Source organism: Rhinoderma darwinii, chromosome 4 (genome assembly GCF_050947455.1).
Source record: "Rhinoderma darwinii isolate aRhiDar2 chromosome 4, aRhiDar2.hap1, whole genome shotgun sequence".
In the NCBI taxonomy this organism is placed as follows: Eukaryota; Metazoa; Chordata; class Amphibia; order Anura; family Rhinodermatidae; genus Rhinoderma; species Rhinoderma darwinii.
Window position 1 is genome coordinate 282,422,570 of NC_134690.1, and position 72,089 is coordinate 282,494,658.

Sequence of the window (72,089 nt, forward strand, 5' to 3'; positions counted from 1 at the left end):
TGAAAACATTTTTAAATCCCCATTTAACAAGCTAATAGGCCTGTAACTTCAGAGGATTATTTCCCTCTTTATAGATAGTTATTAACCAAGCCTGCCACATGTCCTTGGGGATATTCACCGTTTCCCCAAAATGATTAAACATAGATGTAAGGCAGGTAGCTAGGAGATTTTTAAAAGCCCCATAATAATCATGTATAAATCCATCCAGGCCTTTTTATATTTTAGCTGATTAATTGCCACCCTTACTTCCATATTTGAGATTTTGCCGTTTACCCCAGCCTTTTGTTTACCATCTAGCACTGGCAAGTCTATAGAATCTAGAAAAGCGTTTCAAATATCAGCCGATGGATGAGTTATATTAATATTATCTTTTAGATTATATAAACTGCAATAATACTCCGCAAAATTCTCAGCTATTAGCTGAGGATTATAGGTGACCTCAGGGGCGTAACTAGGAAAGACTGGGCCCCATAGCAAACTTTTGACTGGGGCCCCCACTCCCCTGGGTGTCACACAACCCCCCCTTGTAGATAGTGCCTTTTTTATAGCCCCCCTGTAGATAGCGCCATACAGCCCCCTCTGTAGATAGCGCCATACAGTCCCCCCTGTAGATTACGCCATACAGCCCCCTCTGTAGATATCTACAAAGGGGGCTGTATGGTGTTATCTACAGGGGGGGCTGTATGGCGCCATCTACAGAGGGGGCTGTATGGCGCTATCTACAGAGGGGGCTGTATGGCGCTATCTACAGAGGGGGCTGTATGGCGTTATCTACAGAGGGGGCTGTATGGTGCTATCTACAGGGGGGCTGTATGGCGTTATCTACAGGGGGGCTGTATGGCGTTATCTACAGGGGGGCTGTATGGTGTTATCTACAGGGGGGGCTGTATGGCGTTATCTACAGAGGGGGCTGTATGGCGCTATCCACAGGGTGACTGTATGGCGTTATCTACAGGGGGGCTGTATGGCGTTATCTACAGGGGGTCTGTATGGCGTTCCCTACAGGGGGGTCTGTAGGGAATGCCATACAGCCCCCACCCTGTAGGGAACGCCATACAGCCCCACCCTGTAGGGAACGCCATACAGCCCCCCTGTAGGGAACGCCTTACAGCCCCTTCTGTAGGGAACGCTATACAGCCCCCCCCCTGTAGGGAACGCCATACAGCCCCCCTGTATGGAACGCCATACAGCCCCCCGTAGGGAACGCCATACAGCCCCCCCTTGTAGGGAACGCCATACAGTATCCCCAACCCCCCCAAAAAATGCGACCTACAGTGTGAAAAGACAAAAGACATGTATCCCCTATCCACAGGATAGGGGATACATGTGTGATCGCTGGCAGCGATAGGGAGAACGGGGGACCGAAAAGTCCCCCAAGTTCTCCATGACTAACCTCTGACTTCCGGCATCTGCGCAGCTCAATAAAAATTAAAGGAGCGCTGGTCACGCATGCGCACAAGCGCGACCGGCGCTCCATTCATTTCTACGGAGCTGCCGACACAGACCCCGGAAGTCCGAGGTTTGTGATGGAGAACTTCAGGGGACTTTCAGTCCCCCGTTCTCCCTATCAATGCCATAAATCACACATGTATCCCCTGTCCTGTGGATAGGGGATACATGTCTTTTGTTTAATGGCAGAGCAGGGAGATACCTCTCTGCTCTGCCGTAGTGTTCAGTGGCGTCCCGCTGTAGCAGTCATAGCGGCTGCGAGCGGAGCCTCCGGCCATGGTGGCGACACGGGCCCCCTCATGCCGCGGGCCCCGTAGCAGCCGCTACGGCTGCTATAGCGGTTAATTACGCCACTTGTGACCTGACCTTTAGAATCTACCGGTCTATCTATCTGGTTAGCAGAGTTCCTTTTTTTATTCACTGGCTTAATCATTTTCTGTCTTTATCCCAATTTCATAGAACTAAGCTTTAGTCTGGGTTCACACGACCTATTTTCAGACGTAAATGAGGCGTATTATGCCTCGTTTTACGTCTGAAAATAGGGCTATAATACGCCGGCAAACATCTGCCCATTCATTTGAACGAGTTTGCCAACGTACTGTGCAGACGACCTGTCATTTACGCGTCGTCGTTTGACAGCTGTCAAACGACGACGCGTAAAATGACTGCCTCGGCAAAGAAGTGCAGGGCACTTCTTTGCAACGTAATTTGAGCCATTCTTCATTGAAGTCAATGAAGAGCAGCTCAAAATTTACGAGCGTCAAAGACGCCTCGCATAATGCGAGGAGGAGCTTTTACGTCTGAAACGACGCAGCTGTTTTCTCCTGAAAACAGTCTGTCTTTTCAGACGTAAAAGCCACTTCTCGTGTGCACATACCCTTAGAGTCTATTAAGTTAACGCTATATTTTCAAAGTAGTAGAGATTGTATTTGCATCCTAGAGGACTTTAATTTACTATAGATGCTGATGGAGATTTCTTATGGGCTTTTTCCAATTCATTTAGCACAATCATAGCCGTATCAAGCTGTTTACGATCACATTTCTTGAGCCATGCTAGACTACTGATACACGTTCCCCTTAGTGAGGCCTTATGAGAACACCACAATATAGCTGGATCCAACTCTTCTTTGTCATCATACTCAAAAAAAATCTTTAATTGCCTGTTCTATGTCCTGTTTGTGTGACAGCAACAGACGTTGGTTCATTTTCCATGAAAAGCTTGAGCAGGCGCTCAGCAAAACATTGATAGCTAAAACAGTTGGATCATGATCAGAACACTTTATTGCTAGAATTTCAACTCTATGTGTACGAGTAATCAGCTCTGTATCCAGCAAAAAAAATAAAAATCTGGAGGATAAGTAGGATGGACAAATATCATACAGTTTTAGGTCCATATGAATGTTTCTAATAGCTAAGCGACCTTTTACAATAAAACTAGAAACATCTAGCAGAGGGTCAATAATGGCATTGAAATCGCTGCCAATTATAACATTGCCAACAGCGCCTGAATGAACCCTTCTCAGAAGAGTATTACTAAATTTGTATTGCCCCTGATTTGGGGCGTGACAATTTACTAATGTATATGGCCTATTCATTATAGTGGCATGTAGTTTCAAATATCTCCTATTCGGGTCAGATTCATAGCTATTAATCTGAATATTGAATCATCTTTAATAGCAATAAGGATGCTGGCTTTTTTTTTTTTATCTGCCGTGACATGGAAAATTTGTGAGTATTTTGGATTTTTAAACCTAAAGGTATCCCTCACTAGCCGATGAGTTTCTTGCAAGAAAGCAACTTCGCAATTAAGATCCAAAATCGATTACCAGGCCAAGAATCTCTTCTGTCTGGAATTCAACCCAATGGTTAGGGCAGTGAGTAGAGAGACCACTTGAGAGAAATTTTAAATAAATTGGCGATAATATTTGCAAAGACCAGAAATCTCTGAAGAGCCTTGAGTCCCACAGGTTGTGGTCAATTTTAAATAGCAGAAACCTTGACTGGATCCATGCGAATGCCCTCAAATGAGATGATATAGCCCAGGAATGGGAGTTCTGAATTTTTCAAACAAGCATTTCTGCAGCTTGGCATATAAGGAATTATGTCGCAGCCGGAGTAATATAGAATGGTTGTTAGAACAATGAGTTTTCAGATCTTGGAAGTAGATTAAGATATTGTCTAGGTATACCAGAACTTACTGATTGAGAACAACCCAAAAGATTCACGTACTGTTGGAAAACAACTGGGGAATTGCAGAGACCGAATGGCATCACCAGGTATTCATAGTGCTGTTCCCTGGCAGGAGCGGATTACAATGAGGTCAATCTGGACACCCGCCCAGGGCCCGAGGCTGAAAGGTGGCCCAGTTCGCCCCGATTCTCAAGAACCAGTTGTTAAAGTTACAGTCCTTAGGATGCGGATACAATTGATTACTAATGCGCTGGCGAGATGGGAACTATCAGTTCTCGCTTCGCCATTCGGTGCTTTAACAATGATGCGGTCAGCACTCATCACGCCAACTGCGCCGTTACCCCCGGATGACGCTGCCTGGTTATTGACCATTGCTATGTCGCTGGAGGACGGCGCGGGAACGGGGGCAGGTGAGAATGTTTTTTTTTTTTGGGCAGCGTTGTGGGTAATATCTAAAGGGAGCGATATTTACACAGGGCAATATCTACAGGAGGCATAGTGACTGGCATTATCTACAGAGGGCATTATGAATGGCACTATCTACACAGGGAATTGTGACTGGCATTATCTACAGAGGGTATTATGACTGGTGCTATCTACAGGGGGCATTGTGACTGGCGCTATCTACAGAGGGCAAAGTGACTGGCATTATCTACAGAGGGCATGGTGACTGGCGCTATCTACAGGGGGCAGTGTGACTGGCGCTATCTACAGGGGGCATTGTGACTGGCGCTATCTATAGAGGGCAAAGTGACTGGCATTATCTACAGAGGGTATTGTGACTGGCGCTATCTACAGGGGGCAGTGTGACTGGCGCTATCTACAGAGGGCATTGTGACTGGCGCTATCTACAGGGGTCATTGTGACTGGCCCTATCTACAGCGGGTAGTGTGACTGGCGCTATCTACAGGTGGCATTTTGACTGGCATTATTTACAGAGGGCATTGTGACTGGTGCTATCTACATAGGGTATTTTTACTGGGGCTATCTACAGGGGGCAGTGTCATTGGCGCTATCTACAGGTGGCATTGTGACTGGCATTATTTACAGAGGGCATTGTGACTGGTGCTATCTACAGGGGGCATTTTGACTGGCGTTATCTACAGGGGCAGTGTGACTGGTGCTATCTACAGGTGGCATTGTGACTGGCATTATTTACAGAGGGCATTGTGAATGGCATTATCTACAAAGGGCATTGTGACTGGCGCTATCTACAGAGGGCAAAGTGACTGGTATTATCTACAGAGGGCATTGTGACTGGCACTATCTACAGGGGGCAGTGTGACTGGCACTATCTACAGAGGGCATTGTGACTGGCGCTATCTACAGGGGGCAGTGTGACTGGTGCTATCTACAGGTGGCATTGTGACTGGCATTATTTATAGAGGGCATTTTGACTGGTGCTATCTACAGGGGGCATTTTGACTGGTGCTATCTACAGGGGCAGTGTGACTGGCACTATCTACAGGTGGCATTGTGACTGCCATTATTTACAGAGGGCATTGTGACTGGTGCTATCTACAGGGGGCAGTGTAACTGGCGCTATCTACAGAGGGCATTGTGACTGGCACTATCTACAAGGGTCATTGTGACTGGCCCTATCTACAGTGGGCAGTGTGACTGGCACTATCTACAGGTGGCATTTTGACTTAAATTTTTTTTACAGAGGGCATTGTGACTGGTGCTATCTACAGGGGGCATTTTTACTGGGGCTATCTACAGGGGGCAGTGTCATTGGTGCTATCTACAGGTGGCATTGTGACTGCCATTATTTACAGAGGGCATTGTGACTGGTGCTATCTACAGGGGGAATTTTGACTGGAGCTATCTACAGGGGCAGTGTGACTGGTGCTATCTACATGTGGCATTGAGACTGGCATTATTTGCAGAGGGCAAAGTGACTGGTATTATCTACAGAGAGCATTGTGACTGGCGCTATCTACAGGGGGCAGTGTGACTGGCGCTATCTACAGAGGGCATTGTGACTGGCGCTATCTACAGGAGGCATTGTGACTGGCCCTATCTACAGGGGGCAGTGTGACTTGTGCTATATACAGGTGGCATTGTGACTGGTATTATTTTCAGAGGGCATCGTGACTGGTGCTATCTACAGGGGGCATTTTTACTGGGGCTATCTACAGGGTGCAGTGTCACTCGCGCTATCTACAGTTGGCATTGTGACTGGCATTATTTACAGAGGGCATTGTGACTGGTGCTATCTACATGGGGCATTGTGAAGGCCCCTGTAGCTAGCGCCAGTTACACTGCCCCCTATAGATAGCGCCAGTCACAATGCCCCCTGTAGCTAGAACCAGTCATAATGCCCTCTGTAAATAATGCCAGTCCCAATGTTATCTACCGGGGGCATTGTGACTGGAGCTATCTACAGGGGGCATTGTTAGTGTGTGTGGTGTTTTACTTTAGAGTGTTTGACACAATTTATTTCATGGGGACAGAGTATGGTGCTATTATATTCAGGGCCACAGTGTATAGTACTATTGTATTCAGGGGCGCAGTGTGTGATACTATAGTCGAAGACATCTGAGCAGCAAACTCTGCAGAAATGGGCTGTGGCTGGGAGAAGTCATCATAGAGGTCTGGACCACATGAAGAAGAAAAGAGAAAAAGAACGAAAAAGAATCTGATCCGTCACCTGTGAGTCACCCAATTTAAGTGTTTATTCTCCCTGTGACTGATCAGTACTGTAGTAATTGTATGATCTGCTGCGAGATGATGGGTGTATCGTTCTTTTATATGAAACAACAACTTCCAGCATATCCTAACCATTGTTCTGGCTATAATGGGAGCTGTCGTTTTATGTCGTACAAATTTATATATGCAAATTATCTCTTTACGTAGCTGTATTTGTGCTGGTGCTGTATTTTATTTTATTTTTTTCAAATATATTTTATTTAAAGTCAGAACACATACAGGTGCAAAATGTGTGCAACACATACATTACAATGAATATTACATAACAGTGTGTTCCAACACCAAAATAATTTTACATTTTATTTGTAATCAGCAAGTCATAAGACAATGAGTAAATCAAAACAAAGCCCAACAAAGTCCTCTATCTCGGTGGTCATTCTCTTAACTAGCCTGTAGCATGCCTAGAGTACCCTGGACACTCTGCAGATTATACCATGATGTATATTGAAATGTACGCATGAAAACACCAATCTCAACTGTAGAATAATGCTTTTGAATTAATGTACGCCAAGTTTTAAAGAATTGCTCTGTAGGCTTTTCTTTGTGTCGTTCTAGGTCCATTTTATCATATCCCAATAAAGTTTTGAGAGTAGTCGATACCTCCGCAATCTCCGGAACAGAGGCCTGTAACCAGTGGCGCAAGATGCACTTCTTAATAGCCAACAAAGCAATATGAATCACCTTCCTAGCTAATAAAGATGGTCCCCCCATCAAGATCTAAAGGTATATATTGAAACAGCACCGCCTGCGGACTTGCGGGCACCTCCTCATCCCAAGTGTCTTTAATAAATTGTAGAGCAATGTCCCAAAAGGCCCTTATTTGTTTGCAAAGCCACATTCCATGATACAGATCAGCTTTTTATAGGTCACATTTAGGACAATTACGCAGATAGTGTTCTGGAGCGTCCCTATAAGATAAATTAAAGGCATATGTTGCTCTATGCATAAGTCGAAAGTGCATCTTCCGCCACTGCTCATTTACCATGACCTTCCTCACTTTCTCCCACCCCTCCACAATTTTACTGGAGAGTTCAGGGTCATCGAGCTCCACCTCCCAAGTCCGAAAACAAAAAGTACTAAAGGAATCAAGATGAGCATTTCTGAGCTTGCCATATAGACTTGCTAGATTTCTTCCCATAGCGCCCTGTGGCACCGTCCCATCAAATGCTCCCCGTATCTCCACCGCATCAATATTGCGGACTTTGGTTTTGTATAACTCTGTCACTTGAGCATACTGAAAATACTGGTTATCACCCAAATTATATTTACTAGAGAACTCCTGCCATGTAAGCCATCTCCCCTCCTCAACATTCATGAGTTGACCCAGAGTAGTGATCCCCTCAGATCTCCACTGAGAAAATAATTTATTCTGACTCCCCTGTGGAAACATAGTATTATCCCACAGCGGCCAAAATTTAGAAAGACCATAAGGAAGACCATATAGCTTCCGTATCGCCTTCCAAGCACTTATTGTATCTCTAAGCAGTAAACTGGACTTAACAGTACTAGGAAGCTGAGCATAAGACAGGTGCAATAAGGCTGACAAAGGAACCGATCCTGCCAGATTCAGTTCCAACTGAACATTAGAGTACAGATTAGTATTATGCAGCAAATCTCCTATGTGTCTACAGAGTGCTGCTAGGTTATAATAGCGGATAAGTGGTAAGGGCGGATTTACACGAGCTTGTGCGTTTTGCGCACGCAAAAACCACTTGACAGCTCCGTGTGTCATGTTCATACGGATGCGCGGCTGCGTGCTTTTCACGCAGCCACCATCATTATGACACTCCGTTTGGATGTTTGTAAACAGAAAAGCACGTGGTGCTTTTCTGTTTACATTCATTCTTTTACTGCTGTTGCGCGAATAACGCGCGTCCCACGGAAGTGCTTCTGTGTGGTGCACTTGATTTTCACGCACCCATTTACTTCAATGGGTGCGTGGTGCGCGAAAAACCCCGAAATATAGAACATGTCGTGAGTTTTACGCAGTGGACTCACGCTGCACAAAACTCACGGACAGTCTGCACTGCCCCATAGACTTGCATAGGTCCGTGCGACCCGCGTGAAAACCACGCGTGTTGCACGGACGTATAGCACGTTCGTGTAAATCCGCCCTAACTGTATACCCCCGTCACACTTGGGCAGTGCCAATTTTTTATATGCAATCCTCTGTAAAAATGCAGACTGTAAATGTTTGATCAATATGGGTATAGTTTGCATGGGATACCGAAGGCGAGCAAAGCTTATCATTTTTAAAAGGGCTGTGACGACCATCTGTGCAGCTTCTTATGATTTTTTTCAAACAAGGGTAAATAATTGAGTTTATACAATGAAGAGGGAAATTTGCCTATTTTAATCCCCAGGTAAGTTATATAAGATCTGGCTATGTCCACTGCCACGTGTAAGGGTGGGCTCGCTCTTGATTCCGTCAAGTAAAGTAGTTGACTCTTTAGCGCATTGACTTTATAACCTGAGAATGACCCAAAATAATGTAGCTTCTCCATCACCCCCCCCCCCAAATGATCCCCGGGCGACCCCAAAAATAACAAAAGATCGTCAGCAAAGCAAGTCAATTTTATCTCCTGACTACCAACCATTATCCCCTCAAAATCTGCTGGTGCTGTATTTATGTATTGAGCTTAGTTCTGATGCTGTATATATGTACTGAGTTTTGTCCTGGTGCTGTATATATGTACTGAGCTTAGTTACAAGGTTCGGATAGCACTAGGTAATGGTGTGTGTGCATGAGTAGGGGCCCAAGCCGATCCAGTAGAGAAACAAAGTACTATGCACACCAATATGAAATTATTTATCCAAGTAAATAATTTATTTATTTGTAGCCAGTGACAGTGCGTGCGACGTTTCGGTCAAAACCTTGACCTTCCTCAGGCACTTTAGTCAATGCTGGTCCTGCGTGGCTGGCACTGTAAGATTGGCGGGTAACCGCTGTGGTTACCCGCCAATCTTACAGCGCCAGCCACGCAGGACCAGCATTGACTAAAGTGCCTGAGGAAGGTCAAGGTTTTGACCGAAACATCACACGCACTGTCACTGGCTACAAATAAATAAATTATTTACTTGGATAAATAATTCCATATTGGTGTGCATAGTACTTCGTTTCTCTATGTACTGAGCTTTGTTCTGGTACTGTATTTATGTACTGAGCTTGGTTCTGTTGCTGTATTTATGTGCGGAGCTTGGTGCTGGTTTTGTATTTATGTAATGAGCTTGGTTCTGATGTTGTATTATCTACTGAGTTTGGTTCTGGTATATATGTATGAGTTTGGTTCTAGTGCTGTATTTATGTACTGAGCTTGGTTCTGCTGTTGTATTTATATACTGAGCTTGGTTCTGGGTCTGTATATATATGTACTGAGCTTGGTTCTGGGGCTGTATATTTGTACTGAGCTTGGTTCTGGGGCTGTATATATTTACCTTCTCTTAAGGTAAGGGCTGATTCAGACGAACGTTGCGTTTTTGTGCGCGCAAAAAACGCGGCGTTTTGCGCGCGCAAAATTCACTTGACAGCTGCGTGTGTCATCCGTGTATGATGCGTGGCTGCGTGATTTTCGCGCAGCCGCCATCATAGAGATGAGTCTAGTCGATGTCAGTCACTGTCCAGGGTGCTGAAAGAGTTAACTGATCGGCAGTAACTCTTTCAGCACCCTCGACAGTGAATGCCGATCACAATATCGAGAAACCTGTTAAAAAAAAAGAAAAAGTTCGTACTTACCGAGAACTTCCCTCCCGGCCGTTGCCTTGGTGATGCGTCCTTGGTGACGCGCCTCTCTTGACATCGGGCCCCACCTCCCTGGATGACGCCGCAGTCCATGTGACCGCTGCAGCCTGTGCTTGGCCTGTGATTGGCTGGAGCTGTCACTTGGACTGAATTGTCATCCCGGGAGGTCAGACTGGAGGAAGAAGCCGGGAGTTATCGGTAAGTCAGAACTTCTTTTTTTTTTTACACGTTCATGTATATTGGGATCGGAAGTCACTGTCCAGGGTGCTGAAACAGTTTAACTCTTTCAGCACCCTGGACAGTGACTATCTCCTGACGTCGCGTACCGGAAATTTTTTTGCCGGGTTCGGCCAAAACGAGTTCGGCCGAACCCGGTGAAGTTCGGTTCGGTTGTCCGGGTTCGCTCATCTCAAAGACACTCCGTTTGGATGTTTGGAAACAGAAAAGCACGTGGTGCTTTTCTGTTTACATTCATCCTTTTGACAGCTGGTGCGCTGTTTCAGTCGGTTCGCACGGAAGTGCTTCCGTGCGACCTGCGTGGTTTTCACGCACCCATTGACAAACGCTGCGCAAAAAGCACGGACTGTCTGTACTGCCCCATAGACTTGCATTGGTCTGTGCGTGGCGCGTGAAAACCACGTGGCCCGCACGGACCCAATACACGTTCGTGTGAATCCCCCCTAAAAGTAGATGTTAAATCTACTTTTACCTTAAGAGAAGGTAAATATATACACTAAAAACTAAACCCAAAAAACCATGGAGGAATCCAATTCAAGCATTTCATGGTACTTTAAATGGTGCCAATAAAAACTACAACTCCTTCCGCAAAAGATAATCTCTCACGCACCACTCCATTGACGTAAAAATAAAAATGTTATGGCTCTAGGAAGGCGGCGAGTGATTAATTAAAAATGGCTTGGACTTTAAGGGGTTAAACAACAGAGACAGGTTCTTTAAAGGGAACCTGTCACCAACATTTCACCTATTAAACCGACAATACCTGGTGGAAGTGGGTTAAAAATAATTTCTATCTAACCTATAATTATCTTCTAAGTCAGCTCTGTACCTTTAGTATTCCATTTTTTTGTGTTTCTGTACCGTATGCTAATGAGCATAAAAGAGTTATATCTTAGTTCGAAAAGAGTCATATCTTCATTCCTCAAGTCTTTACGAGTTAATCCCGCCCCTTACTTTTGAGTGACAGTATACTTTTGATTGACAGCATTCAGGGTGGGCCAGTATTCGGCGATGGGCGGGCATAAAAAGAGGAACGAACGAGACTGTCGAATTATTACCTAAAAGGCGCAAAATGTTTGCAGACCGATTTTTACGGTCAGAGGAGAAGTTTAGGAGAGGGCATAATGCCAATGAACTTTTGAAAGCAGCGGCCAATGAAGGGTGAGTATAGTTTAATAGGTGAAATGCAGGTGCCAGGTTCTCTTTAAGGTTATATTCACACACAACAGGTTTTTTTTTCCGGAAACCACAAACAATGTAAAGCTCCTGACCTCTTTAGGGTCCCAAAGTATTCTGCTTTCTCTCTTCTGTATGGCTCGCTCTGATTTTACAGCAAATTCAAAACCTTGCCAGATCTGTGGCTGCCTAAACAGAAATCTGCAAATATATACGGCACAGTGTCATCAGAGCTCTGTCTTCAAGGTTCGGGGGGGGGGGGGGCAGACTTGAAAAAGTACCTGGGGCCCATGGTACCCTTAATCCGCCCCTGATCCCAGGTGTTTATTTTTTTTTTTTTTTAAAAACAATATTTCTTTATTCGTTTTAACAGGATAGCTTTACAAGAATTGAAAAGGATTGTCACGTTATATGTCACATTCATCTCTCACCTCAATCTAAATCCAATTGATCCATCTTGGTAAAATATCAAGCTCCTTGGTGTGGTGGAACAATTCAGAGATCAAACATAGCAGTTATCTGTTTTTCACTTTTAATATATCAACATCACCATAAAGTGCCATTTCAGAAGTATGCTCCATGTTTGCCATGACTTCCAGACTCCCGAACCAGAAGGTAATGGCGTTTTACAAAAGGAGTATATGCTGCCATGTATTTTGTACCAGGTATTTGCAATGTAATAATTACTGATTGTTGTATACAAGCTTTTGGCTGATTGGTGGACAGGGGTTTATAAGGGACACATTAGACTGTGAACACCAACCCAGACTAAGACTTTCAGCAGCATCAAGCATTGGGATGGACATCGCTTTGGTTGGTATAAGACTACATAGGAATGTATATTATCAAGGGTTTATGACACTTCTGAATCGTTTGTATTAGATCTCATGCATTACGTCACTTTATTCTGATACTGATATATTTTACTGCTATACCTTACCATTGAGTTCGCTTTGGGTGACCGCAGTATCCTTGTTATACCTGTACTATAGACTTACAAATACCACAATGTGACGTCCATTCCTGTTTTTGTGGGGCTAATTTTTAAACTGTTATTTTTAATGTATACTCAATAAAATCATTGTTCTTATTTTGATCAAGTGTTGGTTTTCTAGCACACATTCTTTCTTATTATTAGTTTACCATTTTTGATATGGCCCGATAAACTTTTATAAAATGCTGCAACCAAAGCCTAATTGTTCTGGGTTAATTTAGACGCCAGATTGCAAAATTTAACAGCATATTGGCCGACCATGGAAACACCATGCTTGAGGTGAGGAAGAGCCAAAGCGACAGGAGAAGTATGGCCAGGTTCTTTAAAGACTCTCCAAAAGAAAGTCAATATGGCGAACAGGGAGGACACCATTGGATCACCACATTCCCATCGAGGGGAGGCCCAAAACAGAGTCTCTCCAGCAAGCAAGAAAATGATATAGGCCACTTTTACTCAGACCTAGTAGAACTGTTGAGGACAGAGTTCAAAATGTATGGTGTAAGGCTGGGTTCACACGACCACATTAACGTCCGTAATGGACGGACGTATTTCGGCCGGAAGTCCCGGACCGAACTCAGTGCAGGGAGCCGGGCTCCTAGCATCATAGTTATGTACGATGCTAGGAGTCCCTGCCTCTCTGCAGGACAACTCTCCCGTACTGTAATCATGTTTTCAGTATGAGATAGTAGTTCCATGGAGAGGCAGGGACTCCTAGCATCGTACATAACTATGATGCTAGGAGCCCGGCTCCCTGCACTGAGTTCGGTCCGGGACTTCCGGCCGAAATACGTCCATCCATTACGGACGTTAATGTGGTCGTGTGAACCCAGCCTAATGGCGATGAAACACAACAGTCCTTATGGTTCCCAATAAACCGGGGAGGAGTTTGGATATGAAGCGATGGTACAGAGATGACAGGCACCAGAAGGGTAGTTACCACAGCTTTTCTGTTGGAACACGTATTCTGCAGATGTTGCAGTAGGTCTGGGTTGTAAAATGTCCCAGTAAGACTTTACTTTCTTTGCTGCATGTCTTGGTCGGCAAGTTCATAGACATCTACTGGTAGGAGTGTATACATTGCAGTGGTTTTAGGATCCATGGCCTGCAGATATTGTTACATTTAATGTGAGTTCACACACTATTTCCGGACGTAATTCGGCCGTTTTAGCCCCAAATTACGTCCGAAAATGCGGCTCAATAGCGTCGGCAAACATCTGCCCATTCATTTGAATGGGTCTTACGATGTTCTGTTCCGACGGTAATTTTTTTTACGCCCCGCTGTTAAAAGGCGGGGCGTAAAAAAGACGCCCGCGTCAAAGAAGTACCTGTCACTTCTTCAGACGTAAATGGAGCCGTTTTCCATTGACTTCATGGAAAAACAGCTCCATTTACGTCCGTAATGGACGCAGCGAAAAGCGTCTCAACATGCCATTACGGCTGAAATTACGGAGCTGTTTTCTCCTGAAAACAGCCCTGTAATTTCAACCGTAACGGACGCTGCCGTGTGAACATACCCTCAGAGTCAGGAATGTAGCCAGTGGTTCCTAATGGAATAGTCAGGAAGTAGCAAGCCTGAGAATGAGACAGTACCATAGTCAGAAGTCAGGACAGGAGTTGACACCAGGAATACAACCACAGGAACCAAGCAACAAATCCATAGGGCAAGACAGAAGAGTATTCCAGGAACTAGGTCAGGATGAGAGCCAAGAACAGAGTCAAATAGCAATAGGAACGATAGCTAAACAAAAGATGTACCTTGTCCTGGAGGCAAGACATGCTTATTTCTGTTTAAATAAGCTGCCAGGCATGATATCATCAGCGGGTACCAGCAACCCAGCGCTGGTAGCTGATGTGAAGAGGAAAGGTCCTCTACAGGGCAAGGTCGACAGCTATTTTGGATGGAATGTAAAGACAATCTAATGGTGTAGTAATGGCCCCCAAAATTGGCACATATAATTATAAGTCACAGGCAAATTCAACTGTAAATTACAGCCAAAACGTCCAATGTGATGGTGAAGAGACCCAGCTGGCTGCCTGGTCACAGTTCTGAGGAGATACCTTACTGTGCTTTAACATTAACTTGGATGATAAGGGTAACTAAGCTCATGTTTTGGCATATAAATAAAGAGTCTCACAGGAAAACTAGAATGGGGCCCCACTACAACATGAGCAAGTAATTTCAGGAAATGGAGTAGCTATAATCGTAGTTTTGTACTGTATCGTACTGTAGTAATTTGGTTTTCCTCTATTACTTGACCAATTAGTGCTCTACATTACATTATCTGCTGCCTTTCCTCTTCTTCTCTGGCACACTCCTTTTCTCTTGCTCCCTCAATATCCACAATAATCACTAACTGCCCCACACCTATGAGCACCTCTAATGCTCCTTCAACTTTGTGGGCAAAGCCCCTATGCTGCTGGGCCCTACAAGAGGTGCTATATCCCCTTCTCTGGTAGTTAAGCCCTTCAATGATCAATGAATACTAAATCATACTTACTGTAAATGTCAATTGACTTCTCATGGAATGAATTGTCCCTTTTCTGTGTGTATGTGTAAACTCCAGTAGAAACTGGAATTGATGTGAGTGGATACATTCCCTGTATAATTCTGTGAAACATATTTGCTTTAATAAAATCCATTTCTCTCCAAAATTGCAAATAATTGAATTGAATAATTAAAAGAAGTGTACAGTTTCATCCTTTTGTACTGTTTTAAAGTGATTTAAACATGAATGCTTATAAGATGCCCATAAGTGAATTAACCTGGTACATTCTAAAAGCTCCCAGTTTACAGCTCCCTAAACCAGATTTTAAAAGCTATATAAATGTTTGAAAGTGTTTTTTTTAATAAAAAGTGTGTGTTGATAAACTTTGTAAATAGATTTTATTAAAAATTACTGTTGCTTTTTAAGATACAGCTGCTCTGTATTCTCTATACAGAGCAGCTGTATCGTTCGCTATTCACTAAATCCGTCAGTTCCGCGGACCTGACAGGTACAGTGACAGCGGGTCCGCGCAGGATCCACCTGCGATCTATCACATCTAAGTTATGAAAAATATGTCCAATAGATACTGCCTGGTGAAACACATGCATAGCAGACATACGCAGCAAAAAAAAACAGCGCATATACAGAGAAGCTAATCCTGACGAAGCCGTTTCTTGTGCCATATCTCTTCACGTCCCCTGCCTTCACCATGTCTATAGGTATGTCGTTTCTATTATATCTTTGATGTTATATGCATTAGCTTCTCTGCATATGCGCTGTTATTTTTGCAGCGTATGTCTGCTATGCATGTGTTTCACCAGGCAATATCTATTGGACATATTTAAGCTATCGTGCATATATTTGCCTTTCAGGCTTTTGCAATATTTTTGTATATATTTTTGATATTCATGGTATGCTAGGTATGGGACGTTTTCGAGATTGGTTGTCTTTGTTCTCCTCATGCTATGTTGTCATCTATACCTGATTGTTATTGCTCTCCATGTATGACCCGCTTTATTCTATTATATTTATTAATGTGATACCATGTATTGTTATGTATTAATAAAGATTTATATTTTTTACGATATGTGGCAGTGATTTATCCTTATACTCTATTGGGGTGTTATGTCCCCTGCGCTTTTGTGCTTTTTATGTTGTATCTGACATAACTGTTCTGTGTATGTGCAAAAACCAGGTATGGTTAGTGTCAGTAAAGGTCCAGTAGTGGCTGAGTCACAATCCTGTGTGGGGAAAGGCGAAGGCTGTGACACACACAACACATGTTTGGTCAGGTGATTCATGTGCAAAACTCAGCATGCCCCCCCCCCCCTCTGTCTGTGATTCTGTGATCGTCAGTTGTCTCTGTATAAGTGTGTATATATATATATATATATATATATATATATATACATATACACACAGTGTATATATATATATATATATATATATATATATATATATACATACACACACTACCGTTCAAAAGTTCGGGGTCACCCAGACAATTTCGTGTTTCCAATGAAAACTCACACTTATATTTATCAAATGAGTTGCAAAATTACTAGAAAATATAGTCAAGACATTGACAAGGTTAGAAATAATTATTTTTATTTGAAATAATTTTCTCCTTCAAACTTTGCTTTCGTCAAAGAATGCTCCATTTGCAGCACTTACAGCATTGCAGACCTTTGGCATTCTAGCTGTTAATTTGCTGAGGTAATGGGGAGAAATGTCACCCCATGCTTCCAGAAGCCCCTCCCACAAGTTGGATTGGCTTGATGGGCACTTCTTGCGTACCATACGGTCAAGCTGCTCCCACAACAGCTCTATGGGGTTGAGATCTGGTGACTGCGCTGGCCACTCCATTACAGATAGAATACCAGCTGCCTGCTTCTTCCCTAAATAGTTCTTGCATAATTTGGAGGTGTGCTTTTGGTCATTGTCCTGTTGTAGGATGGAATTGGCTCCAATCAAGCGCTGTCCACAGGGTATGGCATGGCGTTGCAAAATGTAGTGATAGCCTTCCTTATTCAAAATCCCTTTTACCTTGTACAAATCTCCCACTTTACCAGCACCAAAGCAACCCCAGACCATCACATTACCTCCACCATGCTTGACAGATGGCGTCAGGCACTCTTCCAGCATCTTTTCAGTTGTTCTGCGTCTCACAAATGTTCTTCTGTGTGATCCAAACACCTCAAACTTCGATTCGTCTGTCCATAACACTTTTTTTCCAATCCTCCTCTGTCCAATGTCTGTGTGCTTTTGCCCATATTAATCTTTTCCTTTTATTAGCCAGTCTCAGATATGTCTTTTTTTTGCCACTCTGCCTTGAAGGCCAGCATCCCGGAGTCGCCTCTTCACTGTAGACGTTGACACTGGCGTTTTGCGGGTACTATTTAATGAAGCTGCCAGTTGAGGACCTGTGAGGCGTCTATTTCTCAAACTAGAGACTCTAATGTACTTGTCTTGTTGCTCAGTTGTGCAGCGGGGCCTCCCACTTCTCTTTCTACTCTGGTTAGAGCCTGTTTGTGCTGTCCTCTGAAGGGAGTAGTACACACCGTTGTAGGAAATCTTCAGTTTCTTGGCAATTTCTCGCATGGAATAGCCTTCATTTCTAAGAACAAGAATAGACTGTCGAGTTTCACATGAAAGCTCTCTTTTTCTAGCCATTTGGAGATTTTAATCGTACCCACAAATGTAATGCTCCAGATTTTCAACTAGCTCAAAGGAAGGTCAGTTTTATAGCTCCTCTAAACAGCAAAACTGTTTACAGCGGTGCTAACATAATTGCACAAGGGTTTTCAAGTGTTTTCTAATCATCCATTAGCCTTCTAACACAGTTAGCAAACACAATGTATCATTAGAACACTGGAGTGATGGTTGCTGGAAATGGGCCTCTATACACCTATGTAGATATTGCATTAAAAAACAGCCGTTTGCAGCTAGAATAGTCATTTACCACATTAACAATGTATAGAGTGTACTTCTGATTAATTTAATGTTATCTTCATTGAAAAAAACTGTGCTTTTCTTTCAAAGATAACGAAATTTCTAAGTGACTCTAGACTTTTGAACGGTAGTGTGTGTATATATATACATATATATCTATATATATATATATATATATATATATATATATATATGTATATATAGGGAATGCTATCAATAACTCAAATGGAATAGGGGTAGGGAAACTCCTGATTTGCTGCTGGCTATAACAATATATGAGTTACCATAAAAGAAACAGAACAATAATTGTAGACTTCTACTGAACAATTTTCTTTAAAACTATATATGAATCTGTTCACTATTCCCTGCTCTATGACCACTTTATGATGGTGGGTTGAGGGTGGACGTCCAGAGCTGAATTCATAAGTTTGACAATCTTGTTCTAGGAAGGACACATCTGGAAAAGCTCAGCTGAGCTCTTGTAATGCAGTAAGATTATCAGCAGGGGCGTAACTAGGAAAGACTGGGCCCCATAGCAGAATTTTGACTGGGGCCCCCCCCTTACCTGGGTGTCAAACAACCCCCCCCCCTTGTAGATAGTGCCTTTTTTACAGCCCCCCTGTAGATAACGCCATACAGCCCCCCCTGTAGATAACACCATACAGCCCCCTCTGTAGAGAACGCAATACAGAGTCCCCCCCTGTAGGTAACGCAATACAGTTTCCCCCTGTAGGTAACGCCATGCAGAGTCCCCCCCCCTGTAGGTAACGCCATGCAGAGTCCCCCCCCTGTAGGTAATGGCATGCAGAGTCCCCCCCTGTAGGTAACGGCATGCAGAGTCCCCCCCCTGTAGGTAACGCCATGCAGAGTCCTCCCCCTGTAGGTAACGCCATGCAGAGTCCCCCCCTTGTAGGTAACGCCATGCATCCCCTATCCACAAGATAGGGGATACATGTGTGATCGCTGGCAGCGATAGGGAGAACGGGGGACCGAAAGTCCCCCAATGTTCTCCATGACTAACCTCTGACTTCCGGCGTCTGCGCAGCTCAATAAAAATGAAAGGAGCGCTGGTCACGCATGCGCACATGCCCACACAGACCCCGGAAGTCCGAGGTTTGTGATGGAGAACTTCAGGGGACTTTCGGTCCCCCGTTCTCCCTATCAATGCCAGCGATCATTGGATAGGGGATACATGTCTTTTATTTAAAGGCAGAGCGGGGAGATACCTCCCTGCTCTGCCGTAGTGTTCAGTGGCGTCGTGCTGTAGCAGCCATAGCGGCTGCTAGCGGAGCCTCCGGCCATGGTGGGGGCCCGTGCCGGCGGGCGACACGGGCCCCCTCATGCCGCTACGGCTGCTACGGCGGTAGTTACGCCACTGATTATCAGATTTTTGTACAGTGTCTTTGTAAAGGCCTTACTTCTCAGAATGCAAATCACTAGAACATGCTGCCTTCAGACCTGGGATTTTCAGCTCTGAAGCCCTTGTGAATGTAGCTCTGGATTACAGTTTATGTTGTAAATCAGAATTGGTACAAGATTAGTAAAAAAAAAAAAAACATTTTAAAATAATTCTACAAGATAACTAAACGTTTTAGTACATTAAAGGGGTATTCAAAACACAAATATGTATGAACTATTCACTGCATAGGTGATAAATGTTAGATCTGTGGGGAACCTCTACCAATTGCTAGAGTGTCTCACTGCATTCTTGTGTGTTTAGGTGGGACACTGGACAAGGGGTCCCTGTTCATGTGATTTGTGGGGTCCCCATGGGTTGGACCTCCACGATCGATTACTTATCACCTATCCTGTCGATAGTTGATAAATATTTGTGGCTGGAATACCCCTAGAACTCTATACAGGGCTGGTTTTAGACAGTGTGGCCCGGAGCAAGGTGAAAAGTGGGACCCCAAATGCTGAATTAGGGCCTATTCACATATGCGTCGGGGTTCCATTGATGGCTTCTGTCAGACCTTTCCGTCAGGGGAACCCATGAACGCAGACCAAATGGAAACTATAGCTTCCGTTTGCATTACCATTGATTTCAATTGTAATGTTTCCGTTGCAAATGGTGTCCGTTTCTCTCCGTTCCGTAAGGTTTCTGTTTTTTTTTGTGGAAACAATAGCGCAGTCGACGGAAACCAAACACTGATGTGAACACACCCTTACTGTATCAATAATGCAGTGAATTCAGAAGGCGGTGTGCAGAGAACTGCATCACTGATTTCTAGCGCGTCCAGGAGTGTTGAAAGACCAAAAGCATATGTCCCCCCTCTCACACAAAAAAATTATATATATATATATATATGTATATACAGTTATTAAATCAAACCACTATACTAGATGAAATAATAACCCCATACTGTTACTGAGTAATACTGCTACACCATAACCAAATAGGGACTGAATAACGCCACCATACTGTTGCTGAATAATACCCACATACCGTTACTGAATAATACCGCTACACCATAACCACATAGTGACTGAATAATACAACCATACTGTTACTGAATGATACCCACATACTGTTACTGAATAATACCGCTACACCATAACCACATAGAGACTGAATAATACTCCAATACCGCCACACCATAACCACATACTGTTACTGAATAAAAACCACTATACAAAGACCAATATTACCACCATGTAGTCATCATGTTGTGGAAGATTCCAGTTACACACAGAAGCTCTGCAGACGAAATAATATTACCACCATTTAGTGACCATGTAGTGGTAGATGCCAGTTATACACAGGAGCTCTGCAAACAATATAAGTGATTACAGCACATTTATATCTAGTGACTCACAGGTGATGTTTTCTCTGATTAGAGTCGTTCACTGTCCCTTTTTATCTCCATCCGGCCTAGACCACTGTGACGACTTATTCCAGCCACGACTCGTCTCTGCAGAATTTGACACACAGGCATGTTGGTTTCTCGCTTTTGAAGCACCCACCACACCTATACCCCATTCTCTAAACAAACTTGTAATCTACAGTGAGCCAGATGGTAATAATGATCCCTCAGTGCTCAACACAATAAAAGTGCCCATCCCTTTGTGCCCCCACAGCAGTATTGCCCCCTTTGTGTGCTCTGTAGATAGCGCCACACACAGCCCCCTGTAGGAAGTACCACACGCAGCCCCCCGGTACTGTAGATAGCACTACAGTCCTCCCCCTTATATATAGTGTCACACGTCCCCCTTAGTAGATAGTGCCACACAGCCCCCCTTAGTAGATAGTGCCACATAGCCCCTCTTGTATATAGTGCCACACGGCCCCTCCCTTCTGTATAGTGCAACAAAGCGTCCCTCCCTTGCATAAAGTGATACACAGCCCACTTCTATATAGTGCCACCAGGCCCCCTTGTATATAGTGCCACACTATATACATATACCCCTTGTATATGGTGCCACAAAGTGATCCCCCTTGAAATATAGTAATACACAGTAATCCCCCCTGTATATTTCCACACAGCCCCCTCCTTTGTATATAGTGCCACACAGAACCCCCTTTTGTATATAGTGCTACACAGTGGCCCCCTTGTATATATGGCTACACAGTGCCCCCTCTCTCTTGTATATAGTGCCACAAAGCCCCCCTGTATATAGTGACACAGGAAACCCCCCTTGTATAAAGTGCTACACAGCACCCCCCTAGTATATAGTGCCACACAAGCCCCCCTTTGTACACAGTGACACACAGCTCCCCCTTGTATATAGTGTTACACAGCGCTCCCCCTTGTATATAGTGCTACACAGTGCCCCCACTTGTATATAGTGCAACACAGCACCCCCCCTTGTATATTGTGCCACACAGCGCTCCCCCTTGTACATAATGCAATACAGAGCCCCCCCTCCATTGTATATAGTGCTATACAGCGCTCCTCCTTGTATATAGTGCCACACAGCCCCCCTCCTTGTATATAGTGCTACACAGCAATCCCCCCTGTATATTGCCACACAGCCCTCCTCCCTTGTATATAATGCCACATAGAACCCCCCTTGTATATAGTACTACACAGCGACCCACTTGTATATAGTGCTACACAGCGCCCTCCCTCATGTGTATAGTGCTACTCAGCGCCCCCCCTTGTATATAGTGCTACACAGCGCCCCCCCTTGTATATAGTGCCACACAGCCCCCCTTGTATATAATGCTAGACAGCGAACCCCCTTGTATATAGTGCTACACAACGTCCCTCCCTTGTATATACTGCTACACAGCGACCCCCCCCCTTGTATATAGTGCTACACAGCAATCCCCCCCTGTATATTGCCAGACAGCCACTGAAAAAAAAATTGTACTTACCTTACCTAGTTCCCGCGACGGACGGAGTGATGCACTGCCTCCGGGCGGGATGCATGCGCAGACCAGCGTGATGCAGTGATGTCATCACGCCTAATGTGACCTGCAGCGTATAATATTCATTTGTATCTGCATCCTGAGGACGCAGATACAAGTGAATGTGGCTGTCACTAGCACCGGGGGCCCCCTCCGGTGCTAGTGACGCCACTAAGCATGAATGGGCCCATGTTGTCTGGCCCATAAATGTTATGGGCCGGGCGGTGTGGGCCCCGTAGCAGCCATGGGCAGGGGGCCCTAAGAGGATGTGGGGCCTCGGCAATTGCCCAGTTTGCACCTCCTAATGGTAGCCCTGACTCTATCTGCAAACAGCAGGGGCAGACATACCATTTGTGCAACCTGTGCAGCTGCACAAGGGCCCAATAGGTAATTTGGCTCACTGCCACCATAAAAGCAGCTGCTAGCGTCCTACTGTCTGTTAGATTACATGGTGACTGAGTTTGTGCATTTCATAGCTATGAATTCCTGCAGGATTGTTAGAGAGACTTATGGCGTGGGTGCTCTATGATGTGCTTTTAGAAACCAAAGAGCCCATATACTGTTCTTACACAGGGGCCCTCTGTTGTCTATGTCCACTGCTGGTAAACTGTATAAAGTTATGTAAAGGTGGGCATATACTTTACAATTCCCCTGACACTAAATCTACAGGTTGTCATATAATTGATCAATAGCTGCTGTCTTTACAAATTAAAAACTTTTGACAATTGTAAAACATTGCTTGGTTAGGTCCCTACGCTCCCATGTCTTCATATAGTAACTCCTAAGAATACATTTTATAAATCTCCCCTTACACTTGACCCTTAAGATGTATTTCAGCACTACAGGACATGCATAAATAAGGGATGTCTGCCTCACAGGAATCTAAATATCAGAAGCCAATATACTGTCTTTTAAATGCAGACAAACATTGGACATCATACCCACACTTCTCGGCCAAGTGGCTTCAGTCTTTCTGAATAACAATGAGTTGAGGATGACTTCTCTGTTTAGAAAACAGTCTCTAATTACACCTGAGAAGCACTTCCTTCCTCTTAACCACAAGCTTGCTTTCTTGCTTTCTTTCCCTAGTCATTTTAATTGGTTCTTAGACAGCCGATATTCTAGTGATTTTAGTCCACCAAAAAGGTTCATTTAGACCATTTGCTGGTCAAAAGCAGAGATCTATGGTAAATTTGTCAATCTGACATGTTTTCGGTCATTGCCAGGTCCAGTCGTTGGCATAACTGCAAAGTCATTCATGATAAATGACGGACCGGCTCCTCTTGATATGCGTCAAATGTTATGACTTCATTCACATTCATTGCTTCCACCCTTAGTCGCAGAAGTCATTGACCTGCACATTGTTGGCAATGTTTCAACATGTTGTATGAAGTTGTCATTTCAAACAACAACATTTTCAGAATAACTACCAAATATTAAAGAAAAATTGTTCACCATAAGGCTGCATGTGTGCCTTCCATATCATTATTACTCAAAGATGAAATCATCGGAATAAGATTAACCCACATTTTCGGGCAACTTTTAGCCAAAATGTGGAAAAGTATAAACAAAGGTATAACACATACATATAAATAGAATAGCTTCATATTTCCACTGATATGAGAAAACAGCTAAAATCCAGGTGGATTTCATGTTTATGCTAGTACCAGGAATAAGGGTGCAGTCACGTGTTTTTTTTGCAGAAATTTCAGCGACCAAAAATCAGATCCATTCATCTGACTTTGTTATTTCTGGGTTGTTTCTGCAGCATGTGCATGGATTTCTGCATGTCCCATTCATATAAACAAAACGTATTTTTAGCCGCAGAAATTTCTGCAACAAAATCTACCATAGGAGACTGCACCCGAGGAGATCATTGGCTGCCTGCTACCCTCTCTCTGCCTAACATTGAGCTCATAGGGTGTGCTATATCCTATAGTTTCACACCACTAGCACCAAAATACTGGATAGGTGTTATGAGGAATTGAATATGACTCTCTCCTTATTCATATACAGTAGAAGATAAATGACACTTATCTTAGATAATATCCATTGATACAAACTTTCAGTCACATTGGAATGCAGTAGGTGTATTGTATTGAGTAAGAAAATTGCTTTAAAATTGGTTTATTTAAAAAGGAAAAAGAACTGTACAATTTAGGAAAACAATATATACAAAGCATATTCATGAAACAATAGCTCACTCCACACATAGTTACAAAATAATGAATATAGCAATCTGATTAGTATTATTTACTGATATGCGACTTAATGAACCACACCCGTGAGTTTTTCTTCCGCCCCCCCCCCTCCATTTGAAAATGTAATGAAGTACAATGTAGTGAGATGTTTTAGATTACCAGGTGCTACATTTTACCACTAGCCACTATCCGCTCTGTTTTGGGCCACCGTTGGGTCACATGATCTCGATGCTGACTTTCCAAATCCAGAGTCTGCTATAAGGACTGTAAAGATAACCAAATTTGTACACGAGCAGCAATAGTATGAACTCCAAATATATATCTTTTGTTATGTGTCTATAACAGTCAAAGTGACATAAATAACCACAACTATAGACTAAGGAGAACACACACATAACCCCAATATAACCTGGTACTCAGACCATAAATATACGGAAAAACCTATAGAGAAAGAGGTCAAGTACATTCAAAATGATGTGTGATAGAAAAAAACTTCTTTATTAACAGATACAAGGACAAACAATTAAAAATGAGTCATACAGTGTAAAATCGGCGTCAGCCCATACGGAATACATAAATTGATGGTAGAACCTAATGGTAATGAATAACAAGAACCCAAAATCAGTATTGATGACACAAGCAGACTTAATGTATATGGCATATGTGTAACAAACGTAAATAAATTATTAATTATGCTGTGCCAATACGTATGTACGAAGTGATTCTCAAATAAGAAACACCATTACCTGGTATTTAGAAATTGTGACCAGTATATATAGTTATGCAGTGTCAATACATATGAATAAGGTGATTCTCATATAAGAAACACCATTGCCTGGTGTTAAGAACTGTGATCAGTGTATGTAATTGGTAACACAGAGCAACAGAAATGAGGCTGATGTAAATAGAAGTATAAAGCCTGGATCTTAGTGCCAGAGCAGCCATATACAGATGAGGGAAAGTAATGGTACGTACCCGGATTCATGTAACCGCATGGGGGAGACGCCAGTCCCGACGCGCGTTTCGGCAGATGCCTTCGTCCGGGGGTATAAGGACTGTAAGTCAGTCTCTCAATGCTAGGCTATGGGAGCCTTGATGTGAGTCTCATAGTGTTGCATTGAGAGATTCACCTTCAGTTCCTACAGCAAACGCTATCGAATTTAGATAGTCAGATTGGAAATAAAAAAATAATTGCGGCAATGCGTCTTTAAGCCATTGTTTCTAATTATTTATATAAGTATCGATAATGTATAGCCAGGAAACCTGCTATTATGATATTTTTTATAGGTTTTAAAGAATGATTTAGTAAAGAATGGACCAGTGGTTGCAACTGCACAAACTCCCATTCCGCCATCTGCCACATATGTGAATTGTGGAATTATAACTGGCTATTTTATGAGGCTGTAGTGTAAGGTTTCCATAGTTTTGGAGGAATCAATAGCACAGTCGACTGCACTATTGTTTCCGCCCAAAAAAAAACGGAGCCATTGGGGCTCCCTCTAGGAGTGGAATCCCCAGCCATTCAGCTTTTACGGGTGGCCCCTGATGTCACTGTCTATATATGGACAATGACGTCAGGGGCTCCTCCAGGCAAGGAAGATCACGGTCAAGAACAAATACCCATTGCCACTAATTTCCAAACTATTTGACCGTATACGAGGAACCAGGATTTTCTCTAAACTAGACTTACGTGGGGCTTACAATTTAATCTGAATTGGTCAAGGTGACAAGTGGAAGACAGAATTCAACACTCGAGGCGGGCACTACGAATACCCGATGATGCTCTTCGGTCTGTATATCGCTCCCGCGATCTTCCACGAATTCGTCAATGATATTTTCTGAGATCTCATCTATGTCTGTGTTGTGGTCCGTCTCAATGATATTTTGATCTTCTCTCCAGATCCGACGACTCATCAGAGACATGTCCGTCAAGTTCTGCTGCGATTAAGAGAGAATCGTCTGAATGCCAAGCTGGAGAAGTTAAAAACAAAAAGCACGGTGCCACATAGTGCAGATCAATTAGATTTAGGTGAAATGTCAGAAGCAAATTATGCTCACCCAGGTAGTGCTTGGAAAAGGTAATCAGAAAATCCACAAATGCTGCTGCCGAGATCCAAACCGGTAAACCATACGGTCACCGCTTGTTAGAATATAGGAGAGTAATTGAAAAAGGGAGGATCCTGCAAGGCGCTGCTGCGTGGCTGCTTGAGAAGTATTTGACAGTGATAAACGAAATAATAAATATATGTTTATTGTAAAACAATGGTGGCTACACGTTTCAACGCTGTACTAGCGTCTTCCTCAGGCCGTTAAAATTACACTCAATGAAAGGGTTTCTTATATAACAGCACAAATTAGAATACACAGGAAGGAACCATAAGGGCAAAGGTCAAAGGGTGGCCATGACGTCATAAAAAACATCAGTATCAAAACATGTAAACTAAAATAATTCTCTTAAAAACTAGAAAGTGATCATATCGGAATTACATTATAAGCGGTTTTATACATGAAATGGTGTAAAAGTACATTCAACAGATCCAGATTGACATGATCGATGAAAGGGATCAGTAGAACCCACATACTGCCTGTAAACACATATTCTTATTAGTAAAAGCCCATTTGGAAGGTAAAAAATGAAGTTTAAAGCAAATAACGAAAAATCGCTGATTGTGCGATGTAAACGTATAAATGGATGTTAAGGGTTATTGGATCTGAGCAAATGCAAATTAATCTCTTTTTCACTAGTGTCAATGGTCTATAAAATATATTGTATCAATGAGAAGATTTTTCATTAAAAAATGATGAAATTACTGTGAAAGATAGTATGTAATTTATTATGCAGTTATAGCATACAAATGGATGTTAAAAGGGAAAAGTGCAGTTTCACTTATTCAAACGGCGCTAAGCAATGTCTCTGTGGTTCACACCATCAATGTTGAAGATTTTAATATAATTACAAAGAGTGAGAATGAATAATAGATTCTATAACTCTAACAGTCAAATGGATGTTATAGAGGGGAAAGTGCGGTATCACTGGATGTTGGGTGATTCAGAGGACACCGGTAAGCGTCTCTGTAGTCAGGGTAACCACAGTGGCCAGTGATATAAGATGCCCATTGTTCAAAAGGAAAAAATTATTTTAGTTAAAAAAAAGGGGGCTATTATTCTAATGGGATTTGTTGTGGGTAAATATTATTAGATAGTAGAGATAACACCCAAAAGGATGCTATGAGGAAAAAGCGCAGTTTCCTTGATTAGGACGGCGCTAATAAGCGTCTCTGTGGTCTAGGAAACCACCACAGTTACTGTTATGGAGAGGGTCAACAAAAAAGTTTTTTTTTTGTTTTTTTTAAAGAAACCTATAGTTATCATGAATGGGAATAAATAGTAAGTTCTATAGTTCTAGCATACATATGGATTTCATATGGAGAAAGCGCAATGTCACTGGTTGCTTGGTGACTAAAAAGACACCAGTAAGCGTCTCCGTAGTCAAAGCAACCACAGCAGCCAGTGGTATGGAATGCCCATTATTTAATGGAAAAAGTCTTTTGTTTAGAAAGGACTATTGTTTCGATACAAACTATTGTGAATGGATGATAGCTTATTGAAAGCATACAAATGGATGTCTGGAGCTGAAGTGAAATTATCGAGCTACTTGGTTTGTAAAAATTATTTCATTAGTTTGAAAAAGGATCTATAAGTGTAACTGTGTATGAACAGTGTATTAAAGAGATGGAAGTTTATATGTTGTGGCTTGATTCGATTTGATTAAAAGATAATACATTACAGTCAAAGATGCGGACTAACATAAAAATGGACATTAGTCTAAGGAAGATTCTGCGATATCATTGAGACCTGAGACCTCCTGGATTTTATGTTTGTAGCTTGAAGATCCAGTAGTTCTCCCTTTGCTTCAATTTTTGGAATCTATTGGGAGCATCAGATGGAATCTGTTCTATAGGGGTAATGTTTATTGTTTAAAATTGTTGGTTATGTGTGGAAGCAGTGTGCTGAGAGAACCTATGTTTAAGAAAACCTGTGTTAACATTAAATCTATGTTTGTTGATTCTGGTGGGTAGACATTGTGTCGTCCTGCCAACGTATTGTAGGTGGCATGAACATTCTAGTAAATACACTACATAAGAGCTGCCACAGTTGAGAAATGATTTAATCATAAAAGATTCATTGGTGACTGTAGATGTGTAAGTAGTCTTTCTATGGGTGATGTTATTGCAGCATAGGCAGCGTGAGAGGCCGCACTTAAATGCGCCAAAGAGGGTTGGAAACATTCTGGGACTTGATGGCTTAGGCTTTCGTACCCTACTTGGGGCAAGAATATTCTTGAGTGTTTGGGAACGTCTAAATGTAATCATTGGCTTTTCTGTTAGTTCCTTGTTTAGGTAAGGGTCATTTTTTAAAATATTCCAATGTTTGGATAAAATGTCTCTAATCGATTTATTCCCACTATTAAAAGTCGTAATAAAATTGGTGTTATAACAAGTAGATTCTGTTTTTTTGCGAATATGATTAATGCAAACTTCTTGGGACAACTTAGCAGCCTTAGAGCGGGCCCCCTTTATAAGATTAATGGGGAATTTTTTTTCCCTAAATCTCTTCTCTAAAATGTTACATTCTTTATTAAAATCGCTATCTTTGGTACAGTTTTTCCTCACTCTCCTGAATTGCCCAAAAGGCAAATTTTTTATCCAAGGGGGATAATGTGCACTTTTAAAATCTATGTAACTGTTAACATCCACTGACTTAACCCCTTAACGCCGAAGGATGGATATATCCGTCCTCTGCAGCTGCTAGTTCGTTCAGGAAGACGGATATATCCGTCCTGTGTGATGGCGCGGGTACTGAGACTGTACTTACGCGATCAGCGGCAGGAGCACGGCTGTTATACACAGCCTGGCTCCTACTGCAACTGCCGGAATCAAAGCGTGCTCCGATTCCGGCAGTTTAACCCAATAGTCAATAGTGACAGCGGCATTTAATGTGTTTGATAGAGGGAGCTCCCTCTGTCCCCCCATCGGCGCCCCCGCAAAGAAATTGCGCGTCGCAGTCGGGTTTCCATGGCAGCCGGGGGTCTAACAAAGACCCCCAGGTCTGCCTTCAGCAACTGCCTATTAGGCGATGCCGGATGCATGACCTAACAAATCGCCTGTCAGTTTTACACTGACAGGCAATAATGCTTTGGTATACTAAGTATAGCAAAGCATTATATATGCGATCAACAGATCGTATAGTGAAGTCCCCTGGTGGGACTAAAAAAAATAAATTTAAATCAGTTAAATAAAGTTTGTGTGAAAAAAAAAAAAAAATGACAGTGAAAATCAAATAAAACTACTTTTTTTGCCCAAAAAGTGGTTTTATTTAGTAAAAGTGTAAAAACAAATCACAAATACACATATATGGTATCCCCACGATCATAACAACTTGAACAATAAAATGAAGACATTAATTAAACTGCCGGATGAACGGCGTCCAAAAAAAACGCAAAAAACAACGGCAAAATTCTCTCTTTTCTCCCATTCCCCCATAAAAAAATTAAATAAAAATTAATCTATAAGTCCTATGTACCCCAAAATAGTACTAAAGAAAACTACACATTGCCCGCAAAAATAAAGCCCCCATACGGCCACATTGACGGAAAAATAAAAACGTTACGGCTCTTGGAATGCGGCGATGCAAAAACAAGTAATTTTTTTCTAAAAGGCTTTTTATTGTGCAAACGTAGGAAAACATATAAAACCTTTACATATTTGGTATCCCCGTAATCGTGCCGACCCATAGAATAAAGTTAACATGTTATTTACGCTGCATAGTAAACGGCATAAATTTATAACGTGAAAATCAATGCTGGAATAGCTGCTTATTTTCAATTCTCTCCTAAAATAAAGTTAATAAAAGTTAATCAATATATTATGAGCATCTAAAAATGGTACAATTACAAAATACAACTCGTCCCGCAAAAAACAAGCCCTTATACAGCTATGTCCACGGAATAAAAAAAAAGTTACGACTCTTGGAATGCGACTGTGAAAGAAAAAAAAATAATCCTTGGTCATTAACATGCAAAATGGCCTGGTCATTAAGGGGTTAAAATGTGTTCTTGTGTTGAATTGATTAATGTTTTTGTCATAGTTAAAGTCAGTGCTGGAATGGCCACGTCCTCAGGGTCTGCGGTCCATACAGCGTTTTTTGGGATTCACCAAATTCTACCAGCAGTTTATCCCAAACTTCTCTTCACTGACAGCTCCCATCTTTACCCTTAGCAAGAAAGGTATGAATGAAAAAGTGTGGACTCCAGAGGCAGAATCAGCGTTTAATAGCCTTAAGAGTGCCTTCACTTCAGCCTCAATCCTACATCATCCTGACGTGTCTCGACACTTCTCTTTGGAGCTGGACGCTTCCTCTGTTGGTGCAGGTGCACTTCTGTTCCAGAGAAGTTTCAAAGGAAAGGCAGTAGTATGTGGCTATTACTCTAGACTTTTTTTTCTCCCGCAGAGCGCAATTACTCTATTGGGAATTGGGAGTTACTGACCATCAAATTGGCTCTAGAGGAGTGGAGACATCTGCTAGAGTGTGCAGCTCACCCCATCCTGATATACACGAGATACCACAAGAACCTCACCTATCTTCAGTCGGTTCAACGGCTAAACCCCCGTCAAGCCAGGTGGTCACCTGTTTCCAATTTGTGCTCCACTACCGTCCCGCTGACAAAAATGAGAGGGCCGATACCCTTGCCAGGTCATTTGAAAGAGAAGACACTGTGGATTCCCCTTAATGTATCATAGACCTGTCCTGAATTATTACTGCTACTCCCCTGATCTCCACATGTAGGGGGTTTGTAGCACATCAGCAGCACCCATGCAATTGTGGGGGCTGCTGATGCTTGAGATGGCACCCGGGAGCCAGACAACGGCCTCAGGGTCTGCCATGTATGACGTCACACTGACAGTTGGAATACGTTACACTACCTAGATAGTGTAATGTATTCTAGCAGCGATCAGAGCTGCAGGTAAAAAAAGAAAGTGAAAAAAGTAAAGAAAAAAGTAAAATAACGTTAATAAAAATGTTTTACAAAAGTGTAAAAATAAAAGATTTTTTTTCCTATAATAAGTCTCTTATTATAGGAAAAAAATTAAATAGTGTTAAAAAACAGTACACATATTTGGTATCACCGCGTTCTTAACGACCCACTCTATAAAACTATAATGTTATTTTTACTGGTGAACGCTGCAAAAAAAACAAAAACTAAAAACAGTGCCAGAATCACTATTTTTTGGTCACCCCCCACTCCCAAAATCTAGAATAAAAAGTGATCAAAAAGTCGCATGTACCCCAAAATAGTACCAATAAAAACAACAAGCCGTCCTGCAAAAAACATGCCCTTACACAGCATTTTTGACTGAAAAATAAAAAAGTTGCGGCTCTCAGAATATGGTGACACAGAAAATTAATTATTTTATAAAGTGTTTTTATTGTGCAAACGCTGGAAAACATAAAAAAAAATATTTACATATGGTATCGCCATAATCATACCGAGCCACAGAATAAAGTAAAATTGTCATTTATAGCGCATTATGAACGCCGTAAGAAATAAAGAATTTAAAACGCCAATATCACTGTTTTTTGGTCATCAAAGCTCTAAATAAAATGAAATAAAAAGTGATCAAAAAGTTATATGTACCAAAAAATTGTACCAATAAAAACGACAGCTCGTCCTGCCAAAAATAAGCCCTCACACCGCTCAATCGACCAAAAAATAAAAAAGTTATGGCTCTCGGAATGTGTTGATACAAAACAATTATTTTTTTAACAAATAGTTTTTTCTTTGTAAAAGTAGTAAAATATAAAAAAATATATATACATTTGGTATCACCGTAATCGTACTGACCTGCAGAATAAAGTTAAGTTGTCGTTTTTACCGCACAGTGAAAGTGGTAAAAACTAAACCCAAAAAGCAATGGAGGAATCATAGTTTTTTCCAATTTCACCCCGCAAAGAATTTTATTTTCGGTTTCCCAGTACATTATATGATACTTTAAATGGTGTCAATAGAAACTACAACTCTTCCCGCAAAAAAATAAGCCCTCACACCGCTCCATCCATGGAAAAATAAAAAAGTTATGGCGTTTGGAAGGCGTGGAGTGAAAAACTAAAATGGAAAAGCAAAAAAGGATCAGTCCTGCAAAGGTTAATTAATTTCTATTAAAAAAATAAATTATTACCACATGTGGGCTATTGTCATACTCGGGAGAGATTGCGTTACAAATTTAGCGTGACTTTTTCTCCTTTATCCCTTGTGAAAATGAAAAAATTCAAGATTTTAGTGGACAAAACTGTTTATATTCATTATCACGGCCTAATTCTACTAAATTCTGCAAAAAACCTGTGTGGTATAAATACTTACTATACCCCTAGAAAAATTCCTTGAGGGGTGTAGTTTCCCAAATGGGGTCATTTTTGGGGTGTTTCCACTGTTTTGTTCCCTCCAGGGTGTTGCAATCGCGACACGGCACTAAAAACCAATCCAGCAAAATCTGCGCTCCAAAATCCAAATGGCGCTCCTTCCCTTCTGAGCACTGCTGAGAGTCCAAACATCAGTTTATTACCACATATGAGTTATTTCCGTAATCGGGAGAAGATGCTTTACAAATGCTGGGGTGCATTTTCTTCTTTATTCCTTGTAAATATTACAAATTTCTATGTTTTTTCAGAAAAAAAGTAGATTTTCATTTTCAAAGACAAACTCCAACAAATATAACAAAATACCTGTGGGGTCAAAGTGCTTACTATACCCCTAGATAAATTCCTTGAGGGTTCTAGTTTCCAAAATGGGGTCACTTTTGGGGAGTTTCCACTGTTTTGGCACCACAAGACCTCTTCAAACCCGACATGGTGCCTAAAATATAATCTAAAAATAAGCAGGCCCCAAAATCCTGTAGGTGCTCTTTTGCTTCTGAGGCCGGTGTTTTAGCCCATTAGGGCACTAGGGCCACATGTGGGATATTCATAAAAACTGCAGGACCTGGGCAATAAATATTGAGTTGCGTTTCTCTGGTAAAACCTTCTGAGTTACAGAATTTTTTTTATTACAAATAAATTTCGGCAAAAAAAAAAATACATTTGTAAATTTCCCCTCTACTTTGCTTTATTTCCTGTGAAATGCCTAAAAGGTTAAGAAACTTTCTGAATGCTGTTTTGAATACTTTGAGGGGTGCAGTTTTTAAAATGGGGTGATTTATTGGGGGATTCTAATATATAAGTTCCTCAAAACCACTTCAGAACTGAACTGGCCCCTGTAAAAATAGCCTTTTGAAATTTTCTTGAAAATGTGAGAAGTTCTAAGCCTTGTAACATCCTAGAAAAATAAAAGGATGTTCAAAAACGATGCAAATATAAAGTACACATATGGGAAATGGTAACTAGTCACTATTTTGTGTGGTATAACTATCTGTTTTACAAACAGATACATTTAAATTTACAAAAATGCACATTTTTGCAAATTTTCTCTAAATTTTGGTGTTTTTCACAAATAAATATTGAATTTATCGACCAAAATTTTCCACTATCATAAAGTACAATATGTCACGAGAAAACATTCTCAGAATTGCTTGGATAGGTAAAAGCATTCCCAAGTTATTACCACATAAAGTGACACATATACGATTTAAAAAAATCGGCTGTGCCACTAGGCCAAACAGGCTGTGTCCTGAAGGGGTTAATTATTGTGGTGACACATGATCACTTAGTATTTTTTTTATTTCTTTTTTTCTTCTTCTCTTTATAGGGGTAAACACAATGAACACAATAAAGTTTGGGAAGACTCATCCAACAATGTTCCAATCACATTGTGTAGGAGATTAAAATATTTTATATTTTCTTTTGTATAATTCTTAACAATAAGGCCGCATGCACACGACCGTGCATTCACGTCTGCATGCTATCTGCAATTGCGGAGCTGAAATTGCGGATAATATAAGGCACATCATATCCTATGGGCCAATGCACATGACCGTGGTATCCGGAGTCCGGACCGTAAAAAAAAAATAAGGTAGATTTTGATGACACTTGGATGACACTTCTCGGGCCATCCGTGCCATAATCACGGACAATGCACACAGCTACAGTCATGTGCGTGTGGCCTACAGTGTGGGGTTGCCATTAGTAACTCTTTTAGGTGATGGTGATCTCATTAGCATACATGCTATAGTACAATATATAGTATATATAGTATATACGGTATATTTTGGGCCTAGTGGATAAGCACTCATTTAGCCACGGTATGTTATACATACATCATGAATGGCAGTGTGTACTGTTTCAATGGTGATATTTCTCCTTGGATATAATGGCATGATACCAAGGATACAGGCTTTATATGTTTGATGAACAGCTTGGGCTATGTCTTCCTGATTCGCTATTATGCTGTTTATTATAGGTTTTGCTGAAAGGTCTTTCTTTACATATTTAGATACCTTAAATGCTATGGAGCATGCACGAGTTTCGCAGGCATGTGCGGAGATTCCATTGGTGTCAGTTTGCCCTCTAGCAAGATGGCGTCTAAGGGCGCATGCACATTAGGCACAGAGCTACAGAGTGGCTGAATGCATATTTCACTTCAGATATGGTATTCTAGAGATACAGCGTACCGACGATCTTGTTATAACATATGTAATGGTGAACTATGATTGGATCTATGTTGGCAAGTCTAGGACTTAACAATTATTCACACTTGCTACATTGTTGCGGTTCAATAGATACTTTAGCATTACATAGTTACATAGTTAGTACGGTTGAAAAAAGGCCATCAAGTTCAACCAAGGGACGATATATTTATGGATTAGTATATGATATATTGACTTTATAAGCACTTTAAATTATGGCACTGTAGCACTTTATTATCATATGTAAATATTATTAATTTATTATTAATATTATATCTCTTTTTTGTATGAAATGTATTATTTGTACACAAGTATGACAACATTATTTGAGTCTTTAAATACTTATGTGTTACAGCATTTTAATGCTTGATAAAAGGTCCAATAGAGAGAAAGCGAAAGAGAGAGAGAGAGAAAAAAAGAATGAATGAATATAGGATAACCTGGACATGTCATGAAGGATTGTAAATTCACAGCTTGTTTGTGAAATGCCAACAGGATACTGAGGCAAATCAGATTTATTACATGCGTAATAACTACAGTATATTGTAATCTGCTACTGTTAATAAGGTGTTTAGGGAAAGTGGCTACTGGAGGAACAATAGACTCAATAAACTAATCAGAAGATGCTGATAGTGGGATAAGATAATAGTAAGCTTAGTGGAATCAAGTGCTAACCAGATTGTCAATTGTCAGTGTTTCTCATCCTTTTCAAGCCAAATACCCCATAATGACAAGAAGATGCATCCGAGTACACAAAAGGAAGTGTTCAGTTATAAGGCTCTACTCACAATACTGGCAGAGCCTCAGTTCAGAGCCTCTGTCGCAGATTCCGTCAGATTTGACGGAAAGAATAGCACAGCGTAAAGCGCTACACTTCCCATCAAAATGATGGACACTGTAACGGAACCCTGAAAGACCACTTACAGAGGGAGAAAGATCCTGTACCAAGAAGGGAGAGAGTGACCAGAGACTCGGCCAGACAAAGGCTGTGTAGACCCTGTATACTGCAAGTGCAGTGAGTTTTCTTTATTACTCATTAAGAGACTGAAACCACTAAGCTCTGTACCCTTTAAGAGACTAAAACCGCAAAGCTATGTGGCCAGTTGTGACCATAACTACCAAGCTGTGTGCCGTGTTGTAACCATTATGCTCGTTGCTATAAGTAGAGTAAAGCTAAGTTTCTGTTGACAACCGCGGTGTCCGACTCCATTACTGTGCCATACTTTAATGGGGTACTGGGTCAGGGCTTAAGATCACACAAACATTGAAAACTGACCCTCTTAAAACTACTTATCTCAGTTGAAACCGCAGATCGCAAAGGTTTTGTCACCATAGACACGCAATTATTGGTGAATTCTGTTGATATCTGGGGGTATCCGCCAACAAAAATCCCATGTCTTTAGCTAGATTTACTCTGAAATTACTTAGCAGGATTTACTCTGAAATCACAAGAGAGACACATAGGTTTACAAAGGATCTGTAGACACAAAACAATAGCATATATTTTGTCAACACTATTCTCATTGCTCTTATCAATTTTGAAGCCCTTTTTGCATTTTTCCCAACTACAGTACATCCTATTTGTGAACTAATGGCTAAAACTTTGTACGTTTTTTGACCCTGTCAACAGTATGCCTCTTTTAACAAAAGTATTCCGACTGTATGGCAAACAAGTTTCCTGAAATACCAATCAATTGTCTTAATAATGTGAATCAATTCTGCTTATTTCTGTGTAACAAGTGTTTAAATTTGGTGGAAAGGATCTACTCAATACTCAGTTTAGAATTGAATTTGAGGCAACTTAAAGGGTTGTCTGGTAAAAGGCATATGGATGTAATAAAGAGTACTCAGGACTCCCCTGTATTAACCAAAGCGGCCTGTGGAGGACTAGGCTCGTCCATGCGTTACAGGGCTGCTGCAATGAAAATGTTGACCTTTCCTTGGCGATAACAACTGATCAACTCATCATGGGATGTTGTGAAAATTGTCTGGACATCCCCTTCAAAGAGGTCATGGTATAAGTAATAACTATGTCCATTGCATAATAATTGTAACATTTTGTACAGAATCCTTTTATTTCCCACAAGACACAGCCCTATAAAGTTGTTGTATTATTTAAGTCTGAATTAATCCTAAAATATCCAAAGAGCGTAAAATATGAATATAAATTCTATGTTTCTTTGATAACTAATTATTTATGGATAAAAGGTACGCTTTGTGTATGAAGAATAATAAAGTCACATAATTATATATAACACCTAAAATGTTTCAAATATGATGAGAAAACTATTTGTTAATAAAATATTTTTATTTGTTTAAATTAAATGAAAAACACAAAGTTCCTACTTAAATGTGAAAAATGACTTCTTTAATTTAGTGAAATAACCCTAAACTAGCTGTACCTAACCATAAAGGTCTTCTAATGTAGTGCCTGCAGCATCATATAGTAGCTCCCCCTGGGTACTTTATTCCCAGACAGTTTATTATAGTGTTTAGACTCCAGACATCACTCTCCTCAGTCTCCACACTGAAGAAGAGAATTTCCCTTTGAAATAAAAGCTGCTAAAACATAACAAAATGAACTTCCTATCCTTGTTCCCCTTTTGTTATAATTCTGAGCTACATTAATGAGAAGACAAAAGACATTTACATAACAGTGACCCTGGCACACTTCACTTGTCATTGCAATCTGCCCTTGCAAACCTTGGTGTGACCAAAGCCTGTTCTACTCTCTTAAGTTAAACCAACAACAGAATTTGTATTCACTTGCAAATGAATGGTAATGTGAATTAGTCACCAGTGTGATAAAAACTTTCTCCTAAAATGTATTCAGACTCCAGTCAGATGCCGTCTGGGATTCTAATACGTGCTAAAAGGTTATTTATAAAAAATAAACTCATACAACCAAAAACAGTTGTGTTGCCCACATAAACCAATCAGGACTAGGGGTAGGTGAAAACAGATTTGTACACACAACACATTACTTGCTGCTCCAATAACACACTACTGCCAAGACCTTTGAATCACACAGAGTTCTGTGTGAACATTTTTCCATGTGGGCAGTTTACTGTGTGAGTATTTTTACGTATGGGCATGTTTAAATGTTGGTATTTTTCTTGTGCGCATATATGACAGTGTATTTTTTCTGTGCATAATTTTCATGCCTACCCTAAGTCCTGCACGGGTGGCCGGTGAAAGCTGGAGTGGGTGCTCGGCTGTCTAATGACAGTCAGGCTCCTGCTGTAACGGTAGCGATCAAAGTTTCCTTAGATTGTGGCCGTTTAACCCTTTAAATGCTGCGGTCAATAGCGACCATGGCATCTAATGGGTTTGCAGAGGGAGGCGGCTCCCTCTGTCACCCATCAGCGGCCCGCAAATGCAATCCCGGGCCTCCGATGGGGTGCCACGGCAGCCGTGGCCCTAACAAAGGCCCCCAGGCCTGCGCTGGCTATATGCCTATATGCCAGATTACTACCAATGCCTAAAGAGGCCCAAATCTTATAGCCCTCTACACATATCAGTGCATGAATATATTACCTATCAACATATGTATAAACATGTGCATATACGGAACATAATCAAAGGAAGTATACCATATGTACCTTATAAAAATTGTAACTGGAATATACACAAGAGCAATATTGTATCACACATATATAGGGTAATAACACCAAGGATATTTAAACCAGGAACGCCATATACTTACTCAGAAGATTTAAATAACATCCTGTATACCCTCAATGGATTAAACTTTCAATCTAAACAAATGCAAACCATATTGTCATATATTGAGCCCCACATACACAGAGGAACACCAGCACAAAACCCCAACCTAAAATACTTTAATACACGATTGATTGATTGATTGATTGATTGATTGATTGATTGATTGCAGTGTGGTAATATTAATAGTTAAATGGGGGAACACGAGGAGTCATATGCAGTAGAAGGAAGAGTTCGAATATCAATCCCTTACACTTCACTGAGAAGCAATATTTTATTCTTTTAATATATACCCTTGACATCACAAGAAAAGAGATGCTTTGGTCATAATTACAATTTACCTTAGAAAAACCTTTATACTAAGATACAACAACAACAAAAAGTTACTAGATCATTAAAATAATTATTATTTTCATAGATACTATGACAAAATTTACAAACAAACAAACAAGCACCGTTAAAGGGATATTCTGCTCATACGCACATGCATCAGTTTTCTGTTTTCCCCTATGACTATCGCTAGACGGAAGTGGAGAACAGATCCAGAATCCATTGAAAAAAAGGAGATACCTTCCAGGCGCAAGATTTCCAAGATACACATTGTTAGGATGATGATGTTTCTTTATTGTACAAATAAAAAGTCTACAAATAAAACGCGTTTCGGGGATTCAGTAAGACATTCCATCTCATGTTCTTTAAAAAAGGGGAACTAAAATATCATCATCCTAACACTTCTTCAAAGCCCTGCACCTAGAAAAAGTCTACTTTTATCCAGTGGAATCTGGTCTTCGCTTCCATCTATCTACTTCTGTTCCCTGGAGAGGTTGGCACCTGGCACCCTAGGTATAAGACATATGCATATCCTAGCACAACACAAAAAGATGAGACTCCATAATCTGTTTGCCTAACAAAATAGTTTCCACAGACTTAACGTACTGACCCTATGTAACGTCCATTTGTTTTATTTTATTCTATCCATTTATACTCTATGCCTACCGCTGACAAGCATAAGGGAAAAACAGTAAAGTGCCATATTGCTGAGCTATTCTCCCCTTGTAGAATTGCTCCCATATGCGACACTCAATGAAGCATTGTACAGCGAGGCATGGAGTTGCAAGGGACTCCTTGTGCCGCAGTACAACCTCCATTGCATAGCTCTGCAGTGCGCTTGAGACCTTAGGACAATTAAAAAAACACTTGCCTAATCTTGTATAACCTGTGTTTATAGATGGTCTGTAGATGTTAGCTAGATTATTGTGGGATGGAGACAGATGTTCAGAATTTATTTTTCTGCATGATATGCAAATGATCAACCTCTTACATCAAAATATATATTTAAAAAAATGACACCTGACAAGACTGAAATAAGAGTTTCTTCTTTATTTCATTGATAAATAAAGTTAAAAAGTTTACTGAAAATGTATCCAAATTAAGGGGTCAGTTTTACCTATCATGTTGCTAAGAGAGAGGTAGTACATTTGATGCAGTTTCTCCATATAAATATCTGGTTTCCTATGTGTCCCATTAAAGAGGCTCTGTCACCAGATTATAAATGCCCTATCTCCTACATAATCTGATCGGCGCTGGAATGTAGATAACAGCAGTGGTTTTTATTTTGAAAAACGATCATTTTTTAGCAAGTTATGAGCAATTTTAGATTTAGTTTCTTAATGCCCAACTGGGCGTGTTTTTACTTTTGACCAAGTGGGTGTTGTAAAGAAGTGTATGAGGCTGACCAATCAGTGACATACACTTCTCATTGTTCCAGCCCAGCATGATCCACAGCACAGTGAGATTGTGCAATGAAAGAAGCTGGGCTGGAACAATGAGAAGTGTATGTCACTGATTGGTCACTGATTGGTCAGCCTCATACACTTCTTTACAACACCCACTTGGTCAAAAGTAAAAACACGCCCAATACACACCCACTTGGACATAACTTTAAACACACCCAGTTATACTTAAGAAAGGCTCATTTGCATAAATATAAAAATGGTCATAACTTGGCCAAAAATGCTCGTTTTTGAAAAAAACAAAACGTTACTGTTATCTACATTGCAGCGCTGATCTGCTGCAATAGGAGATAGGGGTTTGAAAATCTGGTGACAGAGCCTCTTTAAGCAATTTTATACGATTGCCACCCCTGCGTGGAATCGGTACATGGTCTATCAGATAAACACGTATTTCTCTCTCCGTGTGTCCTGCCTCTGTGTAGTATTTAGATACTGGGAGATCCAACCGTTTTTTTCGGATGGTATAACGGTGTTGATTTAACCGTGTCTTAAATTCAAGGGAGGTTTCTCCAACATACAGGAGATGACAAGGACACTCCAGAATATATACAACATGGTCAGATATACAGTTCAAATAAAACCTTATATCATAAGACCGTTTAGAGTAAGGATGAATGAATTTTGGTCCTTTTTGTATCAAAGAACAATTTATACAATTGAGGCAGGGATAACAGCCTGTATTTCTTTTGGTAAAATAGGTTTGTCTGTTTGTTCTGCCAGGACCTATATCAGAATTTACCAATCGGTCTTGTAAATTAGGTGATCTCCAATATGAAAATAAGGGATTGTTTTTTATTTCAGGAATATGTGGTAAACTGTGTCTCAGCATGTGCCAGTATTTTAATATGATTTTATTGATTGAGTCACTATTTTCCACAAATGTGGTGACAAAGGGTATACGAGCAGGTAACTGCATTCGTATCTTGGCCTGTAACAGTGTATCCCTCTGCATTTGTTCTACTTTTGTCCTCTGGTGTTTAAGAGACAATGCTGGATAACCCCTACGAAGGAATTTGTTTTCCATATTCTGGAGAGTACTGTCAACTTTATTTTCTACACACATGATACGTTTAGCATGAATATATTGACTGGTAGGGAGACTTTTTACCATGGAGCGCGGATGATTACTGTTAAATTTTAGTAAATTGTTCCTATCTGTGGTTTTTACAAAGAGCTCAGTAGTCAAACTCCCCTCCTGGATATTGATCAATACATCAAGGAATTGGATAGATGTATCCAAACTAACTAAAGTAAATTTAACCGTGGGATCGATAGTATTTAGAAATGCATGACAGAGTTGGAGTTCAATGACGTCACCTGTCCAAATGAGGAAGACGTTGTCTATGTATCTCCACCACCTCAGGACCCCAAATGGGTGTGTATTGTGTGTGTACATCTGGGCGTTTTTACTTGTTTTACTAGCTGGGAGTTGTGAATGGAAGTGTATGATGCTGACGAATCAGCATCATCCACTTCTCTTCATTACCACCCAGCTTCTGGGAGTGCACAGACACACAGCGTGTCCTCGCGAGATCACGCTGTGACGTCACTCACTTCCTCCCACAGGAACTTCATCGCGTCGGATGAGCGAGGACACGCTGTGTGTCTGAACTGCCAGAAGCTGGGTGGTAACAATGAGAAGTGGATGATGCTGATTCGTCAGCATCATACACTTCCATTCACAACGCCCAGCTAGTAAAACAAGTAAAAACGCCCAGATGTTACACACACAATACACGCCCACTTGGACATAACTTTAAACACGCTCAGTTGTACTTAAGAAAGGCTCATTTGCATAAATATAAAAATGATCATAACTTGGCCAAAAATGCTTGTTTTTGAAAAAAAAAAAGTTACTGTTATCTACATTGCAGCGCCGATCTGCTGCAATAGGAGATAGGGGTTTGAAAATCTGGTGACAGAGCCTCTTCGAATATAAGGAATTACAGTGAATAGAGAGATTACAAACATTGAGACCAAATGGACTCAATGTTGATTTTGTCACGTATGGTGCAATCTAGGAATACACGCCCACAGGGAAGGATGTGTGGGTAACATACCCTTTGTGTACACGAATTAGTGTATAAAATATTCATATAATATTCTGTGATTTTTAACAATATGTATCTTTTTCAGATCATTTATACAAAATTCATCTCAAGTATTCACTATGTCTACTTTGGACCCTCTGTTCCGGTGTGTAAAAAAGTTGTGTCCATTCTTAAACGGTATTATACGCACTGTCATTTTCTGTCAAAAATTATTGTCTACGAAGATATGTCTTATAATTATACATATATCTAAATCCTAATTATATATATTAGTTTCTGAGACACACATGTCAGTGTCCTTTGCCACTGTACACATAATGCATTTTGGTAGCGTTTTTTCCAGATCTTTGGATTAATTACTAGTAACACGTATGTCTATGAAGTATAATATTCCTGTCCATAGGAAAATTGATATAATCATTATTTAACACATTATTCATTTCATTATCATATTTTCTTGTAAGTATATATAAATTAATACATCAATGTTACCATGGCAAATGTACATATGTGTTGTAGTTTCTATTAAAATTGTTACCTATATGCTTGTTCAGTTGCGATGAGTCTGCTGCATAAAGCGCTCTGCGCATGCGCCGCTGGTGCATCGTAATAACCATGGATATAGATTCCTTTACAAAGATGGCCACCGCTGGCTTCAAATCTACTATGCGCATGCGCGGAAGTGCGCCTCAAACTCACTGAAACACATGGATATATGTCATAGACAAGCGCCATTCAATCCCTAGGACGCCGGAAATACACACTGGAACAGATCCACAGTACCACATGGTATAGTTTTTTAATCATTATATATTGTTTACACATGTGAGTGTTTAATATCATGTTCACCAATTAGCACTTATGTTCTCTATACATCCAGCGATTCCGATGTTCATAGGGATTATTACTTGTATTGATCACTATGTTTTATACATATATATTTTTTATAAGTATAATGACTGTACTATTGTCATTTTTTAACTAATTTTATGCTAATCACCTGTTAATGGGATCATTTACCTGATCCCCATATATATATCACTGTTTTATACACTTTTGTATGCTTGAAAAAGGCTCCACTTGTAGAGCGAAAACGTTGCACAAGGGCTAATAAAAAGCCATTTTTTTCACTGTGACTTGGAGTGCTGCCTATTCTTGGAAGACTATAGGAGACTTGGAGCTGTGATCGAGCTCCCAGGGCGTGCACCAGTGGCGTAGTTATAGGGGTCGCAGCGACCGGGCTCAGAAGCCAGGGGGGTCCGCAGCCCCCCGCACCACATCAATGAAAAGTTACTATAGTAACTGGGGCCTACGTAATAAACTACACTTGCCCCTGTTACTATAGTAACTGACCGTACTTACCTCCTTCCTGTAGCGCATCAGAGGTTCTGACGTCAGAGCGCTGTGCACAGCACATAACGTCACGATGCTATGCGCTGCGCACAGCATTCCGGCACTTCATGGAGTGAGGACCTGCGGCTGAAGAGCAGGTAAGTTTAATGTTAGCGTCTTGGTGATGGGTTCGGGTCAGACACCCGGGACCCCCGCCAATTAGCTGTTTTGAAGGGGTTGCAGCCGCTCATACGAGTGCGGCTTCCCCTTCATTCCGGTCACTTTCTCACATTGAACCGCCGACACGGACGTGTCAGTGATTCACAGTGTGAGCAAGTGAGGGAAATGAAGGGGAAGCAGCACTCGTACGAGCGGCTGCAACCCCTTCAAAACAGCGATTTGGCGGGGGTCTCGGGTGTCTGACCCCAACCCATATGCTATTGATGGCCTATACTGAAGATAGGCCATCAATGTTTAGGGACTGGACAGCCTTTAAAGCCTATCATGTGTTAGGCTTAGGTACAGGGCTCCAGCTTATACTGCATAAGAGTACTGTCTGCTGCACCCTGTATCTAAGCCTACATTATGCTTATATACAGGGTCCAACAAACAGTATAACACATTCATATGGGCCCTGTATCTAAGGCCCTGTTCACATCACCGCTGCCATTCTGTTGAGGGGTTCCGTCTGGTTAACCCCTCAACGTAAAGGCAAACGGAAACCTTAGCTTCCATTTGCATCACCATTGATCTCAATGGTGATGGAAACTTTGCTAATGGTTTATGTTTGTCACCACTGTGAACGGGTTCCGTTGTTTTGGCAAAATCAATAGCGCAGTAGATAATGCAAAACAATGGATCCCTGCCACAACGGTGACAAACAGAAATCTTTAACAACGTTTCCGTCACCATTGAGAACAATGGTGAGGGAAACGGAAGCGGAGGTTTCAGTTTGCCTTCCTGTTGAGGGGTTAACCCAACGGAACCCATCAACGGAAGGGCAGCGGTGATGTGAACAGGCGCTTACTAATGTTTTTTTTGGTGTTTTTTTACAGGTTCGGTCGTTGGACTACGTCGGATTCGAGGACTACTTCAATGACGGCTTTTTTATTCTCAATAAAATGGTTAATGAGGGTTGTGTGGGGGTGTTTTATTTCAATAAATCTATTTTTTCTATGTCTTTGTATTTTTTTTTTTAACTTTATCGCTGCCAACTTACTAATGGCCGCTAACAGATTGACAGCGTCCATTACTAAGGCGGGGCTTAGTGTTAGCCGGTGAAAAGGCTAACACTAACCCCCATTATTACCTTGGTACCCACCGCCACCAGGGGTGCCAGGAAGAGCCGGATACGATCCAGTACCCGACCATCTGTAGTGATGGTCGGGCACTGGGGTGACCGCAGGCTGGTATTATTAGGCTGGGAAAGGCCAAAAACAGTGGCCCTTCCCATCCTGGTAATGCTAGCCTGCTGCTGCTGCGTTGTATCTGGCTGGTTATGAAAAATGGGGGGGACCCCACGTCATTTTTTTTTATATATAATTGGACAGCACGATGTTGGGTTCCCCCATTTTTATAACCAGCCAGATACAACACAGCAGCAGCAGGCTAGCATTCCCAGGGTGGGCGTTGTGAATCAGCCAGCGACAATTACTAGGCGGTAGTTAGAAAGTTTCAACAAATACAAAGACATAGATAAAATATTTTATTGAAATAAAAGTTCCACACAACCCTTGTTATCCATTTTATTGAGAATAAAAAAACGAAGTTATCGAAGTAGTCCTCGAATCCGAAGTAGTCCAACAACCGAACTTGCAAAAAAACAAAACACACAAAAATAATTAGTATCACGTCAAAAAGGAAAATAATTATTATTCTTACCTTTCCTGGGTCCAGCGCTGGAGCTGCAATGTCAGTGAGCTGGGCCCTATATCTAATCCTATCATGTGTGATACTGTCTGCTGAGCCACTGTATCTAAACCTATCATGTGTGATACTGTCTGCTGAGCCACTGTATCTAATCCAATCATGTGTGATACTTTTTGCTGGGCATATATTTATCCCACCGATTTTTTTTTTTTTACATATATATCGGAGATAGCATATCTATAAGACTAAGGCTCCCATAGCTACACAGCTGGATAAAATTGGATGCATTGTCCCAGCAGACAGTATCATAAATAATAGGCTTAGATACATGGCCCCAGCAGACCGTATCACACATGATAGGTTTAGATACATGGCCCCAGCAGACAGTAACATATATCATAGACTTAGGGCTCATTCATTCGTGGGCTGTGCGTTGATTTCAACGTTGAAATATTGCAAATTACACGGACCCGTTGATTTCAATGAGGCTATTCACACGTGCGTGAGTTTCCACGCAGTGAGCGTCCATTGCGTGAAACTCACTGCATGTCCTATAGTGGTGCGTTTTCACGCACCCAGTCACCCATTGAAGTCAATGGGTGCGTGTAAATCACGGACAGCACACGGACGACAAGTGCTTGCAAGTTCGTGAAAAACACTTGCCACCTGCAAAGCACACTAATACAAAACGCAATGCACACGACCAGGTTTACGCGTGTTTATTACGTGCGTAAATCTGTCATGCTCGTGTGAATGTAGAGTTAGATTCAGGGCCCCAGCAGTAAGTATCCATGTGCTAACCTTGAGGGGTAAATTTGCCATTTCTGGGGCCCCAAGCAAAGTTATGTCTCGGGACTCTAATCAAAGACATCTGTAGAGAGTTTCCCACACAATGCCACCTTTATATAGTGTCACAGCCCCCTGTATGGTTCCACACACAGTTCCCCTGCCATACTTTCCCCTTGTAGACAGTGCCATGCAGTCCCCTGTAGCTAGTCTCGCATACCCTCCTTGTCTCAGCAGACAGTATCATACATGATAGGCTTAGATACATGGCCTCAGCAGACAGTATCATACATGATAATCTTAGATACATGTCCCAGCAGACAGTATCACACATGATAGGCTTAGATACATGGCCCCAGCAGACAGTAACATATATGATAGACTTAGGGCTCATTCAGACGAGCGTGAATCTCGTCCGTGGGCTGTGCGTTGAAATAACACACATTACACGGACCCGTTGATTTCAATGGGGCTTTTCACACATGTGTGAGTTTTCACACAGTGAGTGTCCATTGCGTGAAACTCACTGCATGTCCTATATTGGTGCGTTTTCACCAGCAGACAGTATCACACATGATAGACTTAGATACAGTGCCCCAGCAGACAGTATCACAAATGATAGACTTAGATACAATGCCCCAGCAGTCAGTATTACACATGATAGACTTTTATACAGGGCCCTAGCACTAAGTATCCTTGTACATACATATGTTCACCCCCCAAAAATGTGTGTGCTTGTATGTATGTGTATGTGTATGTGTATGTGCATATATATATATATATATATATATATATATATATATATATATATATATATCTATGAGGCAGCATATCTGGAGCACTCTGACTCTATAGCTATGGATTGGATTAGATACAGTGGCTCAGCAGACAGTATCACACATGATAGGATTAGATACAGTGGCTCAGCAGACAGTATCACACATGATATGATTAAATATAGGGCCACCTCGCTGACTTTGCGGCCCCAGCGCTGGACCCAGGAAAGGTATGTATAAGAATTGTTTTGCTTTTTTATGTGGTACTAATTTTTTTTTGTGTTTGTGTTTTTTACAGACTCGGTTATTGGACTACGTCGGATTCGAGGATTACTTCGATGACGGCTCCTTTTACTCTCATTCTTTATTCTGGCTGATTGACAGCGTGTTAGCCGATGCAGAGGCTAACACTAACCCCCATTATTACCCCGATACCCACCGCCACCAAGGGTGACGGGAAGAGGTGGGTACGATCCAGTACCCGACCATCTTATTTTTGAGAAAGGCTCAGGTTGTGTGAGCCAAAACGTCGCACTTTTGGGGTCGATAAAGCACCCACTTTTTTCACCATAAGCCTTTGTGAGTGTTGCCTATTTACTGCTTTATATCTATCTATCTATCTATCTATCTATCTATCTATCTACTATTCAAAAAATAGGCAGCACCCCGTAGTATATGTGAAAAAAAAAAGTACTTTTTTTTCACATATACTACGGAGTGCTGCCTATTTTTTGAATAGTGTATAGCTGGAACCTTGGTCTGTTCCCCAGGGCTTGCACCCACATTTTACCGGTGCTTCTGGATTTGTTTGTTCTTATCTATCTATCTATCTATTTATCTATCTATCTATCTATCTATCTATCTATCTATCTATCTATCTATCTATCTATCTATCTATCTATCTATCTATCTATCTATCTATTCTATCCAGGAAATAAATGACATGTTGAGATGTTTACATTAAGCCAGAATAACCGGGCTTTGTAGTTTTCTACTCAGGCCTTTTAAAGGTGCCATGAGAACCTTTGTGGCAGGAAACAGTTTATAGTACAGTAACTTTGGCCTATTGTCTAAGCCTTTGCTGCTCAACTTCATTACTATTACCATGACAAAGAGCTGAGCAATACTACTTCCCCTTTCTCTCCTTCAAGTCCTGTCTCCTTGAGACTCTCTTGAATTTCACTTTGATACTTTGACACCTCGTTCTTCCCCCAGACAGAATAATTACAAGACCTCAAATAAACTTTGTTTCCCCCTCTCCAGTTCCAGGGAAACTGAGATGATTTGCTGTAGGAACTTGGAACTTACATCCTCAGGAATACAGTCCATTGGTCCTATTTGCAATTCAGAAAGGCGAGAAAACAGCAAAAAAAAAAAAAAAGGGAAGTTAAAAATGAGTATATATATATATATATATATATATATATATATATATATATATATACATATATACACACATTTATTTATATGATACTCTATGTAGATAGATAGATAGATAGATAGATAGATAGATAGATAGATAGATAGATAGATAGATAGATAGATAGATAGATAGATGATAGATAGAATTGCCTAGTGTAAAAGCACAAACTATAATTTATTGTTGAATATAATTGAATATTTATATATAAAAATCTTTGTTATCCTTCCTGAAGTTGTATAATCGAAAAATATTTGTCTAACTCTGTTCTAGCACGTTGCCATTACAATCAAACTTGCTTTAAAAAAATGGCGGCATATGTACGATAATTGTACTGATGATAATGTTCATCCAATTTTTGCTGGATGGTTTGAAAAAATTATTATGTGGAAACACATAGTACAGACACAGTAAGTTGATTCCTGAGAGCAGATTACAAAGACCACAGGTACCTAGACAATGCTGTTTGTGCATGATGTACGTGACACCAAATTACTACAAGAGAAATATATAGCAACGTATAGTCACATCATGTGTTTCTTTCAACTATGTTCATTTATAGAAACTCCAAACAATTTCAAAGCACTCAATATTGCACCAAACAGATACTGTATAACAAGTTCCTAACCAGAAGCTATTAAAATCTCATAATCAGCACAACGGGGAACCGGAATGCATACTAGCGAGTGTACTCACATACCGCAGTAAGTACACTGCTAATACTTTTCGCTCACCTCATTACCCCTTTAAATGTAACTAAACTTTCAGAAAACTTTTGACGTCATAGTGACATGTCAGAAGTTTAGATCAGTGGGGGTCTGAGCACTGAGATCCCCACCGATCACTAAAACGAAGCGACAGAAGCGCCCGAGAGAGCTCTGAGCCGCTTAGTTTCTGATCGGCTTTTCTCTGGAAGCCGAGGTGTACAGACTCAATAGAAGGTCTATGAGCCCGTACACCAACTGCTTTTTTTCCCCCCAAAAAAAACCTTTAGAAACTAAGCACTCACCTGAGCGCTTCTGCAGCTTCGTTTTAGTGGTCGGTGGGGGTCTCTGTCCTCAGACCCCCACTGATCACAACTTTTGACATGTCCCTATGACATGTCAGAAGTTTTCTGAAAGTTTAGTTACCCAATAAGTAATGACTGCATGGGAAGCTGTTGACTAGCAAGTATGCGCCACCTACTGGAAGCTTTGTGTCAGTATGTATAGTATGGAGCTTGCGTGAACACCTTGCATGTTATATTAAAACAAATTTGCACCTACAAACTGAAAAAGATATGTATCGGTCAAGGTTTGTCACTTCTGCTTCTAGTTTTTTCGTCTTTTTTTTTTGTCTTTGCTAATATTGAAATGAGCAATTGTTTATTTTTAAAAATGAAAAACGGTGTAGTATACCAATACAAAATGTTGATTAATTTGCTGGTTATGCTTCTGGTTGTTCATGGAAGGTAGATAATGGTGGTTGCATGATGCAAGAATTGGCATACAGGTATAAAAAGCCTGTCCATTCAAGTTCAAGTTCAATGTATAAAATGCTGAGCAATGTTCTAAAAGTTTGTCCGAAATGCCGCCAATCTCAGCACTCAAAATGTCAATTGCTTGTAGGCTATTCTAGTGATGGAAATGTACATTATATGGATAAAAGTATTGGGACACCTACACATTAGAACTACAGGAGCTTTTATGACATCCCATTCTTAATCCTAAGGCATTAATATGGAGTTGGTCCCCCCCTTTGCAGCTAAAATAGCTTCTACTATTCTGGGAAGGCTTTCTGCAAGACTTTTGGAGTGTGTCTGTGGCAATTTTTGGTCATTCATGCAGAAGAGCATTTGTGAGGTCAGACACTGATCTTGGACGAGAGGGCCTTAAGGGTGTTTTACACAGGGCGATTATCAGGCAGACAAGCATTACTATAACGCTTTTTGCGGATAATTGCACTGTGTAAAAAGGGCAGCGATCAGCAGATAAGCAAGCAAACACTTGATCATTTGCTGGTCAGATCGATTTTAAAAAGTGAAATATTATCGTTGTCGCCAGCACATCTCCCTGTGTAAATAGGGAGACGCGCTGCCGACATGATAATAATGTATGGGGTTGATCGATCAGAGTAACGATCGCTCGTCTCTATGCATAGCTCCGTGTGACAGGAGCAAACGAGCTCTGATCACGATGTCTCATTTATCGGCGCTCGCTGCAACGGCCGAGTGTTGGACGGTGTAAAAGGCCCTTTACTCGCAATCTCAATTCTAGTTCTTACTAAGGTATTCAATGGGGTTGAGGTAAGGACTCTGTGTAAGCCAGTTAAGCTCTTCCACTGAAAACTCATCAAACCTTGCCTTTATGGACCTTGCTTTGTGCACTGGGGCAAAGTCATTCTGAAACAGAAAAGGGACTTCCCCAAAATGGTGCCACAAAGTTGGAAGCATACAATTGTCCAAAACATCTTGGTATGCTTAAGCATTAAGATTTCCCTTCACTGGAACTAAGGGGCCTAGGTCAACCCCTGAAAAACCACTCCATAGCATTATCCCTCCTCCACTAAACTTAATGTTGGCACAATGCAGTCAGGCACATAACATTCTCCTGGCATTCGCGAATCCAAGATTCATCCATCAGATGGCCAGATAGAGAAGTGTGATTCCTCACTCAACAGAACACGTATCCACTGCTACAGAGTCCAGTGGCGGCGTGCTTTACACCACTCCATCTGACGGTTGGTATTGTGATCGGTGATGTAAGGCTGGCATGCAGCGGCTCGACCATGAAAACTCATGCCATGAAGCTTCGGGCATGCTGTTTTTATGCTATTGTTATTGCCAGAGGAGGTTTGGAAGTCTGCATTTATTGAATCAGCAAAGCATTGGTGACTTTTAGGCACTATGCACTTCAGCACACCCCGCGCTATAACTTTACTTAGTCTGCCACTTTGTTGCTGATTTTCTGTGGTTCCTAAACGTTATGTTATAATACCACTCACAGTTGATCGTGGAATATCTAGGAGGAAAGAAATTTCATGAACTGATCTGATGCAACGGTGGCGTCCTATTACAGCACCACGCTGGAATTCAGTGAGCTCTTTACAACGACCCATTCTTTCACAAATGTTTGTAATGGCAGACTACATGTCTAGGTGCTGGATTTTATACACCTGTGGAAATGGGACTGAATGAAACACCTGAATTCAATGATTAAGAGGTGTGTCCCAATAATTTTGTCCATATAGTGTATATGAAGGAACCACTTCTTTCAATATATATTGACCTTTTTTTTTTCGTTTCGATTTAATCGCAGAAGTAATTGAAACAGTAGTACTGTAAGAAATGTTGCCCCAGCAATGTCTTCTACCAACACCCTTATACCAGCATTAGGATTTACAATTCTTCAAGGAGAACCAATGAAATGGCATTATGTTCATTTTCGGAAAATGCTAAACTTTTAATGCTTTTCAAAAATGAAAAGAAATCGTGGTTCAGTGAAAAACTTCCCTATACAGTACTGTACTTCTGTATTGATCTGAGTTTTCCCATAGTAATTATAACACATCGACTCTGAGGTAAAGAAATGCTAACTAGCTGTAGTGGTCATCTTCATAATCCAATTATCCCTCCCTGAAATTCAGGAGTAAAGCACGGCGAGAATAGATCTGTCAATGGTTACTATAGCAGCGAGTTTCCACCACACGGCACCACAAAGAGTCCAAAGTGATTGTGTGTTCCTTAGCTTGCAATGTGTGGGGCAGTTCTAAGACAGCTGCTTAACTCAGCAAAACTCCTAAAACCATCCTACTTCCTTTCCCACAACATATCCAAATCTTCATTACGACTTACGTGTTAAAATAGAGACAGCTGAAAATGTACAGTCAATACCTTACAAAGGCATATTGATGTTTTTTCATTATTGTAATAGGCCATCAAGTTTATCTTACCGGACAACCCCTTTAATAAAAAATCGAACCATAAACAATTGTTTAGGTTCATGTACTTGGCCGTATTATGGCTCCATACAACCTCCCATTTGTATCGATCCACAATACGGCACCAATAGGATTCTATGTATTCTAGTATTTATTATTAAATACTAATAATAAATTAAAAGATGCAAATTTATATCGAATGAGAGATCATACTTCCTATCACCAAATCCACTACCTTATGAGTATTTTAAAACCAAGAACATGGGAACAAGCAAGAAAGGTTCATGGTTCAATACTTCCCAGTAAGGCAATGCTGCTGTAATACAATTAAACAGGTCTGGTTTTGCCTTTTAATGTTAAATTGACTTCCCATAACAATCTCCCTTTTGGAGCAGTTCCCATGAGATCATTCCACACCTGGTCAGCTGAAGATGCACATGTTGTATTAATAAAGTCAGGTTCACACTATGCATGATGGTTTCACACCACAATGCAGAACAAAAAACGCTGCAGAATCCCATGTTAATGCCTCATTCACACTTGCGTATTTGATCAGTATTTTGCATCTGTTTTTGTGACCCAAAATCATGAATTCAGGTGAGTAGCTGGGGGAAGTTATCTGGGCAATTGCACATGCACAGAATGTCGAGGGGCCACAGCATAGCCCCCCTCCACATTTAAGAAAAATAAATAAAAAAATCATCCATTATCTACTGGATTAATCCAATAGATAATGGCAAGTATTAGATAAGGCGATTATAATACAACGTTTTGTATAATCGTTTGAATGTAAGAGATAATCGATACGTGTAATAGCGTGCAACAGTTGAATGACAAACGATAAATTGTTGGGTTTCCATGGATAGGTCACATCTACCTGGGTAAAAGATTATCGTTCATCGCTGCCAACTCCCCTCATCTAATCAGAAATCTTCCAGTCGTTTGCAGTTTAGAGTTGAGGTGTAAGCGAATAAGCAACGATCGCAGTAACAACTGAACAATGAAAATCTTTAACAATTATTGTCACGTGTAATAAACCGTTTTTCAAGTGCAAACGATCACTAATTCATCCCTCATTGCTCCTTCATGAAAGAATATCTGCCCGTCTAATATGACCCTTAGTCTCCTTGCTCCCATCTTTTCTTCAAATCCAGAGCGAGGAGGGTAAGTATATAGTCGGGTATATAGTCTGGTCTGAGGTCTGAATTAAGTTAGGGGGTTTGAAGTTAATATAGGGGATCTAGTCTGGGGTATAATATTAATGTAAATGTCTGGTCTGAGATCTGATTCCTTTTGGGGTCTAAATTTTGGGTCTGAATTTTTTTGAGTCAGATCTGGGGTCTGATTTAGGGTTTTGAATTAATTTAAGGGTCTGGTAGGGGTCTGAAATTAATTTAGATGTATGGTCGGGGGTCTGAAGTCATTTAGGGGTCTGATCTGGGATTTTAATTAATTTAGTGGTCTGGTATGTGGTCTGAATTAATTTTAGGTCAGGTTTGTGGTCTCAATTGTTTCTGGGGTTTGGAAAAGCGATAGTATTTATGTGTACAGTGTAGCGTGCTGTTTATCTGTGCGATATAGTAGAGCGATTTAATGTGTTACTGTCAATCCAAATTATAACTGCATACCTGCCTCTGTAAATGGGAACCCATCATAACACTTTATTTTACTCTAAGTTTGCATTACCACTTCTAAAATGTGTGTATATACACCGATCAGTCATAACATTAAAACCACTTACAGATGAAGTCAATAACATTGATTATGTTGTTACAATGGCACCTATCAAGGGGTGGGATATATTAGGCATCAAGTGAACAGTCAGTTCTTGAAGTTGATGTGTTGGAAGCAGGAAAAATAGGCATGCGTACTTTCACAATCGACTTTCACAAGGACCAAACTGTGATGGCTCGATGACTGGGTCAGAGCATCTACAAAACGGTTAGTCTAGTTGGGTTTCCCCAGTATGCAGTGGTTAGTACCTACCAAAGTGGTCCAAGGATGTACAACCAGTGAAATGGCCACAGGGTCATGGATGCCCAAGGCTCATTGATGAGTGTGGGGTGCGAAAGCTAGCCAGCGTGGTCTGAAACCACAGAAGAGCTACTGCAGCACAGATTGCTGAAAAAGTTAATGCTGGCTATGATAGAAAGGTGTCAGGACACACAGTGCATAGCAGCTTTCTGCATATGGGGCTGTGTAGTCACAGACCGCTCAGAGTGCCCATGCGGACCCTTGTCCATTGCCGGAAGTGCCTACAATGGGAAAGTGAGCATCAAAACTGGACCATGAGGCAATGAAAGAATGTGGCATGGTTAATGAATTACATCTTGTTTTACATAATGTGGAAAACCGTGTGCATTGCTTGCCTTGGGAAGAGATGGCACCAGGATGCACTATGGCAAGAAAGCAAGCCGGTGGAGGCATTGTGATGCTCTGAGCAATGTTCTAGTGGGAAACCTTGGGTCCTGGAATGTAGATGTTACTTTGACACATAGCACCTACGTAATCATTGTTGCAGACCAAGTACACCCCTTAATTGCAACAATATTACAAATTGGCTGTGGCCCTGCCACGCTGCAAAAATAGTTCACAAATGGTCTGAGGTACATAACAAAGAGTTCAAGGTGTTGACTGGGCCTCCAAATTTCCCAGACCTCAATTTGATCAAGCATCTGTGGGATATGTTAAAAAACAAAGTCTTATCCATGCAGGCCCTACCTCGCAACTTTCAGGCGTTAAGGGATCTGCTGCTAACGTTTTCATGCCTAATACCAGATGACATCTTCAAAGGTCTTGTTAAGTCCATGCCTCGACGGTTTAGAGCTATTTTGGCTGCACGATAGGAACCTACACAGTATTAGACAGGTGGTTATAATGCTATGGTTGATCGGTGTGAGCATATATAAAGTTACTTCTCAATTTATTGGCTAGGGGGACAAATTTAGTTAAAGCGTACCTTGCCTTTCAGGTGAATTTTTAGAATAGGCTGTCATATGTGTGTACACTATTTCTGGCCATTATATGACTTGCATCCTACATTTTCAGCAGTTGTCCCCCTCTGCAGACTTTATCTCTATTTTTCAGTTGTCCCTGAGCTAGTGGGTGGACCCTAACTGCTATCATGTTTGCAATACACAGCACATATGGAGAAGAGAACATCCTGCTCCTAATCTCTTTGTAGGACAGCTTTAAAAACAGCAGCAACTTGGAGTACATTATACAGCAGTAATGAACATTGTAGCTGAGAATCCAGCACTGGGATGAAATAGAACACTTGCTAGAAGCTGTTGCAGCATCTCTAAAAAGATATATGACATAGTTTCTTATATTCGCATGTACCTTTGTTTTTTTGCAGTTTGCTGAAAAGTTAGTGACCATTTATTTTCTATGTGTACGTGTAAGTGGGGGGATGCCACACGGAATCTTTGCTCCCGAGTCAAGAAAAGCCTAGCTGCAGCGCTAAGGAATGTATGAAAAACAGAAGTATAAATCTTTTCACTATCTTTTTTATTTTTTAGGATCCACTCCTAATTTTGGCATTAAAAAAAAGTATGCAAGTTACTGACTAAATCTGCACTGCGTAAATGAGGCATAATACACTGATGTATTTTCTCTGTTGTATTTTACAGAAATGGGATTGTTTCTGCAGCTTGTGCACGGATTTCTGCAAGCCCCATTCAAATGAATGGGTCAGTCGGCGAAATCTCTGCCACAAATCTAATGAAATTAACAGATTTAGGAAATGGCACAAAGGATGCTTTTATTCAGAACATTTTGTTGCATTTTTCGGAAAGTTTTTATCAGCTTTTTCAAGGGCTAAAAAGTTGTGGCCAGACGTTTGTTGAAGTCTATGATAAATTATGAGAATGTTTACACAGGCCCACATTTATTAAAGTGATGTCATTTTAGCCAATTTAAAGCAAGACTAAATGTCTCAGCTCAAAAAATCATTGTACGATGCAGACCATGTAGTCCAAAAAATACAATCTTTATTAATCCATACATTTGGACAAACTAGCCCCCTACAAAAAGATAAAAAACATAATTAAAAACAACTTTAGGTGAAGACACCACAGTCCCAGTCACATAAATACTAAGGCCCCATGCACACGACAGTATTTTCATCTATTCCGAAATATTGTCCGTAAATACGGATCAGTAGGCATCCGTATTTCATTCGTATACATGGAAGGGTGTCCGTAAATCCGTACAAAAAGAGGGAGGTTGCAAATGATGTCATCAACATGTTGCCTAGCAATGCTTCCGTAAATACGGACGGTTTACGGATGCACATCAGTAGCTGTCCGTATTTGCGGAAGCTCCCTAAGACTTCTATGGGAGAGTCCTTGCCATAATTAGTGACAAGAATAGGACAGGTTCTATAATTTTTTCGGCATGGACACCTATCGGTAAAAATACTGAAAGGTGTCCGTGGTCAATAGAAATGAATGGGTCCGTAATTACTCAGGAAAAATACTGTCGTGCGCATGGGGCCTAAGTCTATGTAATAGTGGCTCATCAAACTAGGTTCAATGTCTAGAACAATATCCTAGGTGTAAGAAGACCAAAAAATATATATAATTAATACAGGGATAAATCAATTACAGGTGGCTGGCATGATGGCAGTTGGAAAGTCCACTTAAGGAGATACCTCGACAGGCGTTTTTGCAACCTTCGTCAAGAGGCGAGTATGCTAGTCCCACATAGGATTTAAATACTAAACCAAACAAGCGATGTCTAATGGCACTTGACACATCAGGTACCTGCCCAACGTCGACCCTCTGTGTCATTGCCGTCAATGCACACAAGCAGTGTTTGCACATACACAGATTTTCGCCAATACATTTACAACTTCCAGTACGACGTCGGAAACATCACCTGACACGCATGTGCACTCCACCGCCCATAAAAGTGAGTTAATGAAGGATATATACTCAGGGCCGCCATCAGGAATTTCTGGGCCCCATACAGCCAAGATGTCTGGGCCCCCCTCCATTACCGAGGGGTGGGCAACGGAAAGTGTGGCGCTCATGTTTGTACGTTATACGCATTAACTGATTTTGGTGCTGATGTCAATTGCAGTAAATGAAACAATGTACCATGCAGTGACCAGTTAATGCCCTGGATTTTGATCTATTTAGCCAAAACATTTCCGACTGTATGGCATACAGTGGAATACGTCGCCCGGGGAATGGCCCAGGGGAAACTCCTGAAGTCACTGTCCATGAACAGGGCTGGAGCCTTCTACTAGTGCTCTGCCCAGGGACTATGGCACTGTTCCTGATGTCCATATACGTAAAATGATGTCAGAAGTTTTGCAAAGCCTGAGTACACGGCCGGAGCGTCGGCAACACCATACCTTCCAACTTTTGAATTCGGAAATGAGGGACATTTTTAAGCCACGCCCCCTAAACACGCCCAATATCCTGCATAAGCACATCAAATCACGGACAGATCCTTCTTCAAATAACAAGAGCATATTCTTACTGTGGATCTCTAGATTTACACACAAAAAAATCTATAGATATCAACAATTTTATGGATCCGGTTATGTCGTCTTTATTTAACTTTTCCTAACTTGAGTATAACATTTGCTCATCACGGCAGCAGCAGCAACAGGACAAACCAAAAGGCTGAGAACAATGAAAGTCAAGAGGGATACCCCTCCTCCATGTTCTTCTAATTGTTGTCGATACATTTCGGTAGATCCTTTTGTAACAAAATGCTCCTATAATAATATAATAATGATGATTCATGTCTTTTTGTTCATGGTTACATATATACAGATATCTCCATTGTAGACGGAGCAAAAATCCTTTCATAGAACGTTTTTTTAGTACTAAAAATATTTATTCTCCATAAGTGTGGATTTTAAATTGAATCAGTAGGAATATGTTACATTATCCTGTGATTATATCAAGAATGCATGGTTCATATGTTACTAGCCATATCTATGGTCACATTTTATTTATATCATATTTGGATATATATATAATGTTCACTTATTTGGAAATGCTGTAATTATACTTGCGTATCTATAATTGTTGTTCCAAAAAGATGTATATATTATATACTTGTTTTTTCTATTCTCCTACATTGATTGTGAAAAAGGCCTTGGTTAGGCCGAAACATTATCGCTTTTCCAAAAAAATACTGTTTGGAATTAAATAAAATATTTTTGAAAATCAATTCCAAGTGTTCCTAGAGTGCTTTAGGTTTGTTCTATGTATCTATAGTGTGGGTTTCCAAACCCGAACCTATATAGCACCAACACAGAGTCATTTTGGAGTGCATCCTTACATATTTTGTGATAGACAGGGACTATAGCGCTGATGTCCATATACGTAAAATGATGTCAGAAGCTTTGCAAAGCCTAAGTACACGGCCGGAGAGTCGGCAACACCATACCTCCCAACTTTTGAATTCGGAAAAGAGGGACATTTTTAAGCCACGCCCCCTAAACACGCCCAATATCCTGCATAAGCACATCAAATCACGGACAGATCCTTCTTCAAATAACAAGAGCATATTCTCACTGTGGATCTCTGGATTTACACAAAAAAAAATATCTATAGATATGAACAATTTTATGGATCCGGTTATGTCATCTTTATTTAACTTTTCCTAACTTGGGTATAACATTTGCTCATCACGGCGGCAGCAGCAGCAACAGGACAAACCAAAAGTCTGAGAACAATGAAAGTCAAGAGGGATACCCCTCCTCCATGTTCTTCTAATTGTTGTCGATACATTTCGGTAGATCCTTTTGTAACAAAATGCTCCTATAATAATATAATAATGATGATTCATGTATTTTTGTTCATGGTTACATATATACAGATATCTCCATTGTAGACAGAGCAAAAATCCTTTCATAGAACGTTTTTTTTGTACTAAAAATATTTCTTCTTCATAAATGTGGATCTTAAATTGAATCAGTAGGAATATGTTACATTATCCTGTGATTATATCAAGAATGCATGGTTCATATGTTACTAGCCATATCTATGGTCACATTTTCTTTATATCATATTTGGATATATATATAATGTTCACTTATTTGGAAATGCTGTAATTATACTTGCGTATCTATAATTGTTGTTCCAAAAAGATGTATATATTATATACTTGTTTTTTCTATTCTCCTACATTGATTGTGAAAAAAGCATTGGTTAGGCCGAAACGTTATCGCTTTTCCAATAAAATACTGTTTGGAATTAAATAAAATATTTTTGAAAATCAATTCCAAGTGTTCCTAGAGTGCTTTAGGTTTGTTCTATGTATCTATAGTGTGGGTTTCCAAACCGGAACCTATATAGCACCAACACAGAGTCATTTTGGAGTGCATCCTTACATATTTTGTGATAGACAGGGACTATGGCGCTGTTCCTGATGTCCATATACGTAAAATGATGTCAGAAGCTTTGCAAAGCCTGAGTACACGGCCGGAGCGTCGGCAACAACATACCTCCCAACTTTTGAATTCGGAAAAGAGGGACATTTTTAAGCCACGCCCCCTAAACACGCCCAATATCCTGCATAAGCACGTCAAATCACGGACAGATCCTTCTTCAAATAACAAAATCATATTCTCACTGTGGATCTCTAGATTTACACAAAAAAAATAACATTTGCTCATCACGGCAGCAGCAGCAGCAACAGGACAAACCAAGAGGCTGAGAACAATGAAAGTCAAGAGGGAGACCCTGTGGTGGATGACTTTTCAATTGACAGGTAGCAGAGTTACATGATGGGGAATTTTTTTTTCAGTTGTGTCACTCTGATACCGGTCATGGGAAAAATCAACCGCCAGAGGGAAAAATGTTTCCCCATGGCGGAGTGCCACAAAGAAACACCTGGGAATCAGACATGATGGGGAAACATTTTTCCCCGTAGTGGATGACTTTAAGCTGACAGATAGCAGAGTTACATGAAGGGAAATTATTTTTCATTGATGTCTAGTTTCTATTGCCATGCAGGGAAGAAGACAGAAGTCGCTGGAGGTGAGGAGAAGTTTTTTATTCTTCATATTACTAACATTATTTTTTTTGTTTTGCAGGTTCTACTGAACTGTTTGTACTACGTCGTAGATTCGTTGAACTGCTGCGATGATCTAAGATTTTTGTTTAAATTAAATGGTTCGCGAGGATTGTGTGGGGGAGTTTTTATTTCAATAAAAAATATTTTCTTACGTCTCTGTAATGTCGGGGTAGGGAGACAGACAGGTGAGCCCTAATCTACCCGCCACTCAGTCCCTGCCTACTTGCACGGCCCGTCCTAGACGACGGCGTGCAACTGGGCGACGGTCCCTACGCTCAATAAGTGCATGACAGACAACAGAAGGGGTACACAGAAGCTAAGGGAAATGGGGCAGTTGCCCACGGCAACACCGTGAGCAACAAGAGTAGTGAACGAGCCGTGTCAAACCAGGAGTGTACGAGGTACCAAATGCAGATCAGGAGAGTAGTCAGTAAAGCCAGGGTCAATTTGAAGCAGAGGTCAATAGTATCACGGACACAGGGTATGTGGACCCACTAGGCCGCTCCGCCGTAGTAGGGAGGCAGCTGACCAGGTCACAGTCTATGCGGAAGACAATGGCAGACAGTAATGCTTGGGTACCTGAAATAGTCCGGGCGGTGGCTGTGGCTTCAGCACGGATGGAGGCAGGTGCGTCAGGTGGCGCCAGATGTGGCGGCCAGTATCAGATGAAGTGGAAGACACTTGACGTGGCAGAAGACTCTATACGTGGCAGATGACACTTGGCGTGGCAGATGACACTTGATGTGGCAGAAGACACTTGACGTGGCAGATGACACTTGGCGTGGCAGATGACACTTGGCATGGCAGAAGACACTTGAAGTGGCAGATGACACTTGGCGTGGCAGATGACACTTGGCGTGGCAGATGACACTTGACATGGCAGAAGACACTTGACGTGGCAGATGACACTCCAACGCAGGTAGGCACAGGAACTAGAACAATACGGAATACAGGAACGGTAACAGGGCACGGGTAACAGCTGGAACGGTAGACACTAAGGGACCATTGCGAGACAGACTGGGAAAGACTAACAACGCTCAGGCAAGGATTAGAAGGCCAGGGGCCTTCTTATAGACCAGGAAATCGTGGCAGTTGATAATGATAACGATTTCCTAATTGCGCGCACTGGCCCTTTAAGGCCAGGCGCGAGCGTGCGCGCGCACCCTACGGGACCCATTTGAACGGAGCGGAAGTGAGCGCTGGCATCTCCTAGGAGGGAGACGGAGTCCAGCGCTCACAGATCCATGGCTGCGGGCGTCGGGGGGTGAGTAAACCCGACGGCCCGCAGCCATGGACGCTACAAATAGTACTAGCAGGAAGAGCAGAGCCAGGAAACCAGACAAAATCACAGGCAAAGGAAGAGCAGGAAATGAAGGTATAAATAGACCGAGGGCAGGAGCTAGCTTCGTCTGGCCAGGCTGTGATAGGTTCTCCCACTCCTCAGCCTACCAGCCTGAGTGGTAGCAGATCGAGTCACTCTATCAGACCTAGGAGCAGATGCAGACTGATTAACCACGGGCGTCGACACACAAGCTGTGTCTGGCAGATCCTTTACAGTCTCTGTGTTTTTTTTAATACTTTATTAGTGCCTTGGTAATGGCATTTGTCTTATTCAGGGCCGACTCCAGGTTTATGTAGGCCCTCGGGCGACAGAACTTTAGTGGGCCCCTTTGCGGTGCAACTCGAGCGGCGGCAGTATACAGGCATAAACATAATGCCAGAAGAATGTAACCATGGATCCATTAACATTCACATGTAAGTCATGGGCCAATGAATCCAAATAGTGCCGTTTCTGCAATGTGTGAATCTTGATGTACCTGTTACATGGAGGTTGTGATTTTCGGAAGCCCTTGTATCTGTAGGCTTGAGTATTTCAGTACCTGGAGGAATTAGAGGTAAATGTGATTTGATAAACTGCCTCTACCAATACCACCTATACTGGACAGTATACAGGGCACCAATCCATAAAAAAGGGTGACCTTTAAGAAAATAGTTATGGTTCCGTTTTAGTGCCACCTTTCTACTCCCTACACAGTAATACCTCCCTATGTGCTCCCACACAGTAGAAATGTCTAATTTTTGCCCCTAAAGAATAGTAGTTCTCTTTCGTGCCCCATATATTAGTTGTGTCCCTATATATTAGTAAGGCGCCCTTTGTGTCCCTAAATATTTTTTAGGTCTCTTTTGTGCCCCCATGTATTAGATAGGCCCAGGGGCACTGCTAGGGTCTTAAAAAATCAGGGGCACAAGCCCTGAGACATATATTTACCCCCCCCCCCCCCGAAAAATAAATAAAGTTTTACATAGATATCGGAGATAGCATATTTGTAATACTAAGGCTCCTATAGCTACACTGCTGGATAGAATTGGATGCATTGTCTCCGCAGACAGTATCATACATGATAGGCTTAGATACATGGCCCCAGCAAATAGTATCACACATGATAGGCTTAGATACATGGACCCAGCAGACAGTATCACACATAATAGGCTTAGATACATGGCCAGCAGACAGTATCACTCATGATAGACTTACATACAGGGCCCCAGCAGTAAGTATCCTTGTACTAACATGCCCACCCCCCAAAAAAATGTGTGTATGTAAAAGTGTGTATGTATGTATGTATATATATATATATATATATATATATATATATATATATATTTATATACAGTGAAGGAAATAAGTATTTGATCCGTTGCTGATTTTGTAAGTTTTCCCACTGTCAAAGTTATGAACAGTCTAGAATTTTTAGGCTAGGTTGATTTTTACCAGTGAGAGATAGATTATATTAAAAAAAACAAGCTAAAAATCACATAGTCAAAATTATATATATTTATTTGCATTGTGCACAGAGAAATAAGTATTTGATCCCCTACCAACCATTAAGAGTTCAGCCTCCTCCAGACCAGTTACACGCTCCAAATCAACTTGGTGCCTGCATTAAAGACAGCTGTCTTAAATGGTCACCTGTATAAAAGACTCCTGTCCACAGACTCAATTAATCAGTCTGACTCTAACCTCTACAACATGGGCAAGACCAAAGAGCTTTCTAAGGATGTCAGGGACAAGATCATAGACCTGCACAAGGCTGGAATGGGCTACAAAACCATAAGTAAGACGCTGGGTGAGAAGGAGACAACTGTTGGTGCAATAGTAAGAAAATGGAAGACATACAAAATGACTGTCAATAAACATCGATCTGGGGATCCATGCAAAATCTCACCTCGTGGGGTATCCTTGATCCTGAGGAAGGTGAGAGCTCAGCCGAAAACTACACGGGGGGAACTTGTTAATGATCTCAAGGCAGCTGGGACCACAGTCACCAAGAAAACCATTGGTAACACATTACGCCGTAATGGATTAAAATCCTGCAGTGCCCGCAAGGTCCCCCTGCTCAAGAAGGCACATGTACAGGCCCGTCTGAAGTTTGCAAATGAACATCTGGATGATTCTGAGAGTGATTGGGAGAAGGTGCTGTGGTCAGATGAGACTAAAATTGAGCTCTTTGGCATTAACTCAACTCGCCGTGTTTGGAGGAAGAGAAATGCTGCCTATGACCAAAAGAACACCGTCCCCACTGTCAAGCATGGAGGTGGAAACATTATGGTTTGGGAGTGTTTCTCTGCTAAGGGCACAGGACTACTTCACCGCATCAATGGGAGAATGGATGGAGCCATGTACCGTCAAATCCTGAGTGACAACCTCCTTCCCTCCACCAGGACATTAAAAATGGCTCGTGGCTGGGTCTTCCAGCACGACAATGACCTGAAACATACAGCCAAGGCCATAAAGGAGTGGCTCAAAAAGAAGCACATTAAGGTCATGGAGTGGCCTAGCCAGTCTCCAGACCTTAATCCCATCGAAAACTTATAGAGGGAGCTGAAGATCCGAGTTGCCAAGCGACAGCCTCGAAATCTTAATGATTTACAGATGATCTGCAAAGAGGAGTGGGCCAAAATTCCATCTAAAATGTGTGCAAACCTCATCATCAACTACAAAAAACGTCTGACTGCTGTGCTTGCCAACAAGGGTTTTGCCACCAAGTATTAAGTCTTGTTTGCCAAAGGGATCAAATACTTATTTCTCTGTGCACAATGCAAATAAATATATATAATTTTGACAATGTGATTTTCTTTTTTTTAAATTATATAATCTATCTCTCACTGGTAAAATTAACCTAGCCTAAAAATTCGAGATTTTTCATGTCTTTGACAGTGGGCAAACTTACAAAATCAGCAAGGGATCAAATACTTATTTCCTTCACTATATATGAGACTGCATATCTATAGCACTATGACCCTATAGCTATGGATAGGATTAGATACTGTGGCTAGGCAGACAGTATCACATATGATAGGCTTAGATATAGGGCACAGTTCGCTGAAATTGCGGCTACTGCGCTGGACCCAGGAAAGGTAAATATAAGAATTGGTTTGCTTTTTTTATTCGTTACTAATTTCTTTTGTTTGTGTTTTTTACAGGTTAAGATGTTGGACTACTTCGGATTCGAGGACTACTTCGATGACGGTGTTTTTTTATTCTCAATAAAATGGTTAACAAGGGTTGTGTGGGGGTTTTTATTTCAATAAAATATTTCTTCCATGTCCTTGTATTTTTTTTAACTTTATTACTACCACCTTATTAATGGCCGCTGCCTGATTGACAGTGTTCATTACTAAGGCTGGCTTAGCGTTAGCCGGTGCAGAGGCTAACACTAACCCCATTTATTACCCCGGTACCCACCGCCATCAGGGTTGCCGGGAAGAGCAGTGTACGATCCAGTACCTGACCAGCTTTAGCGATGGTTGGGAACTGGGGAGGACGCAGGCTGGTGTTATTAGACTGGGAAAAGCCAAAAACAGTGGTCCTTCCCACCCTGGTAGTGCTAGCCTGCAACTGCTATGTTGTATCTGGCTGGTTATGAAAAATTGGTGGGAACCCCACATCGTTTTGTCCAATTATTTAAAAAAATAATAAGAATTTTAAAAAAATGACGTGGGGTCCCCACCATTGACACGGGAGCCAGAGAAAGCCTGAAGGAATTTCGAGGCAGATTTTTCTGCCTGCAAAAAACTGTGTGAACAAGGCCCTAAGTCCCATTGTCATTCAAAGTTGCTTATCCTCAGCTTTTCCATGCAAAATAATTAGCATGCTACTTAATGCTGTGGTGGATTTCTTTTCATGGTGCGGACAAAAATACACGTGGAATATTTTTCGTAGCATGTGAACTGGGTTGCAGATAACTTAATATGCATGGGATTCAGAATCATCGGCATGTCATCGGATTCCGTATCAAATCCAACATGTGTGAACGGGGCCTTAGGTGAGTTAAAAAAACCTCTGTTAGGCCAAATGCACACGATACTTATTATGTGCAAATTTGTAGCGTGTATTTTCGTGTGGCAAATCCGCAGTGTAATACAGTACCAGCAAAGTAAATGGGATCAAGAAATCTCATCTACATGTCGCATTCTCTGCACAAAAATTAACCTGCGGTGCGTATTTGAAAATATGATACATGTCAATTTCTCTTGCGTTTCCGCTTGTGAATTGTTTCTGACTAGTTTAAAAAAAAAATCTGTAGTATAAAACTTGTACCTATTTCCGTATCAAAATGTAAAAACCGCACCTAAAAACGTATAAAAAAACGCACTATTTGGTGCAGATTTGTGTGCATTACAGAATTTTCTAGGGATTTACAGCAAATTAACCCTTTACATTGTAAGGGATGAAATACGTTACAATTCTGCAACATAATGGGCATGCAGCTGATTTAACCCCTTCCCTCCTCACGGATTTTTCGTATTTTCACTTTTGTTTTTTCCTCCCCAAATTCCAAAAGCTATAATGTTTTTATTTTTCCTTCTATATAGCTATATGAGGGCTTGTTTTTTGCAGGACAAGTTGTAGTTTTTCATGTCACCATTTATTGTACCGCATAATGTACTGGGAAGCTGAAAAAAAGTATTTGTGGTGTGAAATGGGCAAAAAACTGCGATTACGCCTTTTTTGGGGGGTTTTATTTTTATGGCATCCATCAGGTGGTAAAAACTACATATTTACCAATTTCTACAGGTTGATCCGATTACGGCGATACCAAATTTCTATGTTTTGTTTTATGGTTTACCACTTTTAAAAAAATAAAACTATTTGCTAAATTAAAAAAATGTTTTGTGTCGCCATGTTCTGAGAGCCATAACTTTTTCATTTTTCCACCAATTTAGCGATGTCCAGGCTTAAATTTTGCGGGGCGAGCTGTAGTTTTCACTGATACCATTTTGGGGTATATGCAACTTTTTGATCACTCTTTATTTCAATTTTTTTAGCGCTAAGGTGACCAAAAACCAGCAATTTGCGTGTTTTATATATATATATATATTTTTTTTACGGCATTCACTGAGCAGGTTAAACAACGCTATATTGTGATAGTTCGGACTTTTACGGACGCGGCAATACCAGTTATGTTACCTTAATTTTTTTTTAACATTGATTTAGGGGAAAAATGTGAAAAGCGTTTTTTTTTATCTTCTAATACTTACTTTTTTTTGGAACATAAAAAAAACCTTTATTTAACAGTTTTTGATTTTTTTTTATTAGTCCCACTAGGGATCCCTCGTTAGATCTCTTGCATGATATACTGCAAAACTAATGTATTGCAGTGTATCGTGATTCTGACAGTCTACCTTGAAGCCCTGCCGGAGGCAGAGCTTCAAGGGATTACAAAGATGGCAGACCTGGGGGCTTTCATTAGGCCCCAGGCTGCCATAACAACCGTTGTTACCAGCGGTATTGACCGCAGCATTTAAGGAATTAAACGGGCGGAATCAAAGTGATCTTTGGTTCCGCCTGTTGTAGTGAGGTGTCGGCTGCGTAACACAGCCGTCACCCACTGTGTATGGAGCAAGCTCGGCCCGTGATATTGCGTTAAGGGGTTATAAATCAGCAGCACGTCCTAAATTCCATGGAGATTTTTTTTCTGCTGCACGTGCATGGGTTTTGACAAACCCCATTCACATGAGTTAGGGCTTATTCAGACTAACGTGTTAATCGTCCGTGTGAAGGACATTTTTTTTAATGACCGTCACACGCCTGCATGTATTTCTATGTGATTTTTCACATGGTCGTTACTTTAACAGACCGTGTGAAGAGCCTGTAATAAAATAGGACATGTCCTATTTTTGTGCATTTTCACGGATCCTTCAATAGACTCAAATCTATGAGGGATCTGTGAAAACGGGTCCCGCACGGGTGCAAATCAGTCGTGAAAAACAGCCGTTATTTAGGGCTCATTTCACACACATTTGTCTGAATATGGCCTTATATTGTAATTTGTAGTGAATTTTCAGTGCGCAGGGAGCCGGGTTTCTAGTATCACAGTTATCTATAATCATAGGAGTCCCCCCGTTTCCGTGGGAATGCTGTCTCCGGTCCCGTACTGAAAGCATCATTACAGTATGGGACAGTATTCCCGCGGAGGGACAGGGACTCCTAGCAGCATTGATAACTGTGATGCTAGGAGTCCGGCTCCATGAGTTGTGGTTGGCCTGGGAAATATGGCCGATACACGCTCCGTATATCACGGACCAAACACGGTTGTCTGAATAAGGCCTTAGCCTAGTTACACAGTGCGGTCAAATCCCATTTTTTTTGCCACAATTTTTGCAAAATCGCGGCAAAAACTTGATTTGACTGCACTGTGAGAATATTACCTAACAGCACTATTTTTTCATGTTTTGTGTCATTTTTTTAATGCAACGTTCGTAATCGCGGCACAAATGATGCGGTTTTGTTGCAATTTTTATATAATCGCGGCAAAAAAACGCTAAGGAAACTAGAAAAAAACAAACATTTTAACATACTTTATATATTCTACAAGTGGGGTCAGGAGGGATGGGAAGCAGGATGGAGAGGGGGGACACTCACCAGCCTGCAGGTCCAGTCAACTGTGTGAAGAAGGACGTGTCCAGGGGGGCGGGATCTCCACACAGAGCTTCTGCTTACATGCTGCATCTTCCCCTTCTTCCTCTATGATGCTGAAGTTGATTTCTTATTCGTCCAGTTCGTGAATCTACAACAGGTCTGAGGGGGGGGGGGGCGCGAGCATTGCGAAGGGGTCCCACGAGGGTTGTGAGGGTGGGGCGACAACAGCCCGCTGCGCCCCATTTCTTCAGCCATGTGGCCGGGTCCCTGACGGGAGTACTACTAGTACTGCCCTAATGACAGCCCTCTATATACATCTAAAGGTGTATCTAAGGGGAATCATACAAACATATATAAAACTAATGTAGAAGTAAGGAACTTCCCACATGCCATCCAGTACATCAGAAAAAGGTCTATAGAGAGACACTACCAATTAGCGTCAGTGGTACAACAAACGAGAGGCGGTCCCCATGGCAACAAGCAAAATGTTGCCAGTGAGATGGCACCACACCAGTTAAAACCACACAACACAATCACGGTTAGAGTTTCCATACAAAACAGTTCTCCCATCACATATTATGTTACAAAAAAAGTAGTCCACCATCGAGTAATATAGAATACACACTCATTAGTACATATAGAAATATGTTTAGTTGAATGTGCATTAGTGTAAATAGAGTACAAAACACCCACAAAAGTTATTTATAAATATATATGGATAAAACACCAATGGGGACCATGCGAAGGAGAACACTGTCTGTGCCCAACATAAATGGTGCATATCCTGCTCACAGACCACATCCCTTGCCATACATAAGGCATTATACCTCATAATACAAACTAAATTTTATATAAATATATATATATATTTTTATATATATATATATATATATATATATATATATATATACACTACCGTTCAAAAGTTTGGGGTCACCCAGACAATTTTGTGTTTTTCATGAAAACTCACACTTACACTACCGTTCAAAAGTTTAGGGTCACTTAGAAATTTCCTTATTTTTGCAAGAAAAGCACAGTTTTTTTCAATGAAGAGAACATTAAAATAATCAGAAATACACTCTATACATTGTTAATGTGCTAAATGACTATTCTAGCTGCAAATGTCTGTTTTTTAATGCAATATCTGCATAGGAGTATAGAGGCCCATTTCCAGCAACCATCACTCCAGTGTTCTAATGGTACATTGTGTTTGCTAACTGTGTTAGAAGGCAAATGGATGCTTAGAAAACACTTGAAAACCCTTGTGCAATTATGTTAGCACCGCTGTAAACAGTTTTGCTGTTTAGAGGACCTATAAAACTGACATTCCTTTGAGCTAGTTGAGAATCTGGAGCATTACATTTGTGGGTTCGATTAAACTCTCAAAATGGCTAGAAAAAGAGAGCTTTCATGTGAAACTCTACAGTCTATTCTTGTTCTTAGAAATGAAGGCTATTCCATGCGAGAAATTGCCAAGAAACTGAAGATTTCCTACAACGGTGTGTACTACTCTCTTCAGAGGACAGCACAAACAGGCTCTAACCATAGTAGAAAGAGAAGTGTGAGGCCCTTCTGCACAACTGAGCAACAAGACAAGTACATTAGAGTCTCTAGTTTGAGAAATAGACGCCTCACAGGTACTCAACTGGCAGTTTCATTAAATAGTACCCGCAAAACGCCACTGTCAACGTCTACAGTGAAGAGGCGACTCCGGGATGCTGGCCTTCAGGGCAGAGTGGTAAAGAAAAAGCCATATCTGAGACTGGCTAATAAAAGGAAAAGATTAATATGGGCAAAACACCTCAAACTTCGATTCGTCTGTCCAAAACACTTATTTCCAATCTTCCTCTGTTCAATGTCTGTGTGCTTTTGCCCATAGTTCTCAGATAGAACTTTGGTTTGTAGGGATTGTTCTCCATGAGATTTTCATTATAACTTTAAAATCATCTGTACAAAAAAATACTATTTAAACTACACCACTAAAAATGCATGTAAAAAAACGGCATAAAAACTTTTCATATTATAATGACTTTTTTAACACGTTTTAAAATGCCACAGAAAAAAACCCTGTTTAAAAGTGCTTCTATGAAAAATCACATGTAAAAAATGTTCCTCATTCAAGTCAAAAAATTATGCAGATTTGCAATAAATAAAGCAAGCCCTAAAATAACACTTGTGTTCACACAGTGCAGATTTGCTGCAGATTTTGCAGTATTTTTTAAGCCAAAACCAGGAACAGAACCTAAATAGAAGAAATATATAAAGGAAGGCCTTATAGTTCTGCTACCCTGGATCCAAGTCTAGTTTTGGCTTAAAAACCGGAAACAACAAAAATCTGTGAACAAGGCCTTATTAAGACTGGCGATCATTAAGGGGCCTTATTCTAGGCCGCCTTTCCACGCCGGTCTAATCAAAGTCCACATGTTCGGTTCTCTGAAGACAGCCGGGCTCCTGCTCCAACGGTAGCGATTGTAGTTTCTTTCTATTGCGACCGTTTAACCCCTCAGATGCCGCTGCATCTGAGTATGTTACAAAGGAAGGGAGCTCCTTCTGTCACCAATCGGCGGGCCGCAAATGTGTTGCCATGGCAGTCAGGGGCCTAACAAAGGCCCCCAGGCCTGCCCTGGCAATATGTCTATAAGGGCGGATTTCCACCAGCGTGTGCGTTTTGCGCACGCAAAAAACGCTGCATTTTGCGTGTGCAAAAGGCACTTAATAGCTCCATGTGTCAGCCCCGTATGATGCGCGGCTGCGTGATTTTCGCGCAGCCGCCATCATTATGACACTCCGTTTGGATGTTTGTAAACAGAAAAGCACGTGGTGCTTTTCTGTTTACATTCATAGTTTGACAGCAGTTGCGCGAATCACGCTCGTCCCATGGAAGTGCTTCCGTGTGGCATGCGTGATTTGACTTCAATGGGTGCGTGATGCGCGAACAACGCACAAATATAGGACATGTCGTGAGTTTTACGCAACGGACACACGTTGCGCAAAAATCACGGACTGTCTGCACGGCCCTATAGACTAACATAGGTCTGTATGACACACGTGAAAATCACACGCGTTGCACAGACTTATATCACGTTCGTGTAAATAAGCCCTTAGGCCGTGCTAGAGGCATTGTTTAATAGATTGCCTGTCAGTTTTATACTGACAGGCAATAATGCTTTGGTATACTAAGTATACCAAAGCATCATATAAGCGATCAAAAGATCACACAGTGAAGTCACTAGTGGGACTGAAAAAATAATTAATGTCAAATAAGCATTATTAATAAAGGTACACAGAAAA